The sequence below is a fragment of the Cryptomeria japonica genome, chromosome 4 (assembly GCF_030272615.1).
Source record: "Cryptomeria japonica chromosome 4, Sugi_1.0, whole genome shotgun sequence".
NCBI classification, from domain to species: domain Eukaryota; kingdom Viridiplantae; phylum Streptophyta; class Pinopsida; order Cupressales; family Cupressaceae; genus Cryptomeria; species Cryptomeria japonica.
In genome coordinates, this window is record NC_081408.1 from 34,477,912 (window position 1) to 34,550,000 (window position 72,089).

A 72,089-nucleotide genomic window follows, 5' to 3' on the forward strand; every position below is an offset into this window, starting at 1 on the left:
AGCCTCATCCACCTCCGCATTTGTTATGCATTGCAGATAGTATGCAAGGCATTGTACGGTTTGTGCAGGCATTAGATAGTGAGCTACATAGCTATCGTAGTTGGTGTGAGGGGTTGCATGCATTTTACGCTGATGGCCTCACATACAAACAAGTTAATGAATTAAAAAATAACAAAAATGGATTTGAAAAAATATTTTGTGAACCCTAAGATGGGTGAAGAGATAGATCCGAAGAAGCCACGGATCTCTATTCGATGGTGTAGGCACTTGGGCATTGCTAGACACTTTTGGGAGTGATGGTGGATGGTCTTTGACAATCCACCGCACTCCAATCATGAGGTCCCGGTGTATTTTTTGAAGAAATTATGGGCCAAATTTGAATTGGGAAAAAAGCTCAATTACTTTGATATTAGATCATTTTAGGGGGTTGGGAGAGGCATGCCCCAGGATAGGCCAGGAGAAAAACTGAGCGACAGGGTTAGAAACCATGTGTGCGATGATCCATTGGTTCCTCTTCCATCACCAGTTGTTCCAACACCTGCCCATCATTGAGCAATGGATTCTACTCTAGGTTCATTGAGTGCCCTGTCAGGAAATTTGGTACAGTAGTTGCGCGAGGCGAGGGTTGCCCCTAGCTTAGCACATGTTTGCACTAGCTGTGGGGATGTATGTACGGGTCCATAGAGTGAGGCTTCCCATGGAGGAGATGGTGATTTTGATGATGCTGATGCTACCCATGGTGGTTATGATGATGTCGAGGAGGCTGCACATGTTGATGTTGTCTCTTCATATGTTGATCTCTTGTGGGCAGACGATGATCAGCCTACAGAGGTACAAATGTATTTATATAATTTACAGTGCAATATTAAATTCCTTATATATACACATATGAACCATAACATGAGTCATTTTTTTCTGAACAGAGGATGGATCATACCATGTCATTGAGGAACCGACATCATGTTACCTCAATATCTAGAGATGTTGGTGCCCCATTTACGGTATGCACTTTCACCTAGATACATTGTATTGATATGTACATTTAAAATAAACAATAAATTTTTTAATGTAATGATGTGTATGATATGTTCTTTCAATCTTGTAGGGTGCTTCGTGTAGCACTGAGGTGGGTAGTTCTTCACGTGACCCATGGACCACTGAGGCTTAGCCTCATATACCACTAGTATGTTTTTCATCCATTAATTTGAATTGTTTATATGCTTACTAATTTATGTACAACTTTTATTCATGTTCATTATTTTTTGCAATTGTAAGCTTCTGGATTGTTTGATGACGCATCACATGTACGTCTTCGACCATCAGTTACTTTTCCTGCATCACATGTATGCTTTTATGTGATAATCTTGTAGTGTGTGTGTGTGTGTGTGTATATATATATATATATATATATATATATATACTTTATAATTTATGTATATATATAAGTTTGATTCATGCTTTATATATGTTGTTCAGGTCAATACCACTACCAGTATTGGTATGACTATGGGATTGAACCAGATGCAACCATCCACATTGTCATTTGAGGTGATGATTAGAAAAATAATTTCTAATTTGTTTATACTGTGTGCCTGGCTTTTATAGGGATTATCAAAATTGATGTACAATGTTTTTTTTGCAAGACTTGACTACGACCACTTTTCTTGTTCATGATAGTGGACCTCCACGTACCAATGAGGGCATTGTAGAGCACGGTCGCATGGTAATTTATTTTAAATTTTTAGTATTTAATTACTTTATAAGTGAATTATGCAAGTAAATCCTTCTCATGTAAAATCTTCTTCTCATGTAAAATCTTTTAATAATGTATAGGAGGGTGCAGACACTAATATTGCATAGGAGGGTGGAGTCACTGATACTGCACAAGAGGGTGGAGACACTGATACTGCACAGACATAGGATGGTGCATCTCAGGACCACATGTAGTAGGATGATTCATCTCAGTCACCATCATGTGGAGTGAAGAGGACTGCAGATGAGATGCATGCAAGTTCTTAGATTCTATATTTTAGATCATGTCATGTTATTGTATTATGGACTTTTTATGATGACACTTGTTATGTTATCCTGGGACTTGTTATTATGTGATTATATATAGGACTCGTTGTTATGTGATTATATATAGGACTTTTTATTATGTCATTTCCTTTCTGTTATGATATCAGGTCGTGTTATGTGATTTGGCACACTCTAGTGATTATATATGTGATACATGGTCTTGTTATTATGTTATTTGGACTTGTTTTAATGTCATTTCCTTATTATTATTTTTTCAAGACTTGTTATTATGTCATCAGAAATTGTTATGTGATTGTATATAGGACTTTTTATTTATGACTTGTTATGTGATATATTTTGACTTTATATTTTAACATTGTGATTGATCATCTTATAGTGCAACAGTTTATAATTCAATAAAATAATTATCCCAATTTATAATAACATCATATTCTTAAAATAATAATAAAATCTTTGAACTTACAATTAATCTATGAAGAGATTACAATAAAATAAATATGTCATAAAAAATTAGAATTCAATTGTAACACAATTACAATGTGCACAAAATAACATTAAGAAGAAGATAACTAATACAATGTTGTTTATGAAACCAAAATTGTATCAAATGTAGACAAATACAATGTTAAAGGGACAAAGAAAAACAATTATCATGATTAAATATAAAAGAGTTCACACAAGTAACACAAACTTACATGCATATAAATTTGATATGAAAATTATAAAAGGATTATTAATTATAAATTAATCTCAGAGAGGAATCCAATAGATTGATGGAATGAAGGCTAACCAAATTATTAGGAAGGTTTGAAGAACATTATTCAATGATTTGAAAGGAAGTAGACATAGATTCTTTCTTGTCAATTTCTTTTTGATATGCATAATTCTTTTAACATTTTGAAGGGTTGGAATAAGTAAAGGAAGCCCTGCTATATGGAATAATTACATTGAAAGATGGCAGGTGAACATTGTGACCTCCTTTCCATAATATAATTCATTTATATAGATATAACAAAGCCATTGGGCAAGGAGTGTGTAACAACCTCGAATGCAAAATGTGTAATAGAGTAAGAGCTACAAACATAGTATCGACTTTCCTCTTAAGTTGACCACACTACTTTACTAGTGTATTGAAGGTTTATAAGTGTGGATCTAGTAGTGGTATGAAAAGCATAGATGGAATGGTACTAAAATAAAAAAGTAGACTATAAATATAGATTTGTCATACAATGATAAATATAGAGTTGTCATATTTAAGACATAATTATATCTTTGAACTTACAATTAATCTATGAAGAGATTACGATAAAATAAATATATCATAAAAAATTAGAATTCAATTGTAACACAATTACAATGTGCACAAAATAACATTAATAAGAAAATAACTAATACAATGTTGTTTATGAAACCAAAATTGTATCAAATGTAGACAAATACAATGTAAAGGGACAAAGAAAAACAATTATCATGATTAAATATAAAAGAGTTCACACAAGTAACATAAACTTACATGCATATAAATTTGATTCAACCTAATGTACCATCTGCATCCTTTCTCTTCTGCAATGTGTCTATGATTGCCTCATACTCTTCTACTGAAAGTGTCCACAATACCTTATTAGCAGGTCTACCTTTGTATCTTTCTAATTTGACGTTTGTTTCCACCACCAAATGAGAATAGTGTATAATCTTCTTTTTTGATTGGTAGTCTTCATAAGCTGGTAAGCCATTCCTTCTTGTTAAGTATTTGCATAGCCATGTACCAACTACCACAACAAACCCAACTGGATACTAAAAACCATCATCATCTACTTGATAACATATCAACTTTTTCTTAGGTTCTACACATCTAGCTAGCCAATACTCATTATCCTCAGGTGCAACAACAACATACACATGTCCTAGAAAACAAATTTAAGTATATGTAGAAATAAAACTAGTTAGAATTTATAATTCAAATATGTAATCATAAATTATATGACAATACATAAAATATATAATTTAAAGTTATAAACAATAAATTGAATTAAATTACCAGGTTGAATGAGGTCTGAAACACGATCATAATCTTCAAATGCAAATGCATGATCGAGGTCTTCATTTCTTCTAACATCTTCATATTGTGTCTCAGTAGGTGTTAAGGATTTGTGTTGCCATTCTTCAACCCATTCCATATTCTCACATTCTTCCCATTCACCTGCAACACAAAATTGACAAAAACATGCAAGCTCTCTAGTCCATATAGTCCAAGTGTTATAATTAGAACTCTTAAATGAATGCCATCTAGCTGACCCATTGATTATATCGCAATCATATCTTGGAAGGATATTCTCCTCTTTAACTAGCCAGAAGAAACATCTAATTGTAGAGTTCTGACTTGATCCTGTGGATAAATTTGCACTACACCAATCCACAATTGCACTTGCAATTTTAAATTTAGCCTTTTCCTTGAATTTGAGTTGCTCTCTACAAAGGGCTCTCTTAACACATGCACCGGCACCGTCATGTTCTCCTTTCCCATGTCCAGCCTCAAAAAAAATCCACATGTGTTAGATATTAGTTTTCTTATGAATCCTACTCAACCAATAAAACATTCTAGCATTCTTGAATTGCCCTGTGCAATTATCAAACCATATTAGATGTTGTGTCATTTGAATTTCTTTCTCCCTCAAATTCTGAAAAAGATCTTGAAGCAAAACTGGACAAACTCAAATGAGTGTAATTTATTATCACTCATATAGAAATGGTACTCTCTCAAAATTTTGTGATCCTCTTCTATACTATCTGGTGCATGCCTATAGACAATATGGACAAAAATTGATACTTGTACTAAATTGTAGTATTGTGATTGAACCTCATTTTGTGGTGCAAGCGTGTAGTTCTCTTCAAAGTCAACAACTGAAAGTATACTACCAACAGGAAATGTATCCTTACATATTTGAAACTGACCATTGAGCCATCTAGCATTTTGAGTGTGTTTGACATATTTAGCTACGATGTTACTCTTGAATTCATTCATAAATGTATGAAAACTAACTTTTTCAGTGATTAGATCACATCATTTTCCAACCTTTCCATCCTTCAATGGATACTCAATAGTTTTAAATCTTTTAAGATCAACTAATTGTTGTCCAAAATCATTTGAAATATTTTCATGCAAACATTCATCCAACAATGCAAGATTGCCACATATATCACATACACCAAAAACACATGCATTGAAATGAAAATTTTGTTCATTTAGTGGGTTGCAAAACAAACTTGAAATAAACTCCTTTATAGTTTCAGGTGGTATATTTACACCACATTCTTTGAACATTCCATTACTATGCATGGTAACACATATATATCGAAATGCATCATAATGGTAGCAAAATTGAACATGAGTTTTGGAACATGTGACTCTTTCCTTGTTAATTTGAACATACCAAGGTTTACACTTTTCAAAAGACCTTTGACAAATGCTAATAGTCAACACCTTATCATCCAAAAAAAATTTATAAAATTCAGTTTGAGTCATGTCCAATAGGTGTTTTGGATGTGGATCACGAATTTTTGATCCAACTCTTAATTTAAGAACATCTCTAACATTAGGTGATACTCTCGTACTATCATGCCAGAATTTTTCATTCAAATTTTTTACTTCACCAGTAAGTTTCATATCAAACCTTGGTAGTCTACCACTAAAAGTCCACAATTTGTTTGCCGAATTACTTTCAAAATTAACTCTTCTTTTTATAGCTCTTGACAATTTTTTGTGATGAATATTAAGATATTCACTTATGTTACTCTTCATTCTTTTATTAGAAGTTGTTTGGCTTACTAAAGCTGTTGTTATTGCCTGTTGTGCAGCATTTTTATCTTTAGAATGACTTTTCTTTCCATTTGTATCAAAGGCGCTAGCAACAGTTGATACAACTTGTTTTAAAGACTTGTCCTTCTTCTTGGGTTTGACATAAAAGCCTAACTTCTTCATCACTTTTCTCATTTTAGTCATTTTAATTAGTTGTACCATTAATTGACATTGAAACCCAAATTTCTTATTATAAAAAAAATGTCTAAACAATCTATTTGCATGTGTCCTAATCTGTCTCCATGAAACCAAGCCAGGAAGGTTGTCTAGTACATCACTTTTAATTTCAAAATTTTCATTCATTTGATTATCATTCAAACATGTTTCATTTTCAATTGGTGTTTCCATGTCTACATACACATTATTGGTTTTAGTTGTAGGTAGATTTTCAATTGCATTTGGAGTCTCAAATTTGGTTTCAATTTCAGTTTCAAGTTGAGATGTAATTTCATTTGGGGTTTCAATTTGGATTTCAATTTCAGTTTCAACTTGAGTTCTAATTTCATTTGGGGTTTTATTTTCAATTAGAATTTTATTTAATAAGTAACCTGCTTCTACTAAATCACCAATTTCTTCATGAGAATAAACATAGGGCTGTGAAGACATACATGTATCCAATAATGGATTAGAAGATGCACCTGAATTAAATGGTTCTATTGTGTTTCCTTCATCAGCATTTATGGTCTCATTGATGTCTCTTCTAAAATGATTGTGGAACTTGAAGCTCCTTGTCTCATTCTTGATCTTCTCTCTCGTTGACGCATTGCCTCCTTCTCCCTATTTGTTGCAATCACCTCAGTTGTCAGAACCTTGCTTTGCCTCTTCCTGCGTTGATTTGATCCCATGGCTACACCAAAATTTGAATGTGAATCGATCTCCTTACCAAATCAACAATAAGACAAACAAAGAGAATGATTAATCAAAACATTCTCTTTACAGATCGTACCTGTCAGGCAATGATTGAAAAATCATTCAATCATTGGGATTTGTGCTTGTGGACCAGATTCTGGCCCAATGGATCTTTTCAAAAATGGGCACCCGTTATTGAATGAAATGGGTGCCCACTTTTTAAAACGGGCGCCCGTTTCGCTTTCAATGGTACAAAGCGAAATGGGCACCCATTTTTTGAATTTAAAAAATGGGCACTCGTTTGTTAAAATTAGGGGTGGGAAACAACCCTTAGCTTTGTTTTTTTCTTCGGGATAGGCTTGGTCCCACCAAGCCCAAAAAAATGACTAAGGTAAAACGACATCAGATTTCTACCTTGGCCTAATTTTTTGAGGGCCTTTATGATTGAATTTTTTGACGAAACAAAAACCCATTAGAGTTTTCAGCGTCCTGATTTCAGAAATGTAAATTTCATAGTGATAAGATTATGTTTACTATTTTTGTATTATTTATTAATAAAAAGTGGAACCTAAACCTAAAATACCAAGGTTCACTAAAACTTTAATAACTTTTTTGTTTTTAGGATTTTAGAAAAATAAATTATATGACATCAATCTACATACAATTATTTTGAATATTAAAAAAAAAATTGAAAAATATGAAATTTTCATCAAATTATGGTGGTCGTACACCCGATGTTTTGAAAATATACTTTATTGTCAGTTAAAAATTAATTTAAAAAAATATATTCAATAAAAAATAAGAAAAAATATTCTCATCAATATTTGGTGTCTTAGGTATCATTTCCTAGAAGGATTTGCAAAAATTCATTTGTTTGCATCAAAAAAGGGTGGTCGTACACATGTGTGGTATGCTCCTCAATCTTCTTCATGCAAGATCCTCAAGTAAATCCTTCATGCACACAAGGCTGACATGGCAACACGATCTAATCTCCATTTCAATGCTAACCCATCATAGAATATCATCTGTCGAATCACACAGACTTGAAATGCATCAATCGGAAACCCTGAAGCTGAGACTACCAACCAGTAGTCATACCAAATGAAACCCCGATACAAAACTTTCCATATACCGGTTCACATTCTGACATACCAGTTCACTTTGAACAAACATACCGCTTCACTTTTTCACATATACCGGTTCACATCATCATACTAGTTCTCTTGCCAGTTTTCTTACTTCAATATACCGGTTCATACTTCAGCATATTGACATCAATGACAACATACAATATCATCATATCATCAAGCTCTGCATATATGCCAACACTCCTAACACATATTTTGAATGCAGACTGTCTTATAGTACATTAAGGTGTCTAATTGAGGACCAATTAGGTTCCAGAGTTCACCTGTCTGCTTAACCATTTTCTCATCCTTCTCAAAATTCCTCATCTACTCCATTATAATCAAAATTTGGCCTTCAATACTACCAGTTAAGTTAGTCGTAGGGTCATAAGGTTGATAAATCTGAGCTAACTGACCTCTACAATTATCTATTTTCTTGTCTATTTCAGTGGAAAAAAATTTCAATGCTAGACAAGACTTTTAAATCTTACCACCTTCCATTAGGGCCTCATCAAATAGTTTTAACTCTTTACCAAGTTGGGCCTTATCATTTCTAATCATTTACAAAAATGTTTGTACTTCAGCATCTTTGAATTTCTCCATAGCCTATTAGGTTGATGCCTTGGTCAAAGATTCAAATTGAGAGGATATGTGTTCTATTAGGTGTTGAAGCTTACTGGATGAACTAGTATCAGCATTAAGTTGAAGTTCTGGTACCACCTATTCCAAAATTTTAATTGATTTCTTAATGAGTCTCTTCTCTTTGGATTCTGACTGTGCTAACTCCTAACTAGCTTGTGCTTGGAGAGCAGCAGCAGCAATCATCCTTTCTCTCAGAGACATTTTATTGAAAGGTTTGTCAAAACTTATGTTAAATTGTGGAAATCTCCCTGGGCTTTTTATTTTTGATGTGTCAATTGCCATAAGGATTGGAGTTTTTGTTACCTTACCCTTCCATTTATCTGGTTCCTCTTATTTTTCTTCTTCCTTTTTCTTAGCCTCAACCTGTCTAGTTTTGTCTCCTTTGGGTGCCTCCCTTGAACCGATGTCACCACTTGGTGTACCAAACTCTACCTTAGCTAATTTATCATTCTCCTTAACAGACTCAGCCTCTACAAAATCCAAAATATCTTTTGTACCAATTTCTTTGATCTAATAATGAATATAGGCCCATACATCATCTACATGCAAAACTCTGTGTAGAATGGAAGAGAAGTCTCTAATTGGGTTGACCTCCATGGATTTGTAGGGGTGCTTCATGAACACGAGTGGGGTTTTATCCTTGACCTCAACAACCAGTGGAGTAGAAATGGAAGAAGAAGATGCCATTTGAAATTTTTAGAAAACCGAACTTAGAAATGCTCTTCAAAAAATACCTCAACTGACTGTCGGATGCCCTAGATTGCTTTTAGCTCTATGATCACCTGGAAGATTTGATCACCTTGTTATGCAGCTTGGAAATACTATTTGAAAGTTAAGAATAACTCTCGTATTGCCCTTATAACTTTGCAAACCCTAATTTCTCTTTGAAATAAATGCACCTCAGATTTCCTACTGGATGCCCTACGTAACTATGATATGCTAAAATCAGCCATCTGAATCCTAGATATCAACTGAAATTTAAATCCCCGCCATCTATAATCCATTGACTATAGATCTCATCAAGAGATATTGCAAGATTTGCATGAATTTTCCTCCCCCTAAGGCCAAGAGCCCTAGTTACCAGATGAAGGTTTTGCACCAGATTCAGGTACAAATCCACCATCTGGCTTAGATTCATCCTTATTTACCCACATCTTATTAAGATAATATTTAATCTCTTCTACTTTTTATTTTCCCTTTTCATCTGATTTGTTTTTGTCAACCAGAGCATTTTTCTTGCTTCTGCAGTACTTTGTAATGTGACTGGTTTTGTTGCATGCTTTACAAACAACATTATTCTACATAGTCCTGAAGTTCATCTTATTTTATCTTGTCCTTCACTAATTTGAAACATGTCCAAAGATTCCACAAGCATAGAATCTCTTATTTTGGAAGTTATTCATTACTGCTCTACACATATTTGACTTATGACCAAAGTTGTTGCATATGAAACACTGACCAGTAAAGGTAGGAAAATTATTCATGTTGTTCATCATTCCATTATTCATCCTACTTCTGCACTGACTCGCCATATGACTAAACTTATTACAAGTAAAACATGTACCATTGAGTTTATGAGCATTAGGTTGTCTTAAGGGAGAATTATTGCTCTTCTTCTGATCAGGTTTTTCATTTCCTTGTCCAGATCCGAAGGATTCACCTTTCTCAAATCCTAGACCTCACATATGCTTTCCATGTCTCTGACTTTCCAGCATCTCATCAAGCCTTGTTGAGCTAGCTTTAAATTTTTCTTTGTACTCATTAGAAGTAGCAAGTTCATCTCTCAAGGTAGCAATCTGTCTTTCAAGTTCTTGACCATTATTCTTTGATTGTGTCAACTCAAGATTTAACTGATTATTCTCATAGGTAAGCCTAAAGCATTCATCAGCTCTTTCCTTCAATGATTGTGCTAGATTCTCTTCATTCTTCTTTCAGTCCTCAATCTCCTTAGTCAGCTTCATCGCAATGGATTACATCTCATTCTTCAAAGCAGCATTCTCTCTCTCAAGCTTGTTAACTTCATCAGCTTTATCCTGGTGTTCCATGATCTGATCTTCTTTCTCCTTCAACTTATCCATTAATTCCTTCCTCTTCTCTCTGCAGATGCTTGCTTGATCCTTCTGGTCATTAATGAAATCATCAGCAGCATTCAGGTTCTTCTTCAAGGTGCAGATCTCATTTCTACTGGCATCAAGATCCTCAAGTGCCACATTAAGTTGTCTTTGCAAACTGGAATCCATTGAATCGCCCTCTTGGATCTTCCTCAAGCGGTTAAGCTTTCGCAGAGGAACTAGGCTCTATTACCAATTGTTAGAATCATGGATCATTAAGAGGGGGGGCGAATTAGTGTTTTGCCAGAAATCAATTCCACAAACTTATTCTTTATCCACCAATTAGCAATGCATAATAGAAAAGAACATAAACAAGCAATAAATAAACCACAAATCCACAACACCTGATTTTTTACGTGGAAACCCAAAAAGGAAAAAAATGGTGGGGTTGGAACCCACAATACTCATATTGTAGACATATAAATCTGACCACTTTCCTAAATAAATATTTAATATTTATTTTAAACCCATTCCCCCTATTAATTAAATTTTATTTAATTGATTTCTTCATTTTCATCTATTTGATTAAATGAATTACTAAATTTATTTAATTAAAGTCACCTAAACCTTTTCTAGCCTTTAATTAAATAAATCACTTTATTTAATTAAATCCCCTTTCTCCTGATAGGGAGGATAGTGTTGGGTGGTTGTTAAGTGGCTAGTATGTTTGCTAGGCAAAAGTTCCTTACTATTTTCAAGGTGTAAACACTGTAAGGAAGTTAAGTAGTGGAAACAACTTCCTACACTAACCTTGAGAGGAGGGTAATGCAAAAATTTTTCAGATCATTACAACAGTTACAGAAAATAGAAATAGATATAATAACATTCATACCACAACACAATGATTTACGTGGGGAAAACCCTTTTGGGAGAAAAACCCCACCCTCCAAAAGCAGCTCAGTATTTTATTCAGCAATCAAAAACAGATTACAACATACTTGCAGAGCAAGCTCTTCGCAGGAGTACCACTAATTAGAGATTTAGAGGCAACTAAATAGCCATAGGACTCTTACACACAACCTCTATCTCTCACACCTCATAAATAGGAGATACAATACAAGAAACCGTCAAACGGTATTACAAAACCATGGGCTAAAATCACCCAATAAGGTGTAGCCGACCTTATCTCCCTTCTAGATGCCCTATGACATATTAAAGCACACATCAACACATGTCGCTCCCTTTTTACAGCTCATTTATGTATCCGATACAAATTATTTTTCCTATTTCAGGAGTACAAACTTCCGGAGGCCATAACTTGAGAACCGGGTGTCCGATTGACGAACCGTTTGAAGCGCCAAAAAGCTCGCAAAGTGCTCTATCACCTCGTAACCCACTTCGCTGGTTAAAGCCACTTTTTAGGGCATTTTGAAGCCTCTAAAGTCCCCAAAATTAAGTTTAAACATTTTATTGCACCCCTCCAAAATGAAAACTTTAATATCTTCAAAACTAGTTGTGACCTTGCGACGCAACTTTACTGGAATGCTTATCTAGCCAACCAGAAGCTCCAGGGAGAGTTTCGCACCATTTCATGCTCAAATGAAAACTTACTATAAATAGTAACCTCACATAAATGCAAGGTTGAGACACCATTTTTTCCAACAAATCTCCCACTTGTCGAACACCTTGCAGGAGCGAAAGGGAATGTCAACACAATGAATCAATTGCTAGGGGCCATAAGGCCCATAGACTCTGAACACCATCTAAACTTTTCTGTGCTCACAGCCTTAGTTAAAGCATCTGCAACATTCATCAAAGTTTCCACCTTAACCAACTTCACCCTACCATCTTCGACCATATCTCTAACAAAATGATACTGAACATCAATATGTTTGGTCCGAGCATGAAATGTCGGGTTCTTAGCTAGGCTAATTACACTCTGACTGTCATAGTAAACTGTCACTGTACCTTGTTTTATTCCAATATCCGAACACAGTCTCTTAAGCCAAATGGCCTCTTTACAAGCATGAGTAGCTGCCATATACTCTACTTCAGTAGTGGATAAAGCAACCACAGCTTGTCGCTTACTCATCCAACTAATTGTACCACCAAACAAAGTAAACACATAAGCACTAGTGGATCTTCTGCTATCAATATCACCTACCCAATCTGAATCCACATAACCATGGATATCAAGGGAAGTCATGTCTCCAACTAAATTACCATGATAACACAAAGAATACTCTGAAGTACCCTTCAAATATCTGAAGACTCTTTTGACTGCATCCCAATGAACTCTACCAGGATTAGACATATATCTAGAAAGTACTCCCACTGCTTGGGCAATGTCTGGTCTAGTACAGACCATAGCATACATCAAGCTTCCAACCGCACTCTGGTAAGGCACTCTGCTCATGTCTTCCATCTCCAATGGGGATGGAGGACAATCTGAAATAGATAGTTTCGTTCCAACTGTAAAAGGAACACTCAATGGTTTACAATTCTTCATGTTGAACCTCTATAACACTGAATTCACATACTTACTCTGGCCTAGCCATAGCTTTCTGTTCACCCTATCTCTTCTAATTTCCATCCCAAGAATGTGCTTTGCTGCACCAAGATCTTTCATTTCAAATTTAGCAGCGAGCTGAGACTTCAGTTCTGAAATCATACCTTTCCCTTTACCAATGAATAACATATCATCAACATACAATGCAATGAATAAGAAATGATCACCATCAGATTTATAATAAACACAGTGATCTGATTTAGAATGCTCAAATCCCAAACTCAACACATATGTATCAAATTTCTAGTACCACATCCTAGGACTTTGTTTGAGGCCATACAAAGATTTCTTCAATTTACAGACCAAATTACTTTTGCCTTTCACCACATAGTGCTCCGGCTGTGTCATATAAATATCTTCCTCCAAATCACCATGAAGGAAAGCAGTTTTCACATCCATTTGCTCAACCTCTAAATCATACGCAGTAGCAATAGAAAGCAAAAATCTAATGGACGTCATTTTTGCAACAGGAGAAAATATCTCACCGTAATCAACACCCTCAACCTGAGAGTAGCCTTTTGCAACCAACCTTGCTTTATACTTCTCAATGCTTCCATCTGAACCAATCTTTTTCTTGAACACCCATTTACAACCAACAGGTTTTCCTCCTTTAGGCAATGGTACAAGATCCCATGTATCATTCTTTTTCAAAGCTGCCATTTCTTCCTCCATAGTAATCTTCCAGGATTCTGCATCATTCATACCTAATGCCTCTTCTACAGATTTCGGTTCATCCACACTAGTATTCAGAGCAAAAATACATCTCCAATCATTAGGTGAATACTTTCAGGTGGTTGTCTATGTCTTGTAGACCTTCGAACAAGCTGAGTTGGAGGTTCTTCCTCCTCTTCTGAAGATTCAGAGCTAGACGAGCTCTCCTCAAATTCTTGCCTATCTAGGGGTCTCGATTCAACTTTTTCAGGTGTAGAAGGAAGTTGAATCACATCTTCTTTTTTAGTCTGTTCTGGCTGCAATGTAACAGAAGGAGACTTAATTTCTCTAAAAATAACACTTCTACTGTGAATTACCTTTTGTGCAACAGGGTCCCAAAGCTTGTATCCTTTCACACCATAACTATACCCGATGAAGATACATTTCACAGCCTTGTTCTCCAACTTTGTTCACTTCTCCTTTGGCACATGTGCATATGCCTCGCAACCAAAAACTCTAAGATATCTCAATGAAGGCTTGTGACCTGACCATGCTTCCATAGGTGTTTTATCAATAAGAGCTGATGTAGGAGACCTATTAATCAGGTAGCAAGCAGTGGCAACAGCTTCAGCCCAAAACTTTTGTTCGAGACCAGCACCACTCAACATACTCCTAGCATTCTCCATCAGTGTCCTGTTCATTCTTTCTGCAACTCCATTCTGCTGTGGAGAATACGGAGTTGTCTTCTGCCTGTTAATTCCACAGTCTTTATAGAATCTATCAAAATCATTAGAGCAAAACTCACCGCCATTATCAGTTCTCAAACATTTTATTTTCTTTCCAGTCTGCAACTCAACCATTGCTTTAAATTCTTTAAAACGACTAAAAAATTTAGATTTACTCTTTAGAAAATATACCCATTTCCTTCTACTAAAATCATCAATAAATGAAACATAATATGTGGATATTCCAATCGAAGAGACATCTACTGGACCAAACACATCAGAATGGATAAGATCCAAAACACCACAAGTTTTATGAGAACTCGAGTAAAACTGAATGCAGTTTTGTTTTCCATAAATGCAATGCTCATAGAAATCAAAGTCAAGATTACAATCATTCAAACCTTCAACAAGATTTTTATTTTTCAAGGTCCTTAGACCCTTTTCTCCAATGTGGCCAAGTCTTTGGTGCCATAACATAGTCTTCTCTGCAGGTAACTTTGCTTCAGATGAAAGAGCACCCTTAGGTACCCAAAAACCATTTCCATCTGCTGAAGGTGAAACCTTCAAATCTTCCAGTGAAGTATCCACAAATTTACTTTTTACAGAAGTGTTATTACACTCAACAGTGTATGCTTCAAGCTTATACAAAGTGCCAAACCTGACACCTCTAGCAACTACCATAGCACCCTTAATCATCTTACATCCTATTTCAGAAAAGACTACCTGCACACCCGCATCTATCAGTTTGCTCACAGATAACAGGTTTCATTTTAATCCAGGGATATGCAGCACACCATTAATCCTTTTTATTCTACCATCAGAAAACCTGATTCTAACTTTACCTCGACCAACAATTTCTAGAGGTGAATCATCACCCAAGTACACCTTACCTCCATTAAATCCTTCATATTCAGAAAACCAATTTCTATTGGAAGTCATATGAAAAGATGCACCTGAGTCAATTAGCCAAGCATCATTAACTGCATGAGTCACCAAAGCCGCAATAAATGCATCGCCATCTTCCTTGTCGGACTCAGAATCAGAATCGAACTTTTTCTTTTTCTTCTTCTTCTTTTCTTCTTTGCAGTCCTTACGGATGTGACCCGGTTTACCGTAATTCCAGCAAATGACTTTGGACTTTCCAGGAGATTTCGATCTCCCTTTGGATTTGGACTTGTCGTGCTTCTCATTCTTCTTGCCTTTCTCCTTAGGTCTTCCACGAATGGATAGGGATTCCTTTGAACTAATGGATACCTTCCTTCGCATCTCTTCACCGAGTAGGGCACCCACCATGTTTTCAGATTTCAAAACAACAAAAGTACTACCGATAGCCATAACAAGAGAATCCCACGAATCAGGCAAAGAGCAAAGCAAGATCTGACATTTCTCCTCCTCGTCCATCTTAACACCGACGGATTATAATTGAGCCACCAACATATTGAATGCTTCCAGGTGGTCTGCAATTCATCCACCCTCTTCCATCTTCAAGGAATACAATTTCTTTCTTAAGAAAATTTGATTTAATAAAGATTTCACTTGATACATCTCACCAAGCTCTGTCCATAGCTTCTTTGCAGAGTTTTCTTCATGGACATTGATTAGAATAGAGTCTGCCAGGCACAGTCTGATTAGACCCTTGGCTTTTCGGTCCATAACATCATACTGAGCTACCGCAGTAGGATCTGAGGGCCTTTGGACATTCGCATCAACAGCATCCCAAAGATCTCGATCTATTAGCAGATCTTCCATCTTCAGCTTCCACATCTCAAAATTACTTCCATTAAATTTCTCCACCTCTATTCTCCCTGACGAACTCGCCATCTGAATATTCCTGCAACAAGATCAAAAAGTGTCTTCTGCACAAGCTCCCACTCAAATATGGATTAGTTCAAAAAACCCAACTGCCCACAATTGAAACCAAAGGTGATCAAGCTCTGATACCACTTCTAAGGAAGTTAAGTAGCAGAAACAACTTCCTACACTAACCTTGAGAGGAGGGTAATGCAAAACTTTTTCAGATCATTACAACAGTTACAGAAAATAGAAATAGATATACTAACATTCATACCACAACACAATGATTTACGTGGGGAAAACCCTTTCGGGAGAAAAACCCCACCCTCCAAAAGCAGCTCAGTATTTTATTCAGCAATCAAAAACAGATTACAACATACTTGCAGAGCAAGCTCTTCGCAAGAGTACCACTAATCAGAGATTCAGAGGCAACTCAATAGCCATAGGACTCTTACACACAACCTCTATCTCTCACACCTCATAAATAGGAGATACAATACAAGAAACCGTCAAACGGTATTACAAAACCATGGGCTAAAATCACCTAATAAGGTGTAGCCGACCTTATCTCCCTTCTAGATGCCCTATGACATGTTAAAGCACACATCAACACGTGTCGCTCCCTTTTTACAGCTCATTTATGTATCCGATACAAATTATTTTTCCTATTTCAGGAGTACAAACTTCCGGAGGCCATAACTTGAGAATCGGGTGTCCGATTGACGAACCGTTTGAAGCGCCGGAAAGCTCATGAAGTGCTCTATCTCCTCATAACCTGCTTCGCCAGTTACAGCCACTTTTTAGGGTGTTTCGGAGCCTCTAAAGTCCCCAAAATTAAGTTTAAACATTTTATTGCACCCCTCCAAAACGAAAACTTTAATATCTTCAAAACTAGCTGTGACCTTGCAACGCAACTTTACCGAAATGCCTATCTAGCCAACCAGAAGCTCCAGTGAGAGTTTCACACCAGTTCGTGCTCAAATGAAAACTTACTATAAATAGTAACCTCACATAAATGCAAGGTTAAGACACCATTTTTCCCAAAAAACACCAAGGTCAGAGTGCAAATAGTTCAAAGGAAGTCTAACAACTCACCTTGCTCCACCTCCCTATGTCAAACTCTTTTTGGCTACTCAAAAGCTCCAACTTCCTAGTTTGATGACAACCTGCCAAGGGCTCCAAAACCATCTTATGAAGCCAAACTCACCAAATAGGTTGAATTCATGTTAGGTTGACCTGTTTCAGCTTGTTTTGTTGGATTTCATGCTTTGCTACCTTCATTTGCATACTCAATTTGTCAAAAACTTGATTTTAGGCCTAAAACGGGCTACTAGGCATTAGCCCTCCATTTGGGGTTTTGTGCTCACCCTGTTCAAACGATGGACTTACAGAATAAAAGCTTCACATTTATGGATACCCTTTTGGGAAAGCTTGAAGATTCACAAAGTTTCAGGGTCTCTCAGGCCTTCTCCATGACTATCCCAAAAATGGGTGAAAAAGGAGGATTTTGAAGGGTTTTCATGGTGAAAAACCAAGATTCAAACTATAAACCTCCAATATGGACAAGAGACCTTAGTGCCATCATACTACTAACTAATTAGGCCACAAATAAGGATATTTACACTTCAAAGTTTGAAGAACAAGTTTTTTACAAAGGTTGCTTATGAGGAAAATGCAACATTTTACAACTTTTCCAATATTGCCTCTTTCAAACACATCACTTGCAAACAAAACCAATTACATTCAACATGTAAGCATTTCTACCATTTAGAAATAAGGAGAATCATGTTAGCCCTGCATATAAGCATTAGGCAATTACAAAAATGGATTATTTCACTGTCAAGCTAACTGTTGCTGCCCTTTTGTCTTTCACTATTTTTTTTAGTTCACTGTGACCTGCACTTTCACTATTAGAACACTTCACAAAAGTCTATTTTTGGTGCTCCTTAACAAGGCTCAAAATTTGATGGCTTAGTGTCCTTCATACCTATCATTTAGAGGGAGAAGATTACATATTTAACTTCAAAAGGAAATGTAAAACTCAGTCCTAGTTGACTGTGACAGCAAATTGTCATTCCAAATCTTGCCTCAAAGATCATTGATTGATCTTGGAAACTTCAAACCCATAGATGACATCACAATAACTCCTTGTGTTTTTTTACAAGCAATTAGAAGGAGGTAAAACAACCTTACAAGCTCCAATGCATGATGGAGAGTAGGCTAATGAAAGAAAATAGACTCTAAAACAGTGACTCACTGTCTTTTACATTATTTTCACAAACTAAACTTGAAAACATTTTCCTCATGACTTAGAAAGCCTCTTTGCCTTGGCATAAAAACTTCATCATCAGGGCAAGTTTGTTCCACTATTAGATGCACCTTCTATAGAAGAGCAAAGCATCAACTTTCTTCAAGACCCTAGCCAAATGGCACACTTGCCTAGGGCTTAATGGCCACAAAACTCCTTACACCTGCATTATTGAAAACAAAACATGTATTTACATAGTCTACAAGTTGACCAACTGGTTCTTGGGAATCCATGAACATTTTATGACTCCAAGAAGCCAAGCTGGTCAAGCATCCTTGCCAATTCCTAGACAAGGTAGTGAAACTGTCAAATCAAACTAATTTTGCTACAAACTCAAAACTTGATAAAATCAGATGCCACCAAAGGGAAAAGCTTAAGAAAACATATTAGAAATTAAAAATGCAAGAACAGTATGGCCAAGTACAGCTAGTGTACGGACTGCTGTTCACATGGAGCCAAAAACTAGAGAAAAACCAAGTAAAACTAGTGCAAGTTTGCAAAACTTCTCATAACTTTGAATGATCAACCCTTACAATAGTTAAAATATTAGATTAAATACCTCTCCAAGTTGTTTAACATCCTATACAGATAGGTACATGTCCAAGGGCACTTAATTTTGACATTTTGATGCCTAAATGACAACTTTTGGTGCCTAGAAAATGCAAAATTGACCTCCAAGACTAACCATCACCTAAAAATACTTCTCATACCTAAAACCCAAGCAGAAAACATGTCTAAAACCTTTTCAAAACAAAAACCACAAAAAAAAACTCACTTTTCCATCATTTTGCCAGGCAACACCAAACTGGCAACTTTGAGCAAAAAGATGAAAACAAGAAACCAAAACCACACAATGAGTTCAAAACTCATCCAAACAACCTAGAACAACTTCAAAAACATCCTAAACAACTTTCCAACTTAAAACTAATAAAAATCAAACCTGAGATGAAAATGAAGCTGAGAATGAAGCTAGGTGCTCCTGCACCATCTCCCTTTTTAATTAAATTTATATTTAATTAAATTGATCCTTGCAAATAAATAAATATAATTTATTTATCAAAATCCCCTCACTTGTATTTATGCAAGTTGCATCTATTTTAGTTGACATAAAGTTATTTTATTTTAATTAAAATCTTTTTTCCTCATCCACTTTTATTTTCCTACATCTCCCACTTGCCCCCTAAACCCCTTCTAGATTCTTCTAATCACTTCCAATTTAGTCTAATTCATCTCCTAATTATTGTCACATTCCTAAGAAAAGGGAAGTCACTTCTAAAAGCCTCCAAAGTCTTCAATAACCATTAAAGGCTTTGTGTCTTCAAATGGTTAACCTCTAAAGTCTTCCAAACCATTAAAGGCTCTTACATAACCATTTATGGTTAACTAATCTTTGACCTTTGGTTAGAGAGTTTCTCTCTAACTTAACCCTCAGCTAACCCAAGGGTCTCATCAAGCATTCATGGCTTTAACCTTGGTTATCCTATTAACCCTTGCACAAGAGTTTACCCCTTGGGTAAAAGCTTTATCCATTGGATAACCCTAGCCTAACCTTAACCCTTACCTCCTAGGATAACCTTCATGTCTTCTCAGACATTTAATGCTTCTTGCATCTCCCCTCAAGCGACCCTTTATTGATAATTGTCACCATTTCATTGGTGAAAATTGTAAACATATATTGATTAACTTTCAATCCTAGCCCTTGTTAAGATTATTCAATCTTAACCATCCATTGCCCTATTTTCCCTATAAATAGAGCTCTCATTCTTCATTTTTAAGATATCCAAGTTTCATGCATCTACATTATAGTCTAATTTACTAAACATTTTTAGCCTCTCTTTGTTAGAACATCATCATAGCATTTAAGAATATTTTAATATCATAAGATATTCATGTTAGGATATATATCATGCTAGGATAATTTTCTAATCTTTTATCATATCATCATCTTCATACTAGCTTAATCATCATAGTTTTAACATCATATATATCTTAGAATGCATTCATGCATATAAATAAAATATCACTCATTCTTGGAGTTGTCATTCCTAAGTCATTTTCTCAATGATCTAAGATAAGAACATTGACTTTAGGTACCCTGTGAGATAGAGAATAGTGGGACACCCCTTTGGAAGTTGAACTAATTGAATTAGTTCATTTACTTGCACCAAGAGTCTCATTGGTATGTGGGTCTTTTAAATTCGATTTATTCATTTTCGTCACAACATTTTCTTGCATACATTCCTGGCGCCCACCATGGGGCACGTTCCCATAAATAACATTATTTTTTGTGCAGACTAAGGATTACAAGCATGTTGGAATACCCTTTTAGCGCATCTAGAGTATACTTTAGTGCACCTATGGCAAACAATGGTACATTCATCGCCTTGTTTAGCACATAGGACCCATATTCTAGCACTTTTAAACTTCCTTTTAGCGCATAAACTTCTTTGTTTCTTTCTTACACATAAAAGTATCATTGTAGCACATTTGGGAATCAGAGTAGCACATAGGAGTCATCTTTTACACTTTTATACCATTCTGTAGCACATTTGTGTAGAAGTTTAGTGCATAACTCTTACAAAGAAAAAGGATAGTTTGTAACAAAGTTAGAAATTAGGCTTGTGTAAGCCCACCTAAAGTTGTAATTTTTTTCACTAACTTCCTTTTTATTGCAGGCTACTAGTCATTTCTTGCAGGTTGGAGGAGTTAGATTTAGGAATTTGATTTCTTCCTAGCTTTTCAAGTTGGTTTTAAAAGAACTTATTTCTCTTTGGTTAAAAAGAATCTCATTTTATTTTGGGCTTAAACCAAATCAAATTTTATTTTGGACTTAAAAGGAACCTCATGGCAAGGTAAAAAGAATAACAAATCAAACACATTTACTTTCTTATAAGACTAAGGAATACACCTCAAATTTGGGCTATAAAAAGAACAACAAATTTTCATTTCCTTGCAAAAGTAAAAGAAGTAATCATTTTTTTTCATTTATTTTGCAAAGTGATTTCCATTTTAAGTAAATGTGTTTTTCTTTCTTGTTGACCAGGATTTCAATTTCTTAGTTAAACAAAAAATCTTTATGGGCTAAAAGGAACACCATGCTTGTTGGAGAAATATCTCCAAATATATCTTAGCTAATTATTTCCTTGAAAGTTAAAATGAACATTCTTTGCCTTGTCTCAAAAGGGGAAGGTATATGCTCTCCCCTTAATTGGGTAACCAAAAACCCAAACCACTATTTATTTCTTTCTTTTAATTCAAGTACTTGAATCCTTTAGAAGGCCTGCCCTCCCAAGTTTCCCTCAGGGTGCCATTAATGGCTTGTGAGAGGGGAACAACCTAACTAGTAAATGGCTTTATCGCCAAGTGTTCCAGCCCACTATAATCAAAAGCAGAGGCTGATGAAAATCCTCTCTAACAGTTTTTCTTAGTGATTAGTCTTCTCCTAGTATCCTTAAGATACGTAAAGCCTTTGTTCTAAAGGTTGGGAAGCCTCCCGAGGGATTTTATCACTAAAGACCGAATGGAAACCTGATTACAAACCTTAGCATTAGAAAATTTGAACCAAGTCAGTTGCCAAACATTGGCAATATCATAGTGCAAGGGTGGGGAAGAATCTTCCCCCAATATCACTCACCATATATCTCCCAAGATAGCTACTCAATTGTCAAGAAATTCACTTTGGCTTAATTTCTGGCAAAGGCAAAAAATGGGTGCCCCCTAGGGGTGACAAGTTTGTTTGAGCTGACGGAGTATGGAGACTAGTGCTATGATATTGTTGATGACCTTTGAGTAAAGAGTCTTCTTGATCTATCTTTTTGTAATCCAAACCAATGAAAACATCGGCGATTTGAAAACTCAAAAGAACATACACTATTTGTTTAGTATAGACAAGTTGTTATACCTTCTATCTGTTGTGTTTTCAAGTCATTTTTGGAAAAATCATCCATCAAAATCACAAGAAATATTCTCAATATCTCAGCAAAAAATTTAAAATAGAATTATCAGGATAGTTAGCGCATCTCGAACATTCAATTGTGCATTCTAACCAACACTTAGCACTTTCATCACTCAAATTAGCGCATGATCAGTATCATACTAGTAAAAATCTAGATAGCGCCTATCAACATCTCTGTAGCACATTCAAGCATCAGCCTAGCGCGTTCAAACCAAATTATAGCGCTTTCATACTAAACATTAGTGTGTTACAAGGACATATTAGCGCATAACCTATCCATCAATCTTATTATCAAACAGTCTAAAGTAGCATGTGGTATAGGCAGCATAGCGTGTCTGAAACATTTTTTAGCACATTGAGAACATCCTTTAGCCCATCAAGTCTCTCTCTTAGCGCATGGTCAAAATTAGTAAAAAACAAAGAGCAAACCAGTCACTTTGAAAAAAAATTATCAATAGTTTCAAATACCCCTTTGGGTCCTCTGACAAATCCAACAACAAAACTTTGAAAAAGGATCATAAGTGAGAAAACTTTGAATCCAACAAAGAAATCTTAGAAAGAGTTTTCAAATCATCAACTATTTTGAGATCAAATTTCATCCAACAAAATTAAAGAGTGTCAGAACAAGTGATCAAAGTCCCACCATCCAACGAATCCTATCAATACCTAGTTAGGTCCTCAAGTTGTCAAATTAAGTTTCTACATCAAGAAACTTGACTCATATCATTTGACACACTTTGTCATGGAGGAGAATCTAACTAAACCTCTACTTGATAAAGTAAACTTGAGTTTTCAAAATGAAGTATCCATATCCAACATCAACATTTCATCATTTGTGTATGACCACTCCTCATATTTTGAGAAGAAGAAGTCTACATCAAAAAACTAAGTTGAAGAAGAGACAACCTAGTGCTAAGGCACTTATCAAAAGTAATAAATTTCTCTATATCTATGTCGAATTGAATTTCATCATCAGAATACTACCTGAAACATGTTAGTTTCACAAAATACAAAGGAAATGCTACAGGAAATTCAAACTCAACCAATGAAACTACATGGAATGAATATTAAAATAAAAACACTATTTTTACCTTCATGATTTAAGTCTCATTCTGTCCTAACTCCATTGTTCCTGGTTGCACATGATTTGCTCTCAGACAAGCACTGGTAGCTTCCAAGATGGCATATGAAGAATGGACTGATAACTGATAGTTAACTGCTACTATAATGTGCAATGCAAATGATTTAAAGCTAAATGATTATGCTAAATTGCTTCAAGATTAAAACTCACTAATGCATAAGTTTTCTCAAATTGTTAACTTGAAAACTCACTTGAAGACTAACTTCAAGACTAACTCTTTCTCCACTCAAACCCCTACTTTTATAGACTTTGAGAGAATAAGATGATGTGTCCTGAGATCAACGGTCATGATCAGATCTATAAATTTGGATGGTTGTGAGAAAAGGTGAAGGTTGAGAGAATGGGGGAAGGAGAAGACAAGTGTCACTCATCTCACCTTGACTGGGTTTGCTGACTGAGGGAATCTAGGGATTGTTGGAGAAGATTTAGGCATGAGAGGACAAGTGGACTCAAGTCCTTCCTGGTATGTAGGGATGTTGGAGAGAATATAGAAGAAAGTTAAGAAATATGTGTACGTACAAAATATTTTATTTATTTTGGAAGTTGGAGATAAGTGGCCAATAAATGTTTTATTTATTTTAATTATGTTGAATTAATTTAGCCATGTGATGGATGAGTTGGAAACAGAAAGATGAAGTGGAGATGGAAGATGAGTTGGAAATGAAATTAAATAATTTAAGAAATCATTTAATAATTGAGATTATAGGATAGAGGAATAACCATTAAATATTAGATATTTAATTAGTTGAAGGAATAATTAAATATTAGATATTTAATTATTTGATTAGAGGAATAATTAAATATTAGATATTTAATTATTTGATTAGAGGAATAATTAAATATTAGATATTTAATTAATTGATTAGAAGAAAAGGATAAATGAATCAATTAATAAAAACATTTCAATTAAATTAATTAATAGAAAGACGTGAAATGAATTAAATAAATTAATATTTTCAAATTAACTATTTAATAGAAGAATAATTATTTATTAATCGCTCATAGCCATATTTATGTGTATACATTTTTCCCCTCTTTGAAATGATGTCAAGACAACATTGCTTCAAAGATTAACTCAAGTCTTGAGTGTGTCTAATGGAGATAAAAATCCTGATTGTGTGCCCCCTTGAGAGATTGATCGTGAAATTGTTGAAATTTTTGGATTGAACGATTGATCCCACAATAATTGAAAAGGTCCTTCAATTAAATTCATTTATGAAATATAAATAAAATTTCCCCATTCAAAAGCATTAATTACCCTTCCAAATGGTAAATATAAAATTAACCAAAGTTAATTTTAATCTCATTGGCATTCTTGTCAGCTTGTGGAGTGAAAAGAATTATCTCGGTGAAATGGCAAAATGGTGATTCCATACGAGAACCATCGATTTGAGCATGTTTAATGATATCAATGACCTCCTGACTATGGTTATCCAGTATGTACCTTATCCTGGGCTTTTTTGCAACTTGTCGGAAGATTTTTCTTGTTTTTTAGCGCGTGTGAGGCTATTTTGAATTTTTTCAATTTTTCGGCTTTATGATTTAACACTTTTGTTTTGTATGTTAGCGCATATGCATTTGATGTTAGCACTTTTGATACTGTTAGCACATTTGTTTGTTTTATTCATGCCTTTATGATGTATGTTAGTGCTTATGCTTTGAGTGTTTGTGCATATGTTAAAAAGGGTAGCGTATATGACTATTTCACACTTTTGTTCCAAGTGTTAGCGCTTTCATGAAAAAAAGTTCACGCATATGTGTGTTTCACCCCCTGTGTTCAATAGAACAACGCTTTTGTTAAAAAGATTAACACATTTGTTTTAGATGAATTTGTTTGATGTTGTTCATGTTAAAATTCATTTTGATGATGTGATTGATGTATTTTGATGCGCAATTGTGATTGATAGGTATTCGATTGATGTCTTGATTGATAGAAACTTGATAATGTTGATTGATAGGATAAATGATTGATTGATTTGATTTGATTGGTGAATTGATAGATTAGCTCTAAGAAATCAATTTAGTTTTTGATGAAGAGAATAACAAAGGTTGATTGAACTCCTTGATTGATAGAAAACCATGATTGATAGGTTTATATTGATTTGGTAGCCTAATTTTCTTCATTTGAAAAGATGTACCAATTGTTGATGTGATAAATTAGTGATCACTTTGATTTGCTAGATAGATGATTGATAATTGATCAAATTCTCTTGGTAAACAGGAGAAAGTTGATGTGCTCCAGTGTCGGGAGAAATTCTCGGTCATGCGCAACTTAGTGCCAGAGCTTACACAGGCTAAGATTAGACACATAGATGCCTGTGGATTACATCATTTGTTATATATGCTCGATATTACTCATAATAGGGGATTGTTGATGGCCTTATCAGAGAGATGGAATAGCAAGCATAACCCTTTCCACCTGCCCACTAGTGAGATTAGTGTGACACTCGAGGATGTATACATTACCATATATTATGCAGAGTAGATATCTCATTGGTCGAACTCCATTCATTATTGAGCGGTAGTTGATTAGTCGCATTTTGAGACAGTTTGGTATCATTCAGCACATGCCTATTGTTGTCACTATATATGCACGGCGGTACAAGGATAGGCAAGATTGGGGACCGTCTTTTTCTTTTGAAATAGCATGCACAGAGTTTCTGGATACTCCTAGGGTGGCTTATGATTTCAGATTACACATTCTAGATCCTGGGGTGATTACGGATTATGCTCAGTACATGCTTGCACACCCTTTTCCTCGTATTACCGATCCAACAAACCCTCCTCCTAGCTCAGGAGATGACGAGGATGATTCAGATGATCCTATCATTAGGAGACAGAGACAAAGATGAGAGCTTAGATTTTCTTAGGAGGTCAGAGGTGGTGGAGATGAGGGAAGAAATGGAGGCGGAGGTGGTAGGAGACCTGGATGGAGAGGAGGTTGATTGAGAGTCTACAGAGGACCTCTTGGACTGGTTTGCAGGATTGGGAGACCACTTCCCATGGGTGGGAGAGAGGAAGGATGGATTGGGAGGGATACTAGCAGGGAAGCTATGTGATGAGTGAGAGGGTTCCCCTCTATAGGAGGAGGCAAGATTACTAGACTAGATGGGGGTTGCAAGAGAGGCATTGATTTTGGTCAAATTCAGCCAGACCCTACGGTTATTGCAGCTCATGGTGGAGAGGAGGAGGATTCGGAGGATTATGTTCCTCTTATTAGATTACAGGTTCTGAGAGCTACTCAAGTTGAGATTCCAGCAGGTAGACAGGGAGGTGGAGATGAGGGGATTCAGGGTCATGTTCCTCAATAGGATGTACCAGAGCAGGATACCTTGGAGAGTCTCAGAGCACAGATAGAAAATCTTAGAGCATAGGTGCAAACACTCATGACAGAGAAGGACAGGGTTGTTAGGAGACAGTATGATACTCGGGTTATTCTTGATCACATTCAGCAAGTTGGATTGGGCAATCTCTTAGCTAATACCGTTAGAGCACTATTTCAGTTTGGGAAGCAGATAACACACTGGAAAGGATTATATGAGGATTTAGTCATAGAAAGCCAGAGGTCAAGTAGCTATCATACCACTATGAGGATGTATACTAGCAGCGGTGGAGTCATGGGACCTCCTCAGACGAGTGGTGATCATGTGAGACAGGCATCTGAAGGATCTTCACACCCACAGCAATAGAGACGGACAAAGTCAGGTGGTAGTGACACAGGACAGTCTTGACTTGATTTATATTGATGAGGCACTTGTATTTTTATTTGATATCATTGTATAGTTGGAATTTTTATTGTTTTATGATGATCTATATGCAAACATGGACTCTATATGATGATCTTCTATATGCATTGATTACATGGATGTTGATCTTTTCTTTTCTTTATTTTCATGATGATGATGTTCTATATGATGCAATGATGATGCTTTTGATCTTTTGAGTTTTTGATGATCATGGATGCAAATGAAAAATGATTACTAACTTAAATGATGCAAATGCAATGATCTATATAGGAATGCAAATGAATGTTGCTTTTTTAATATTTTTTATGTGTATATGTAATGCTTATGATATCTAATGAATCTAAGTGCAAAGATGCAAATAAATGACTTTAATGGATAAAAAGAAATACAATGATAATGATCCTAATGCAAATAATAGTGATGATATACTACATGATTATGAAATGCACTTAATGGAATGCAAACTAATGCAATGATTGAAATGCAACTAAATGAAATGAAAGATGATAATCTAAATGATTCTAAAGATGAATGAACATGCAATGATCAAATGCAAATTGTTTGTTTGTCCAAGTATACTCAATCTTTATTTATGACCATTGATCTATGAATGAAATGAAATGCTTATAATGCAACCGACAATGAATGCTTATAATGCAGATGAATTAATGAGCTAATCTAAAAAATGATCTAACTAAAATGATACTTCCATTCTTCATATGTTGTCATGTAACAGTGCTTGATTTCATCATTGAGCTTTTTAAAATGTTGTAAGAAAATACAAGAAACTTTACATAAAGATCCAAGATGACCTGAGTATTTCTTACATGGATTTTGATATAGCAAGGTTTATACAAGCAACTTGATATAATGAATCAAGCTAACCTGAGTATTTCTTGCAGAACAGACAAGGATTACCCCCTTTCTTGCATGACTCGGAACGTCCTCCTTGATTATTTATCGATCATATCCTTAGACAAGTACATACCTTAATAAGAAATAAACCACAAATAGAAATCAAAGAAAATAATCATGCCCCATCATAGCTTCTCTAGTCATGACATCCTTGAGTCGCATAGAGTACATGATTAGTAATAAAATCAAGATATAAACACTGAATCTTGTATGTCATTCACATGTTCTCATGGTCATTAATTGTTATAATCATCTTGATGAATGATCATTGATAATCCTTTATTAATAGCTGGTTGAATCTTTGTTTTCTAAGTTTCATGATTCAGTTGTTACAAAATGCCTTGATCTTCATTTCTTTGTTGCTCGTTATCCATTTCAAAATGCTAGGCGTTTTGGTTTTTTTCTAAGTTTTCTTAATGTTTTGGATTTTCAAAGATTCAAAAGATCACCTTAGAAAAAAGGAATTAGGACTTTTCCCCAAGCGGAAATAAAAATTTATTATGGATGTATGAATAATGATCAAGATTCAAACCATGGCAGGATACAAATGTAGATTGATTGATTCTGAGAAAATCTAAGACAGCGACTACGATAAGTATGTCAAATATTGATAAATTTTTTTAAGCTGTATATTTCCTACTAAATGGTTCAAAGCAATGGAAGAAAATGATGAAATGGATGAGCTAAGATAGATGGCAGCGATAGATGCAATTAGGATGGAGTGGATAGGTGCACAAAGCGATCTCATAGATAGAAGAACTCACATTTTACATAGCGCCTATTTACAAGGTTTTCACTATCTAAATTTATTGCATTTTTTCCATATTTTGATTTTTTTCTTCTTTTCTATTTTTATTGTTTTATACTTTTTAGGGATTTTTTGCTCTTCTGATTTTTACTGATTTCTTCAGGACTTTATATTCTTTTTATTGATTTTTTCCAGGACTTTACATCTCAAGCATAGAATTTCTTGAGATGGATAGAATTGATAGGTTCATCAAACCAATCACCTTAAGAGGCAGATAACTTATATGCTCTTGAGCCATAAGCTACTACTATGACAAAAGCACCTAGCCATTTTGCTTCAAATTTACCCTTCTTTTCTCGGTCTTGTTGATTTCTCGAATTCTCCCTTAGAACTATATCTCCAATCTGAAAAATATGTGGCTTGACTATGTGATTATAACTTCTTTCCATTCTCTATCGATATACCTTCAAATGATCTATTGCATTTTGGCGATGTTTCTAAATCAACTCAAGTTCTTGAAGTCTAGAGACTTGTTCTTCTTCTTCTGGTATAAGACCTTTCATGGAAACTCATAGAGAAGGTATCTCTACTTCTATTGGTAATATGGCTTTTGATCCATAGACTAAGCAATATGGAGTTTCCCCCGTTGGTGTGCGAATGCTGGTTCGATATGCCCAAAGAGAAGGATTTAGCTGAATGTGCCAGTCTTTCCCAGCTCCATTAATTATTTTCTTCAAGATTTTCAAGATAGTATTGTTTGATGCCTCAGCTTGACCATTTCCTTGTGGATAATAAGGAGTAGAAAACCTATGTTGGATATGGAATTGCTCACATAGTTCCTTCACATCTTGATTCTTAAAAGGCCATCCATTATCAGTGATAATGGTCATAAGAACTCCATAGTGATAGATTATATAATTCAAGATGAATGATGATATTTGTTTTCCTCACTTTTGTCAAAGGTGCTGCTTCAATCCATTTAGTGAAATATTTAGTAGTAGTCAGAATGAACTTATGTCCATTAGAGGATGAAGGATTTATCTCACCTACCAAATCAAGGCCCCATTTATAAAATGGCCATGATCCTGCTATAGGATGTAATTATTGTGTTGGTGTGTGGATGAGATTGCCATGGATCTAGAATTGTTTGCATTTCTTGGCATATGCGAATGAATCTCTCTCCATAGTAGGTCAATAGTAACTCATACAAAGAAGTTTCTTAGCTAGTGTTAATCCACTTGAGTGTGTGCCACAAATACCTATGTGACCTTCGTTAAGAACTTTCTTAGATTCTTCTTATTCGAGACATCTCAATAAAGCGATATCAAGACCTCGTCTATATTGTTGGGAAAAATGGTGTCTTAACCTTGCATTTATGTGAGTTTACTATTTATAGTAAGTTTTCATTTGAACATGAAATGGTGCAAAACTCTCTCTGAAGCTTCTAGTTGGCTAGATAAGCATTCCGGTAAAGTTGCGTCGCAAGGTCACAGCTAGTTTTGAAGATATTAAAGTTTTCATCTTGGAGGGGTGCGATAAAATATTTAAACTTAATTTTGGGGACTTTAGAGGCTCCAAAATGCCCTAAAAAGTGGTCGTAACTGGCGCAGTGGGTTACTAGGTGATAGAGCACTTCACAAGATTTCCGGCGCTTCAAACGATTTGTCAATCGGACACCTGGTTCTCAAGTTATGGCCTCCGAAAGTTTGTACTCCTGAAATAGGAAAAATAATTTGTATCAGATACATAAATGAGCTGTAAGAGGGAGCGACACATGTTGATGTGTGCTTTAACATGTCATAGGGCATCTAGAAGGGAGATAAGCTTGGCTACACCTTATTGGGTGGTTTTAGCCCATGGTTTTGTAATACCGTTTGACGGTTTCTTGTATTGTATCTCCTATTTATGAGGTGTGTGAGATAGAGGTTGGGTGTAAAAGTCTTATGGCTATTGAGTTGCCTCTGAATCTCTGATTAGTGGTACTCCTGTGAAGAGCTTGCTCTGCAAGTATGTTGTAATCTATTTTTGATTGCTGAATAAAATATTGAGCAGCTTTTGGAGTGTGGGGTTTTTCTCCCGAAAGGGTTTTCCCCACGTAAATCATTGTGTTGTGGTATGAATGCTATTGTATCTATTTCTATTTTCTATAACTGTTGTAACGATCTGAAAAAATTTTGCATTACCCTCCTCTCAAGGTTAGTGTAGGAAGTTGTTTCCGCTACTTAACTTCCTTACAAGTGGTATTAGAGCCTGATCACCTTTGGTTTCAATTGTGGGAAGTTGGGTTTTTTGAACTAATCCAGATTTGAGTGGGAGCTTGTGTAGAAGACACTTTTTGATCTTGTTGCAGGAATATTCAAATGGCGAGTTTGTCAAGGAGAATAGAGGTGGAGAAATTTAATGGAAGTAATTTTGAGATGTGGAAGCTGAAGATGGAAGATCTGCTAATAGATCGACATCTTTGGGATGTTGTTCATGTGAATGTCCAAAGGCCCTCAGATCCTACTATGGTAGCTCAGTATGATGTTATGGACCGAAAAGCCAAGGGTCTAATCAGACTGTGCCTGGCAGACTCTGTTCTAATCAATGTCCATGAAGAAAACTCTGCAAAGAAGCTATGGACTAAGCTTGGTGAGATGTATCAAGTGAAATCTTTATTAAATCAAATTTTCTTAAGAAAGAAATTGTATTCCTTGAAGATGGAAGAGGGTGGATGAATTGCAGACCACTTGGAAGCATTCAATATGTTGGTGGCTCAATTAGTATCCATCGGTGTTAAGATGGACAAGGAGGAGAAATGTCAGATCTTGCTTTGTTCTTTGCCTGATTCGTGGGATTCTCTTGTTATGGCTATCGATAGTACTTCTATTGTTTTGAAATCTGAAGACATGGTGGGTGCCCTACTCGGTGAAGAGATGCGAAGGAAGGTATCCATTAGTTCAAAGGAAGCCCTAACCATTCGTGGAAGACCTAAGGAGAAAGGCAAGAAGAATGAGAAGCGTGACAAGTCCAAATCCAAAGGGAGATCCAAATCTCCTGGAAAGTCCAAAGTCATTGGCTAGAATTGCGGTAAACCGGGTCACATCCGTAAGGACTGCAAAGAAGAAAAAAAGAAGAAGAAAAAGAAAAAGTTCGATTCTGATTCTGAGTCCAACAAGGAAGATGGCGATGCATTTATTGCGGCTTTGGGGACTCATGCAGGTAATGATGCCTAGCTAATTGACTCAAGTGCATCTTTTCATATGACTTCCAATAGAGATTGGTTTTTTGAATATGAAGGATTTAATGGAGGTAAGGTGTACTTGGGTGATGATTCACCTCTAGACATTGTTGGTCGAGGTAAAGTTAGAATCAGGTTTTCTGATGGTAGAATAAAAAGGATTAATGGTGTGCTACATATCCCTAGATTAAAATGAAACCTGTTATCTGTGAGAAAACTTATAGATGCGGGTGTGCAGGTAGTCTTTTCTGAAGTAGGATGTAAGATGATTAAGGGTGCTATGGTAGTTGCTAGAGGTGTCAGGTTTGGCACTTTGTATAAGCTTGAAGCATACACTGTTGAGTGTAATAGCACTTCTGTAAAAAGTAAATCTGCAGATACTTCACTAGAAGATTTGAAGGTTTCACCTTCAGCAGATGGAAATGGTTTTTGGGTACCTAAGGGTGCTCTTTCATCTGAAGAAAAGTTACCTGCAGAGAAGACTATGTTATGGCACCAGAGACTTGGCCACATTGGAGAAAAGGGTCTAAGGACCTTGAAAAATAAAAACCTTGTTGAAGGTTTGAATGATTGTAATCTTGACTTTGATTTATGTGAGCATTGTATTTATGGAAAACAAAACCGCATTCAGTTTTACTCGAGTTCTCATAAAACTTGTGGTGTTTTGGATCTTATCCATTCTGATGTGTTTGGTCCAGTAGATGTCTCCTCGATTGGAAAATCCACATATTATGTTTCATTTATTGATGATTTTAGTAGAAGGACATGGGTATATTTTCTAAAGAGTAAATCTGAAGTTTTTAGTCATTTTAAAGAATTTAAAGCAATGGTTGAGTAGCAGACTGGAAAGAAAATAAAATGTTTGAGAACTGATAATGGCAGTGAGTTTTGCTCTAATGATTTTGATAGATTCTGTAAAGACTGTGGAATTAACAGGCAGAAGACAACTCTGTATTCTCCACAGTAGAATGGAGTTGTAGAAAGAATGAATAGGACACTGATGGAGAAGGCTAGGCGTATGTTGAGTGGTGCTAGTCTTGAACAAAAATTTTGGGCTGAAGCTATTGCCACTGCTTGCTACCTAATTAACAAGTCTCCTACATCAGCTCTTGTTGATAAAACACCTATGGAAGCATGGTCAGGTCACAAGCCTTCATTGAGACATCTTAGAGTTTTTGGTTGCGAGGCATATGCACATGTGCCAAAGGAGAAGTGAACAAAGTTGGAGAACAAGGCTATGAAATGTATCTTCATCGGGTATAGTTATGGTGTGAAAGGATACAAGCTTTGGAACCCTGTTGCACAAAAGGTAATTCACAGTAGAAGTGTTATTTTTAGAGAAATTAAGTCTCCTTCTATTACATTGCAGCCAGATCAGACTAAAAAAGAAGATGTGATTCAACTTCCTTCTACACCTGAAAGAGTTGAATCGAGACCCCTAGATAGGCAAGAAGCTGAGGAGAGCTCATCTAGCTTTGAATCTTCAGAAGAGGAGGAAGAACCTCCAACTCAGCTTGTTCGAAGGTCTACAAGACATAGACAACCACCTAAAAGGTATTCACCTAATGATTGGAGATGTATTTTTGCTCTGAATACTAGTGTGGATGAACCAAAATCTGTAGAAGAGGCATTAGGTATGAATGATGCAGAATCCTGGAAGATTGCTATGGAGGAAGAAATGGCAGCTTTGAAAAAGAATGATACATGGGATCTTGTACCATTGCCTGAAGGACGAAAACCTGTTGGTTGTAAATGGGTGTTCAAGAAAAAGATTGGTTCAGATGGAAGCATTGAGAAGTATAAAGAAAAGTTGGTTGCAAAAGGCTACTCTCAGGTTGAGGGTGTTGATTACGGTGAGATATTTTCTCCTGTTGCAAAAATGACGTCCATTAGATTTTTGCTTTCTATTGCTACTGCTTATGATTTAGAGGTTGAGCAAATGGATGTGAAAACTGCTTTCCTTCATGGTGATTTGGAGGAAGATATTTATATGACACAGCCGGAGCACTATGTGGTGAAAGGAAAAAGTAATTTGGTCTGTAAATTGAAGAAATCTTTGTATGGCCTCAAACAAAGTCCTAGGATGTGGTACTAGAAATTTGATACATATGTGTTGAGTTTGGGATTTGAACGTTCTAAATCAGATCACTGTGTTTATTATAAATCTGATGGTGATCATTTCTTATTCATTGCATTGTATGTTGATGATATGTTATTCATTGGTAAAGGGAAAGGTATGATTTCAGAACTGAAGTCTCAGCTCGCTGCTAAATTTGAAATGAAAGATCTCAGTGTAGCAAAGCACATTCTTGGGATGGAAATTAGAAGAGATAGGGTGAATAGAAAGCTATGGCTAGGCCAGAGTAAGTATGTGAATTCAGTGTTATAGAGGTTCAACATGCAGAATTGTAGACCATTGAGTGTTCCTTTTATAGTTGGAATGAAACTATCTATTTCAGATTGTCCTACATCCCCATTGGAGATGGAAGACATGAGCAGAGTGCCTTACCAGAGTGCAGGTTGAAGCTTGATGTATGCTATGGTCTGTACTAGACTAGACATTGCCCAAGCAGTGGGAGTACTTTCTAGATATATGTCTAATCCTGGTAGAGTTCATTGGGATGCAGTCAAAAGAGTCTTCAGATATTTGAAGGGTACTTCAGAGTATTCTTTGTGTTATCATGGTAATTCAGTTGGAGACATGACTTCCCTTGATATCCATGGTTATGTGGATTCAGATTGGTTAGGTGATATTGATAGCAGAAGATCCACCAGTGCTTCTGTGTTTACTTTGTTTGGTGGTGCAATTAGTTGGATGAGTAAGCGATAGGCTGTGGTTGCTTTATCCACTACTGAAGCAGAGTATATGGCAACTACTCATGCTTGTAGAGAGGCCATTTGGCTTAAGAGACTGTGTTCAGATATTCGAATAAAACAAGGTAGAGTGACAGTTTACTGTGACAGTCAGAGTGCAATTAGCCTAGCTAAGAACCCGACATTTCATGCCCGGACCAAACATATTGATGTTCAGTATCATTTTGTTAGAGATATGATCGAAGATGGTAGGGTGAAGCTGGTTAAGGTGGAAACTTTGATGAATGTTGTAGATGCTTTAACTAAGGCTGTGAGCACAGAGAAGTTCAGATGGTGTTCAGAGTCTATGGGCCTTATGGCCCCTAGCAATTGATTCATTGTGTTGACATTCCCTTCCACTCCTGCAATGTGTTCGACAAGTGGAAGATTTGTTGGGAAAAATGGTGTCTCAACCTTGCATTTATGTGAGGTTACTATTTATAGTAAGTTTTCATTTGAACATGAAATGGTGTGAAACTCTCCCTGAAGCTTCTGGTTGGCTGGATAAGCATTCCAGTGAAGTTGCGTCGCAAGGTCACAGCTAGTTTTGAAGATATTAAAGTTTTCATCTTGGAGGGGTGCGATAAAATGTTTAAACTTAATTTTGGGGGATTTAGAGGCTCTAAAATGCCCTAAAAAGTGGCCATAACTAGTGCAGTGGGTTACAAGGTGATAGAGCACTTTGCGAGCTTTCCAACACTTCAAACGGTTCGTCAATCGGACACCCGGTTCTCAAGTTATGGCCTCCGGAAGTTTGTACTCCTGAAATAGGAAAAATAATTTGTATCGGATACATAAATGAGCTGTAAAAGGGAGCGACACGTGTTGATGTGTGCTTTAACATGTCATAGGGCATCTAGAAGGGAGATAAGGTTGGCTACACCTTATTGGATGGTTTTAGCCCATGGTTTTGTAATACCGTTTGACGGTTTCTTGTATTGTATCTCCTATTTATGAGGTGTGTGAGATAGAGGTTGGGTGTAAGAGTCTTATGGCTATTGAGTTGCCTCTGAATCTCTGATTAGTGGTACTCCTACAAAGAGCTTTCTCTGCAAGTATGTTGTAATCAATTTTTGATTGCTGAATAAAATATTGAGCTGCTTTTGGAGTGTGGGGTTTTTCTCCCGAAAGGGTTTTCCCCACGTAAATCACTGTGTTGTGGTATGAATGCTATTGTATCTATTTCTATTTTCTGTAACTATTGTAACGATCTGAAAAAGTTTTGCATTACCCTCCTCTCAAGGTTAGTGTAGGAAGTTGTTTCCGCTACTTAACTTCCTTACATATATAAGGTATCAACAATAATAATATAGCGGGATGGCTAATGGATAAAATTCCTTCTCTGATTGCAGGATAGGTCAGGAGGAAGGATATTCTCTTTTAAGTATTGATAGGTTTGGTCTTATAAGGATTGATTGGTTCCCGATATATGTAAAATTATGTAGGTATGTTGGGATTGAATGGTAGGGGTTAAGATATCTTCCACGAGGAATTTGTAACCCTATTGATTCTCCTAATTCTGCAAGAGAGATGCTATTGTAGCCATTGCATCTGTTGCTTTATTCTCATTTCTTGGGATCTGAGTGAATGATACTTCTTCAACGTGTTCTTTAAACTCTTATACCAACTATTTGTAGGGTGTGATCTTGTCATCCTTAGTTTGATAATAATCATTTATTTGGTTGATGATAAGCTGTGAATCACCATAGACATGTAATTCATTGATATTCCATTCAATAGCCATTTTGAGACCAATAGTCAATGCTTCATATTTTGTCATATTGTTTGTGCATGGAAACCGTAGTCTACATGATTTCAGAATTATGTGTCCCTGAGGTGTGATGAACAAAATTCCTACGCTTGATCCATATTGTGTATAAGAACCATCAAAGTACAACTCCCAAAATTTGGTACTTATTGTCAGAATGTCTGCATCTAGAAATTCAATGTGCAATGGTATGTCATCTTATAAAGGTGCTTCACCTAATTGATTAGAAATGACCTATCTTTTGATAGCTTTTTGATCAACATATCCTATATCAAACTCACTTATTACCATAACCCACTTTGCCAGTCTTCCTGTCAAAGTTGACTTGTTCAGCAAATACTTTAGTGGATCTATTTTTGCTATCAGTTACACATAATGAGTTAGCATATAATGTTGGAGCTTCTGAGTTGCAAATACAACTGCTAGGCATATCTTCTTTATTGATGTATAATTCAATTCATAGTCGACAAGTTTTCTACTGATGTAATACACTGCTCTTTCTTTTCCTTCTTCATCATGTTGTGCTAGGAAAGCTCCTAATGATACATATTTCGCTGAGATATAAAGTAACAATGGTTTCCCTTTGATTGGTGATACAAGTACTGGAGGATTCATGAGATATTCTTTGATTTTCGTAAAATCTTCTTCAGACTTCTAATCCCATTTGAATGGAATGTTCTTATGTAAAAGATGAGTGAATGGATGACATCTATTTGCTAATTGAGAGACAAATCTTCTGATTGATTGCAATCTTCCTTGTAAAGAATGCAATTGACTTATGTTCCTAGGTGACTCCATTTCCATGATATCTTTGACCATTTCCAGATCTACTTTAATTCCATGAGCTAATATAATATACCCAGGACATTTTCTAGAGGTTACTCCAAATATACATTTGTTTGGATTTAATCTTAATTGATATCTTTCAAGCCTATCACAAATCTTTCCCAAGATGTTCAAATGTTATTTTCTTGTATGAGATTTTGCAAGTTTATCATCTACATAATCTTCCATAAATGTATGCATCATATCATGAAAAATTGTTGTCATAGCTCTTTGATAAGTTGCTCCTGCACTCTTAAGCCCAAATGGCATAACATTCCAGCAATAAGTACACCATGCATTGGTGAATGTTGTCTTTTATTGATCTTCAAGGGTGATTCTTATTTGATTGTATCCTCAAAATCCATCCATTAATGAAAATTTCTCATATCCTACTGATAAGTCCACAATTATATCAATGTAGGGTAGTGGCAAATCATCTTTGGGACATGCCTTTTTCAAATCATTGAAAATGGTGTAGACTCTTATGCTTTTATCTGGCTTTGACACTGATGGTATGGTGAAAGAATAAGTATCTGGTCAACTATTGAGAGGGGGGGTGAATCAGTAGATATAAAAATTGATACAAACTTCACCAATCTCAAAAATTAATCTCTAAAAGTAAACTTAGAACTAACTGTTACTACTTATTAAGTTGCCATTAGTTTTATATCCAAAGTCATTCTATATACTCTAGTCGGTTACCTCTACCAAAACATTTAGTCGGTATGCATAGAACAGTCGGTTAAAGAAGAAAATAGTCATAGAGCCCAGTATACACTGAGTTGTCTACTGAGTAACATTCTATGTCTACCGAGTAGCAACAATGATACATCGAGTTGATATACACCAAGTGAAACATTTTACCAGATTCATTGAACCTAGACACACATGTGGAAACATCTTACAAGATCGAGGAGCAAGAGAACCATTATCACATTGGGAATTGCACTTAACAATTGTGTATGATTTTGAGGTCATCTAACCAATGAAATATTTTGTATGGTTATTCATTTGATAAATCATGTTTGTAAGATCGAAGCAATGAATCAGATCACCGACATAAGAGATCTATTTATACAGCATGGATTAAGGATAACAATGTGATAGAAAGAGAGATATAGAGGTGTATGAAGCAAGACATGTGTGATACATAAGAAAGCACTGAGTGTTATGACTATTACAAAGACACAAAGGTCACCGAGAAGGATTTTAGAGAACAATCAGAGAATAGAGTAAATAGAAGGGTTTACCGAGTTATTCTACGAGTTGCCGAGGTATGCTATAAGCAAGGTAATCTCATTTTGATCACATAGAATCTGCTATAACATTTTAGATGTAAAGTTGTAGATATTTGTAATGATTTATTGTAATATTTTGAAGTTGTAAGAGAAACCTTTAACAGGGTAAAAGACTCTAACAAAGTCTATAAATTGTAAAGCCTTTAACCAGGTGCAGCATTTAGAATAAGTGTTGTAAAATCCTTTAGCAAAGTAGATCTAACGATCTTGATACTTCTAATAGGGTAAGCTATCAGAAATAGTTGAACATGTAGCTCTAACTGAGCATTCTTTATTATTGCAGTAGTGAAGTTGTGGGTGCCATCCCCACCATAGTTTTTCTCTCTAACCAAGAGTTTCTGCTTAACCAAAATATATGAGTTATGGAGTGAATCATGTATGATTGTTATTTATTTGTTTTAGCTTTATGTTATGTTGCAGCAGTTTTTGGTTTATGCATAATAGTAAAGATATTGTTGTTAAAAGGTTTTGAAGTACTAATTCACCCCTCCCCTCTCAGTACATTAGCTTTCCATATTGGGCCTAACAATTGGTATTAGAGCTTGAATCTTGGAAAAGGGTTTAACAGCCTAAAGAGAAAGATCTTATCAATGGAAGGCTATAAAAAATCTTAGAGAATTGTGTATCTACAAGAAGAGTTGGATCATGCTAATCAAGTGATTGCACACATGCAAAGACAAATGCAAAAATCATTGAAAGTGAGAAGAAGATTATCTAATGATTTACAAGACTCTCAAGAGCTAGTTGAACAAATTGAAACATCATCTGAGAATAGTATATCTGAAGAGACTAAAGAGATGATTAGATAGCTGAAAGAAAATAACAAAGCACTGACTGATCAGCTAAAAGCAATGAAAAGAGGACATGAACATTTCAGCACACAGATGACTAAAAATCTTGATGCATTGAGGACAGCCGAAGATAAAGTAAGAGATCTAGAAAGAGAAAAACAACAACTTAGCATTAGTATCTGAAAAGAATGAAGAAATCACAAGGTTGATTGGAATTCAAAGTAATTTGTCAGATCAATTAGGTTATGCACATCATGAAGCAAATCTGAAGGATGATGAGAATCGAGCATTGAAACTTGAAGTATCAAGGTTGACCAATGAACTTGAAACAGAAAAGAAATCCAAGGAAACACTAAAAAGGAGTTATGAAGCATCAAAGATGTTGGATGAGCAACTGAATACAAGAAGACCCAACAAAGATGCAGGAGTCCGTTACAAAGGAAAAGACTCTATTGAGAAGGGAATTCATACAACCGACAAAGGAGAATCATCAAAGCAAGCTGGAAATAAGAAGAATATCAAAGGAAAGAAGCCTATTTGCAACTACTGTGGAAATCAAGGTAATACTACTAACTTGTGCCAAATTAGAAAAGGTAAGAAACTGAATGTCACTAAGTCTAATGGTTATTGTTACAATTACAATAAATATGGTCACACATCTAATCAATGTAGGACAAATACTGTTAACAATTATCAAAAGGCAAAATTCAAAGGGTTTTGTAAAAACTGCAATAGATATGGACATAGTACCGAGAAGTGTTGGTTTAAGAAAAAGAACTATATGTGGTCTGCACACCGAGCAAATGCTAGAGGTTACCAAACTCACACAAATCCTTACCGATAGTATTCTACAGTACCATGGGATTACAATACAAGGATATGGTGTGAATGTTGTTGAAGATATGGACATATAAGTGCCAATTGCTTTATAAGGTTTGGAATGAACAACCGAAGATCATGGAGAAATCCAGGTATGGCATGTTTTCATTGTCATGAGATTGGACACTTGGCTAGAGATTGCAAAGATCAACCTAGAGGAGATATTGAAGAAATAAAAGACAAATTACAGATGATTTGGAGAAAGAAGGAAATTGTGTCAAATGAAGAAACCACCTTACCTACCGAGTTAGGTGCACCTATTCCAAATTAATCGGTAAAGGTATGAAGGGACTGCATTCTTTCAAAGGTTAAATCTTAACAGTTCCTATTTCATCGTGTACTTAATTCAAAATCTGCATAATTAAAGATGCATTAGGAAATTTGAAATTTTATCAAGTCTTTTTGAGCAATAGTCAAGTCGGTAAAAATAGGAAGTCTATCTAGTTGGTAAATATAGGAAGATTGGCTACTCGGTAAAAGAAAAAATTGGTTTAAGGGAACCGAGTGCATTTAATGTCTTTTGACCTAACTGCACAAAGCCCAATGAGGTACAATGAATACTTAAAGCTATTGCACGGTCACTTTACACTTACCAAGTTTTCAAGAGAGCTGAGCAAAGCGATTCAAAGGTGATCAAACCACCTCCCGAGCAAATTCAAAGGTATTTACATTAATCACATCGCATTATCAAGATAGTTTACCAATCATATCAAGTTTTTATTATTTGCTAAGTAGAAAGCATCTGTCGTTTGAAAGTCTTCAAACCCTAAGGATCTTTTGTTAGTATTTATCTGAAATCTGCAATGGCACCTAAGCTCCAGAATCCTGTTGTTGTTGAGAACATCAAAAATCCCTCACTAAAATACTCTTTAACTACCAAAATTGCATCTGAACCAGATGACAAAACCGCATTTTAACTCATTCCAGATAGAGTTTTATTAGTCAAGGATGTGAGATTCTTCACTAAGTGTTGAGTTGAAGAACTAGGTCATGTTGAGATCAAAGACACATATGATGAATTGTGTACCGATGGTAAAGTGGATAGCAAATATGAACACATCAAAATCAAGGGATTGACTGAAGTCCTAACCTATCCCCATGTATTCAAACCCCAGTGGATCAAGTTTGTTCTAAGAAGAGTTCATGATGACTTCATGTGGCTAGAAGAGCAACCGTTTAAGATCACCAAGGAAATCATTCATTTGATCACCGATTACCCTATTTATGATCATGCTCGAGCTCATAAAATGATATCACAGAAGGAATTGATCAATTTAATCGAAGTAGAATCTGATTGTAGAGGACTGAAACTAAACAATGTCACAGATGCAGAGCTAAAGTTTGTCATTAGAGTATTAGGTTATTGTTACTTCCAATTAGCAAGGGAAAATAGTGTACCCTGTGTAGCAATAGACTTAGCTTATAAAATTGTGAAGAAAGGCATGAAAATTGATTTATGTGAGGTATTGTTGAAAAAATTGTTTGAGAATATCAATACCATAAGGAAGCCAAAGAAGAACAATTCGGCTAATACACTAAAGTTTGGATCACTGTTAATATGCATGTTTTTCTATTTTGAGAAATTCGTTCCATCAGTCGGTAAAGTTGTTTGGGAGCTACACCGACCAATCACCCATCAAATCAATGACTTCATCAAGAAGCTAGGTGATAATTTTAATGATATTATGGATGATTATTTCAGCAAGTTTCAAGAAAAGATGCATAACAGGTACCGAATTCCACCCAAGCTAGTGGAGAAATACAAGGATGACATATGTTTTGAAGTAGACACTGATTAATGCTATGTTAATGTTGTGGAACCAAGAACTCAATCTTTACCACCTATGGGTTACGAGATTGATTTTGACATCACACAATAGTAGATAGATGCTTTTCTGACATTACCAAGGAATGCTACCGAGCTAAGGTATGGAACATATGAAGAAGTGAAGGAAAAGGCAAAAATGAGCATTGTAGTACCCAAGGCTATAAGGAAGGCAACAACAATGATTAAGAAATTAACAGAGAAATTTGCAGAAGGTTCTTCCTCAACACTTGTCAAGGGCACTATAGTAATCACTGAAGAGGAATCTAAAGCCCAAGAGGCAGCTATAACACTGAGCACCGAATTGCCTAAGGATACATCAAAAGTATCACCGACTCCTCCAGCAAAGCAACCTAACACAAGAGCATCTGCAACATCACTGAGTAAGAAAACAAGAGTGTTGCCACACCCAAGGTAACAAAAACTTACAAGAAATCTACTAAAAGACTCATTTTGACTAAAGAGTCTAGTGACACTGAATCTGAAGATGCAAGCAAATTTCAGATTGTCAAGAGCAAAAAGGTAAATGTACATAGTGTTGAAAATTTTTGTGCTAATCTGAAGCAATATGGTGGATTTGGAGCATTCAGATATGTTAAGTATGAATCCGGATCTAATGATGAAAAGAGACAAATAGAAGAAGTTGTCATCTGCACACTATTGAAATTTCGATTGGCCCCATTGGAATTATCTAAGTCACTTCCAAATGAATTATATTTGCATATTGACAATAGGTGGAAGTATGCCATGGACTTGGAGAAATAGATAAGAGAAAGAAGTCTGGTACATCTTTTCCCAGACATGTCGGTAGATGAGATCACCGAACATCTGAAAAACTGCCACACAAAATTCCTAGTCAAGCAAAGAGCCTTGAAATTGATGAATGGCCTTTACTTGGATGTAGAGAATGAGACAAAGGAAAAATGGTAGGAAATATTTCACATCAAGAATGTTGGTGAACAAACTGAAGTTGAAATAGTTATGTCACCGAGCAAGATCCTAATATCGCCAAGCAAGACCCTGCTGACACTATACAAGTAGATGAGGATATCATGGACACCGAGGCACCTGAACATGAAATGATTGAAGGGAATGCATATGCTAAACTAGTATCCAATGAGTTAGTTTTGGAGTAAGTTCAGCCCTATCCTCTAGTCACTCAGTCTACTACAACCGAGGCCCCTCAAGATACTGAACAAGGGATAGAAGGTCTCAAATCTACAGAAGGAGAAACTGCTTCTCAGGCCATCGGGGAACAATCTTCACAAGCTCCTTCTAGCACTGAAAATGTTACATCTGAGACCCCAAGCACTAAAGCACCGAAGGACACAACAAAGGCTACATCAGAGGCTAAAGAAACTAACCAAAGTGTTGCCTCTACCGAGCAACCTATAGAGGGTCAACAAGCCTCACAAGCCATTGTTTTAGTTCAACCAATGAAAGGTAAAGAAAAGAAGATGAAAAAGCATAGTTTCAAATTGGATTTGTCAAAACCAATAGTGTTTCCCAATGTTGATATATCCAAATTAAAAGGGCAGGCACTCATTAAATTCGGTAAACTATGCAAAGCCAAAGCTGAACAAGAGAAGCAAATGGCTATTCAAAAGAAAAATAAAGTACTTCAGAAGGTGAAAGAACTCTTAACCGATATGCTACCTGAAGCTACAATAACCAAAAATGCAGCCATCCACATTCAACAAGATGAACTCCTAACCAAGATAGAGACATCTAGAGTAGATGCATCCAAATATTTGAGCAAGTTAAAAGACAAGGAGCTCACTCCAAAAATGATTGAAGAGGTATAGAAAGCTATTGCCATTGGCAAAATTAAACTTATCAAATTTATTGCTGAGCTGACCCCTCAACTCAAGCACATTCTTTATTTATTTCAGAAACTCTGTACATTTTCTCTATTCATTAAGGACATCAAAAATAAAACAGAAGTAATTGAGAATAAGATCACTGATCTCTCTAATAAGTTGACCACTAAGCCACATTCCATTCAGAATTTTTATACCAAGCTACAACAGCTCATGGCTCAACAATTGGAACTAAAGAATGAAGAACACGAGATAAGGATGGACATAATGACACTTCAGACATTATTTCTTCCTCATCTTTCATCCGTCCAAGAGCAGATCAACAAAGCTACCTCCCTATCCACTCAGCAAGAGGGAAGCACCTTAGATGGACTAATCTCACTGTTAGCTGACATTATAACTCAAAATTCATTTATGGACTGTGTTAAGGATGCCCTCTTTGTTGCCCTTTCCAATGCAAAGACAAAGTACAAATCCATTTTTGACCAGTTGCCACCACTGAATGGTAACTAAGTTTAGCTATTTGTCAAAAATGGGGAGTGAGTATCATATCAAAGTATACAGGGGAATGTAGTATATGTTGGGAAAAATGGTGTCTCAACCTTGCATTTATGTGAGGTTACTATTTATAGTAAGTTTTCATTTGAGCACGAAATGGTGCGAAACTCTCCCTGAAGCTTCTGGTTGGCTAGATAAGCATTCCGGTAAAGTTGCGTCGCAAGGTCACAGCTAGTTTTGAAGATATTAAAGTTTTCATCTTGGAGGGGTGCAATAAAATGTTTAAACTTAAATTTGGGGACTTTAGAGGCTCTGAAATTCCCTAAAAAGTTTCCATAACCAGTGAAATAGGTTACGAGGTGATAGAGAACTTCGCGAGCTTTCCGGCGCTTCAAACGGTTCGTCAATCGGACACCCGGTTCTCAAGTTATGGCCTCCGGAAGTTTGTACTCCTGAAATAGGAAAAATAATTTGTATCGGATACATAAATGAGCTGTAAAAGGGAGCGACATGTGTTGATGTGTGCTTTAACATGTCATATAAGGGAGATAAGGTCAGCTACACCTTATTGGGTGGTTTTAGCCCATGGTTTTGTAATACCGTTTGACGGTTTCTTGTATTGTATCTCCTATTTATGAGGTGTGTGAGATAGAGGTTGGGTGTAAGAGTCCTATGGCTATTGAGTTGCCTCTGAATCTCTGATTAGTGATACTCCTGCGAAGAGCTTTCTCTGCGAGTATTTTGTAATCTGTTTTTGATTGCTGAATAAAATATTGAGCTGCTTTTGGAGGGTGGGGTTTTTCTCCCGAAAGGGTTTTCCCACGTAAATCATTGTGTTGTGGTATGAATGCTATTATATCTATTTCTATTTTCTGTAACTGTTGTAATGATCTGAAAAATTTTTGCATTACCCTCCTCTCAAGGTTAGCGTAGGGAGTTGTTTCCGCTACTTAACTTCCTTACAAGTGGTATCAGAGCCTGATCACCTTTGGTTTCAATAGTGGGCAATTGGGTTTTTTGAACTAATCCAGATTTGACTGGGAGCTTGTGCAGAAGACACTTTTTGATCTTGTTGCAGGAATATTCAGATGGCGAGTTCGTCAGGGAGAATAGAGGTGGAGAAATTTAATGGAAGTAATTTTGAGATGTGGAAATTGAAGATGGAAGATTTGCTAATAGATCGAGATCTTTGGGATGCTGTTGATGCGAATGTCCAAAGGCCCTCAGATCCTACTGTGGTAGCTCAGTATGATGTTATGGACCGAAAAGCCAAGGGTCTAATCAGACTGTGCCTGGCAGACTCTGTTCTAATCAATGTCCATGAAGAAAACTCTACAAAGAAGCTATGGACTAAGCTTGGTGAGATGTATCAAGTGAAATCTTTATTAAATCAAATTTTCTTAAGAAAGAAATTGTATTCCTTGAAGATGGAAGAGGGTGGATGAATTGCAGACCACCTAGAAGCATTCGTGGGATTCTCTTGTTATGGCTATCGGTAGTACTTCTGTTGTTTTGAAATTTGAAGACGTGGTGGGTGCCCTACTCGGTGAAGAGATGCGAAGGAAGGTATCCATCAGTTCAAAGGAAGCCCTAACCGTTCGTGGAAGACCTAAAGAGAAAGGCAAGAAGAATGAGAAGCGTGGCAAGTCCAAATCCAAAGGGAGATCGAAATCTCCTGGAAAGTCCAAAGTCATTTGCTGGAATTGCGGTAAACTGGGTCACATCCGTAAGGACTGCAAAGAAGAAAAGAAGAAGAAAAAGAAAAAGTTCGACTCTGATTCTGAGTCCGACAAGGAAGATGGCGATGCATTTATTGCGGCTTTGGCGACTCATGCAGGTAATGATGCCTAGCTAATTGACTCTGGTGCATCTTTTCATATGACTTCCAATAGAAATTGGTTTTCTAAATATGAAGGATTTAATGGAGGTAAGGTGTACTTGGGTGATGATTCACCTCTAGACATTGTTGGTCGAGGTAAAGTTAGAATCAGGTTTTCTGATGGTAGAATAAAAAGGATTAATGGTGTGCTGCATATCCCTAGATTAAAACGAAACCTGTTATCTGTGAGCAAACTAATAGATGCAGGTGTGCAGGTAGTCTTTTCTGAAACAGGATGTAAGATGATTAAGGGTGCTATGGTAGTTGCTAGAGGTGTCAGGTTTAGCACTTTGTATAAGCTTGAAGCATACACTGTTGAGTGTAATAGCACTTCTGTAAAAAGTAAATCTGTGGATACTTCACTGGAAGATTTGAAGGTTTCACCTTCAGTAGATGGAAATGGTTTTTGGGTACCTAAGGGTGCTCTTTCGTCTGAAGCAAAGTTACCTGCAGAGAAGACTATGTTATGGCACCAGAGACTTGGCCACATTGGAGAAAAGGGTCTAAGGACCTTGAAAAATAAAAATCTTGTTGAAGGTTTGAATGATTGTAATCTTGACTTTGATTTCTGTGAGCATTGCATTTATGGAAAACAAAACCGCGTTCAATTTTACTCGAGTTCTCATAAAACTTGTGGTGTTTTGGATCTTATCCATTCTGATGTGTTTGGTCCAGTAGATGTCTCTTCGATTGGAAAATCCACATATTATGTTTCATTTATTGATGATTTTAGTAGAAGGACATGGGTATATTTTCTAAAGAGTAAATCTGAAGTTTTTAGTCGTTTTAAAGAATTTAAAGCAATGGTTGAGTTGCAGACTGGAAAGAAAATAAAATGTCTGAGAACTGATAATGGCGGTGAGTTTTGCTCTAATGATTTTGATAGATTTTGTAAAGACTGTGGAATTAAAAGGTAGAAGACAACTCCGTATTCTCCACAGCACAATGGAGTTGCAGAAAGAATGAACAAGACACTGATGGAGAAGGCTAGGAGTATGTTGAGTGGTGCTGGTCTCGAACAAAAGTTTTGGGCTGAAGCTGTTGCCACTGCTTGCTACCTGATTAACAGGTCTCCTACATCAGCTCTTGTTGATAAAATGCCTATGGAAGCATGGTCAGGTCACAAGCCTTCATTGAGACATCTTAGAGTTTTTGGTTGCAAGGCATATGCACATGTGCCAAAGGAGAAGCGAACAAAGTTGGAGAACAAGGCTGTGAAATGTATCTTCATCGGGTATAGTTATGGTGTGAAAGGATACAAGCTTTGGAACCTTGTTGCACAAAAGGTAATTCACAGTAGAAGTGTTATTTTTAGAGAAATTAAGTCTCCTTCTGTTACATTGCAGCCAGAACAGACTAAAAAAGAAGATGTTATTCAACTTCCTTCTACACCTGAAAGAGTTGAATCGAGACCCCTAGATAGGCAAGAATTTGAGGAGAGTTCATCTAACTCTGAATCTTCAGAAGAGGAGGAAGAACCTCCAACTCAGCTTGTTCGAAGGTCTACAAGACATAGACAACCTCCTGAAAGGTATTCACCTGATGATTGGAGATGTATTTTTGCTCTGAATACTAGTGTGGATGAACCAAAATCTGTAGAAGAGGCATTAGGTATGAATGATGCAGAATCCTGGAAGATTGCTATGGAGGAAGAAATGGCAGCTTTGAAAAAGAATGATACATGGGATCTTGTACCATTGCCTGAAGGACGAAAACCTGTTGGTTGTAAATGGGTGTTCAAGAAAAAGATTGATTCAGATGGAAGCATTGAGAAGTATAAAGCAAGGTTGGTTGCAAAAGGCTACTCTCAGGTTGAGGGTGTTGATTACGGTGAGATATTTTCTCCTGTTGCAAAAATGACGTCCATTAGATTTTTGCTTTCTATTGCTACTGCTTATAATTTAGAGGTTGAGCAAATGGATGTGAAAACTGTTTTCCTTCATGGTGATTTGGAGGAAGACATTTATATGACACAGCCGGAGCACTATGTGGTGAAAGGCAAAAGTAATTTGGTCTGTAAATTGAAGAAATCTTTGTATGGCCTCAAACAAAGTCCTAGGATGTGGTACCAGAAATTTGATACATATGTGTTGAGTTTGGGATTTGAACGTTCTAAATCAGATCACTGTGTTTATTATAAATCTTATGGTGATCATTTCTTATTCATTGCATTGTATGTTGATGATATGTTATTCATTGGTAAAGGGAAAGGTATGATTTCAGAACTGAAGTCTCAGCTCGCTGCTAAATTTGAAATGAAAGATCTTGGTGCAGCAAAGAACATTCTTGGGATGGAAATTAGAAGAGATAGGGTAAACAGAAAGCTATGGCTAGGCCAGAGTAAGTATGTGAATTCAGTGTTATAGAGGTTCAACATGCAGAATTGTAGACCGTTGAGTGTTCCTTTTACAGTTGGAATGAAACTATCTGTTTCAGATTGTCCTACATCCCCATTGGAGATGGAAGACATGAGCAGAGTGCCTTACCAGAGTGCAGTTGGAAGCTTGATGTATGCTATGGTCTGTACTAGACCAGATATTGCCCAAGCAGTGGGATTACTTTCTAGATATATGTCTAATCCTGGTAGAGTTCATTGGGATGCAGTCAAAAGAGTCTTCAGATATTTGAAGGGTACTTCAGAGTATTCTTTGTGTTATCATGGTAATTCAGTTGGAGACATGACTTCCCTTGATATCCATGGTTATGTGGATTCGGATTTGGCAGGTGATATTGATAGCAGAAGATCCACCAGTGCTTATGTGTTTACTTTGTTTGGTGGTGCAATTAGTTGGATGAGTAAGCGACAGGCTATGGTTGCTTTATCCACTACTGAAGTAGAGTATATGGCAGCTACTCATGCTTGTAAAGAGGCCATTTGGCTTAAGAGACTATGTTCGGATATTGGAATAAAACAAGGTACAGTGACAGTTTACTATGATAGTCAGAGTGCAATTAGCCTAGCTAAGAACCCGACGTTTCATGCTCGGACCAAACATATTGATGTTCAGTATCATTTTGTTAGAGATATGGTCGAAGATGGTAGGGTGAAGCTGGTTAAGGTGGAAACTTTGATGAATGTTGCAGATGCTTTAACTAAGGTTGTGAGCACAGAGAAGTTCAGATTGTGTTCAGAGTCTATGGGCCTTATGGCCCCTAGCAATTGATTCATGGTGTTGACATTCCCTTCCGCTCATGCAAGGTGTTTGACAAGTGGGAGATTTGTTGGGAAAAATGGTGTCTCAACCTTGCATTTATGTGAGGTTACTATTTATAGTAAGTTTTCATTTGAGCACGAAATGGTGCGAAACTCTCCCTGAAGCTTCTGGTTGGCTAGATAAGCATTCCGGTAAAGTTGCGTCGCAAGGTCATAGCTAGTTTTGAAGATATTAAAGTTTTCGTCTTGGAGGGGTGCAATAAAATGTTTAAACTTAAATTTGGGGACTTTAGAGGCTCTAAAACGCCCTGAAAAGTTGTCGTAACCGACAAATCAGGTTACGAGGTGATAGAGCACTTCGCGAGCTTTCCGGCGCTTCAAACGGTTCGTCAATCGGACACCCGGTTCTCAAGTTATGGCCTCCGAAAGTTTGTACTCCTGAAATAGGAAAAATAATTTGTATCGGATACATAAATGAGCTGTAAAAGGGAGCGACACGTGTTGATGTGTGCTTTAACATGTCATAGAAGGGAGATAAGGTCGGCTACACCTTATTGGGTGGTTTTAGCCCATGGTTTTGTAATACCGTTTGACGGTTTCTTGTATTGTATCTCCTATTTATGAGGTGTGTGATATAGAGGTTGGGTGTAAGAGTCCTATGGCTATTGAGTTGCCTCTGAATCTCTGATTAGTGATACTCCTGTGAAGAGCTTGCTCTGCGAGTATTTTGTAATCTGTTTTTGATTGCTGAATAAAATATTGAGCTGCTTTTGGAGGGTGGGGTTTTTCTCCCGAAAGGGTTTTCCCACGTAAATCATTGTGTTGTGGTATGAATGCTATTATATCTATTTCTATTTTCTGTAACTGTTGCAATGATCTGAAAAAGTTTTGCATTACCCTCCTCTCAAGGTTAGCGTAGGGATTTGTTTCCGCTACTTAACTTCCTTACAGTATATAGGGGGAGTATATACCAAGCAAAATAGAGTATTCAAATGCAGAATCAATTTTGATAGGGAACAGAGAACAAAATAGTGAACCGAGCAGTTATCACAGAACATTGACCACCGAGCATGCAAAATCAAAGTTTTGTACTGTATAGTGATAAGGGGAGTATATGTAAATATACTATTTCATTGACTAATGTATATACTGTTTGTTTAGTCAAATTTTGCACGTATATAGATTTTTGAGCTATGACTTTGAAAGTAGTTTTGTCAAACATCTCAACTAATGTCAAAAGGGGAGATTGTTACTACTTATTAAGTTGCCATTAGTTTTATATCCAAAGTCATTCTATATACTCTAGTTGGTTACCTCTACCGAAACATTTAGTCAGTATGCATAGAATAGTTGGTTAAAGAGGAAAACAGTCGCAGAGCCCAGTATACACCGACCTGTCTACTGAGTAACATTCTATGTCTACCAAGCAGCAACAATGATACACCGAGTTCATATACACCGAGTGAAATGTTTTACCAGATTCATTGAACCTAGACACACATGTGGAAATGTGTTACAAGATTGAGGAGCAAGAGAACCGTTATCACATTGGGAATTACACTTAACGATTGTGTATGATTTTGAGGTCATCTAACCAATGAAATATTTTGTATGGTTATTCATTCAATAAATCATGTTTGTAAGATCGAAGCAATGAATCAGATCACCGACATAAGAGATCTATTTATATAGCATGGATTAAGGATAACAGTGTGATAGAAAGAGAGATATAGAGGTGTATGAAGCAAGACATGTGTGATACATAAGAAAGCACTGAGTGTTATGACTGTTATAGAGACACAAAGGTCACCAAGAAGGATTTTAGAGAAGAGTCAGAGAACAGAGTAAATAGAAGGGTTTATCAAGTTATTCTATGGGTTACCGAGGTATGCTCTAAGCAAGGTAATCTCATTTTGAGCACATAGAATCTGCTATAACATTTCAGATGTAAAGTTGCAAATATTTGTAATTTTTTATTGTAATATTTTGATGTTGTAAGAGAAACCTTTAACAGGGTAAAAGACTCTAACAAAGTCTATAAATTGTAAAGCCTTTAACCAGGTGCAACATTTAGAATAAGTGTTGTAAAATCCTTTAGAAAGGTAGATCTAACGATCTTGATACTCCTAGCAGGGTAAGCTATCAAAAATAATTGAACATGTAGCTCTAACTGAGCACTCTTTATTATTGCAGTAGTGAAGTTGTGGGTGCCATCCCCACCATAGTTTTTCTCTCTAACCAAGAGTTTTTGCGTAACCAAAATATATGAGTTATGGAGTGAATCATGTATGATTGTTATTTATTTATTTTAGCTTTATGTTATGTTGTAGCAGTTTTTGGTTTATGCATAGCAGTAAAGATATTGTTGTTAAAAGGTTTTGAAGTACTGATTCACCCCTCCCCTCTCAGTACATTAGCTTTCCATATTGGGCCTAACACTAACAATGTAATACCTCTATCAAGATAACAACTCATAAGATAAACCGGTTGACTGTTACAACAAATTAACAGTAAACAAATTCTTCATTTCTCAATGCTTCTGGTTATCATGACTTATCAAAATAGTTAAGTAGTTAAGTAAATCAACTAAGAAAACATAACCACAAAAACATTCACCACTTGACACAAATATTTTTTACATTGAAACCAAATAGGTAAAAACCATGGTGAGATGAGACTCACAAGATAACTATCTGAACTCTTTTGAAGTTCACCCTGTTAGAAGCCTAGACTGTTAAAGCTTTACAAAAAGTCCTGTTAAGAACTGATCCTATTAGGAATCACCCAGTTAATGGATTGACTACAAATTCCTTGTTAGAAGAAATACTCTGTAAGGAGTAACCTCAGTAGAGGATTTGAAATCCAATCTAATGGATCACCTTGTTAGAGGATTTGAATAACACCAAGCTTTTTAGAGCTTACCTGGTTAGGGGATTTCAATTTTGTTGTAATTGTTAGAAAACAATGGGAGTTTGTTGATCTATCTGAATAGCACTACACTTGCTTGATTAGATCCACTTCATGCTCCTATCTACCTTTACTCAAACTGCAGATACATCATCTTGTTCAGCAACCACACACTCAACTGATATGTGCCAACTCTTTGCCAACTCATTAAACTAAACAACTTCATCGACCTTATAAAGAAATCAATCAGGTTGGTAACAAAACAAAAACCTAATTCTCATAGAGATTGCAAACAAATCAGTTCATGTATGACCATTGGATTACATAGCAATCTCTACACATCAATCAAAAAAACCTTGATCACTCCTTGATCACTGCTTCATAGAACTTAGTAACTCATCACGCGCTTTGCATTAGATGCAATACATTTACTCATTCCTTGGACAAAAACTATTACAACAACTCGCCAAAATCTCTTAGAATTGTCTTCATACAATAATCATGCATGTCATAATCATTATCGCTTATCATCAGATTATAAACCAATATAACCAATTCACCAAACTTAATCAGTTAGGGTTTATCAAAAACAACAGGTAGGGTTTACTAGTTACATCAATAGATAAGATTTACACTGGTTACCAGTTCACTCCACAAATTCTTCCTACTGGTTAGAGTAACAATATTACAACACTATCAACAATATCATTACCGGTTATTTGACATCAATGACAACATAACATATCATTAATACAATCTTCATGCAAATGCCAACAATCTCCCCCTTTGGCATTGATGGAAATACAAATATCAATACCATTGATTGTTGTGTGATTATGAATAGGAATCCTGGTTTCTATTACCAAGTATTCACCATGCTCTCCATGTCTTCAACTTGTTGCTGATTCTCCTTCCCATAACTACAGAGTTCTTCTCCCCCTTTGACAACAATGCCAAATTGAAAGTAAAACATGTAATGAAAAAATTCATTATGCATCATCAACAAACTACAACTTGATGCTCCCCCTATGGAATGAATCCACTTCTACACCAATCCTTTTGTAAAATTCTACAAGTAGCTTCGAGACTGATGTAATCTAGATCATACTTAACTGACTTCATTAAGAGGGACAACCCTTAGCTGACTTCTAAGATACTCAAAAGTAGTCTTAGGTAGAGGTTTAGTAAAAATATCTACAAGCTGCTTCTTGGTAGAAACATGCTCCAAGATCACATCTTTACTCTGTACTTTTTCCCTCAAGAAATTATACTTCAATTCAATATTCTTGGTTCATGCATGCAAAACATGGTTCTTGGAAATATTTATGGCACTTGTATTATCACATAAAATCTTTATAGGTTTTGAAATCTTCATCTTAAAACCTTCCAAAATTTACCTCATATAAATAACCTATGCACAATTCATGTAAGTTGCAACATACTCAGCTTCAGTAGTAGATTGTGAAGTACAACTCTACTTCTTACTACTCCATGAAACAAGTTTTCCTCCAAGAAAAAATTATCCACCGGTTGTGCTTTTTTGGTCATCAACATTTCCTAACCAATCTGCATCTATGTATGCCTTCAAGTCAAAATTTCCTCCATATAGATATAATAACCCATAATCAACAGTACCTTTCAGATATCTAAAAATTCTTTTAGTTGCTATCAAATGTGTTTCCTTAGGATTCTTCTGGAATCTAGCAACTATGCCAACTGCATGAGCTATGTTCGGTCTATTGTGAACAACATAGTGCAATTTTCCAATCATTGACCTATATTCCTTCTCATCAACAGATTTGGACTCATCTTCCTTAGACAAATTACAATGTGCAACCATAGGTGTCCCAACTGGTTTACAGTCACTCATGCCAAATGTCTTTAAGACCTGTTTCACATACTTAGACTCTGTGATGAAAATATCACTTCATTTGTTGTATTTGCAAGCCTATGAAAAAAATGTATTTCACCCACTAAAGACATTTCAAACTCATTTTTCATTTCATCTACAAAATTGTTTCTCATGTCATCATTACCTCCAAATATGATATCATCAACAAATACTTCACTAACTAGTATTTTATCTCCTTTAGATTTGAGATATATGTTACTATCATCACTAGTTCTCAGAAAGCCTATCTTCATCAGATGTGTATGAAGCCTTTCATTCCATTCTCTTGGTGTCTTCTTTAATCCATATAAAGCCTTATGCAATCTGCATACTATGTCTTTCTTATCAGTCAGAGCATAACCAGCTGGCTGCTCAATGTATACTTCTTCTAGTATCCCATTCAAAAATGTTGACTTAACATCCATCTGGTATACCTTGAATTTATTGTGTGCTGCAAATGCAAGTAAAGTTCTGACACCTTCTAGTCTTGCCACTAGTACAAAAGTCTCACCATAGTCTTCTCCTTCCTCTTGTGCATAATCTTTGTAAACCAATCTAGCTTTGTTGTGAACTACAACACCATCTTCATTCAACTTGTTCCTGAATACCCACTTAGTACCTATCACATTTTTATTTACTGGTCAGGGTACTAGGGTTCATGTGTTGTTCTTCTCAATTTTATCTAATTCCTCCTTCATAGCTTTAACCCAATGATCATCACCAAATGCTTCCTTAGCAGTTCTTGGTTCAATAGTGGAGATCATGCAAGAATTCTCTCTGATTCTTCTACTGGTTAGTTCTCTAGCATCCTTATCTCCAATAATTTGTTCAGGATTGTGATTCAGTCTCACATATCTTAGAATAACATGATCATTATCTTTAGCTTTAACTTCTTCATTATCATCTTCTTCTGAATTTATATGTTTCGGTTGAACTGGTACATCAATATTTGCTTTGCCGGTTTCAGATTTCACAGTTTTTGGTTCCAAAAACAAAATGCAAGGATCTTCATCCTTTTTCTCTGAACTGATTTCCTTTGAGACTTCAGGATTTTCATCCACTTGAACATCAACACTCTCAATAATTCTATTTGTCTGGTTGTTAAAAAACTTGTAGGCCTTACTCTTAGTGGAATAGCCAAGACATATACCTTCATCACTTTTAGCCTCAAATTTGCTAATATAATCACCTCTCTTAATAAAACATTTGCTTCCAAATATTTTGAAATAACTAACATTAGGTGATCTACCATACCAATATTCATAAGGAGTCTTGTCCTTACCTCTCTTTACTAGAATCCGGTTCATAGTGTAGATAGTTGTGCTAACAACTTCTCTCCAAAAAGTTTTTGCTACACCTCCTTGTATCAACATCATCCTAGCAACTTCAACAAATAACCGGTTGTTTCTCTCTGCGATACCATTTTGATGTCATGTCCTTGGTGTAGAAAGTTGTCATTTGATACCTTTTACTTCACAATACCTAGTGAATTCCTCAAAAGTAAATTCACCACCCTGATTTGTCCTCAGACACTTTATCTTCTTATCGCTCTCCTTCTTAGCTAAGGCCCTAAATGCCTTGAACTTACCAAAAGCTTCAATCTTATCCTTCAAGAATGTGACCCACATTGTCCTTGAGAAATCATCAGTGAAGATCATAATATTTGTCACCTTGAATACTTTTTGTTCTTATTGGTCCATAAAGATCTGTATGAACCAAATCTAACAAATGTTCCGCTAAAAAATATTTTCTCTTGAAAGTTGAGTGTCATCTTTCCCAACTAACATTCGTTGCATAGATCATTAACCGGTTTGTCCAACTGAAGAAAACCTCTCACTGTCTTGGACTTACTCACTTTAACAATGTTATCAAAGTTTATATGACAAAATATCCTATGCCAAAGCCAACTATCATCTATCTTTGCAATTAAATAGTTGTTGACTTTACGAATAAGGTGAAACAAGTTACCTTTAGTTTTCTTACCAGTTGCAATCAGTTCACCTTTTTTGTCATAGATTTTGCACATACCATCTTTAAAATCTAATGGGTATCCACTGTCATTGAGTTGTGCCACACTCAAAAGATTTTTCTTTAGACCTTCAACCCATTAGACATCATTTCCACTTCTCTTTCCATTAAGAGAAATAGTTCCCTTACCTTTAACCATGCACGGTGAGTTATTACCAAATCTTACAACTCTGCCATCAAATTCATTTACAGAAATAAATTTGCTCTGATCACTAGTCATGTGATGTGAACAACCACTATCAATGATCCAATCATCAGAGTTATCCATCCTGGATACTAATGCCTTCTAGTCTGAAATCTCTTCTTTAATGGCTACAAGCATAATTTCTTCATTAGCATCACCATTAGATTCCTCATCAATGATACCACCATCAACAGCAATACTTAGACCATCTCTTTTGCCTTTACCCTTGTACTTCTTGAATTTCTCTTGTTTGTGCTCATTATCACCATTAGGACAATTACCAACAATGTGTCCAATATTGTTACATGCAAAACAATTCAAAGGTAATTTGCCTCTATATTTACTTGTACCTCTAGGCAACCGCTTGTCCAACAATGCTTCAAGCTCAACTAAATTTTCTTCATCATCAACTTCTATGGTGGATCTAGATTCATAACTATGACTAGCATCTCTACTTTTCCTCACAGATGGGTTAGAAACAAAAGCTCTAAATGTAGACTTAGATTTTTGTACACTACCATCATAACAATTTAATTCAAAAGTAGTAAGTTTACCAATGATGGAGTCAAGAGTTACCTTATTTATGTCAGTGGACTTCATCTCCTCAATAGCTACAACGTGGATAGCGTAGACTGGTAGCAAGGTTCTTAGTACCTTACTGATTACTCTAGAATCTTCCACTTTACCTCCTGCACTCTTAATTTCACCGACTATCTCTTTCATCCTTTGACCATACTGCTGGATATTCTCACCTTCAACCATCCACATGTCATCAAACTTTCCTCTTAGACTCTCCTCTTTAGCAATCTTAACATGTTCATCATCACTATAAATCTCTTCAATTGTTTTCCATACCTCATATGTAGTTTCAAGACCATGAACATCTACATAATGTGCATCAGACAAAGAACTCATAATAGCCTCCAATACTTGATGATTTTCTTGTTGCTCTTTCTTCTAATCAACAGTCAACATCCCAGTAGGTGCAAAATACTTAATATCGACATGTTCCCAATACTGGCTACCCAAACTCTTGATATAAATTTCATTTTGTCACTCCATATCCTGTAGTTCTCTCTATTAAAATTTGGACCTTCCTTCTTCATCATTATCTACAAGATCTTTACCTCAAGTTGTTAGGCTTAGACCTTAGAGGACCTGTAATGCTCTGATACCAATTGATGGTATGATGAAAGAATAAGTATCCAATCAACTACTGAGACGGGGAGGGGTGAATCAGTAGATAGAAAACCTGATACAAACTTCACCAATCTCAAAAATCAATCTCTCAAAGTAAACTTAAAACTAACAATGTAATACCTATTTCAAGATAACAACTCATAAGATAAACCGGTTGATTGTTACAATAAATTAACAGTAAACAACTTCTTCATTTCTCAATTCTTATGGTTATCATGACTTATCAAAATAGTTAAGTAGTTAAGTAAATCAACTAAGAAAACATAACCACAAAAACATTCACCACTTGACACAAATATTTTTGACGTGGAAACCAAATAGGTAAAAACCACGGTGAGATGAGACTCACAAGATAACTATCTGAATTCTTTTGAAGTTTTCCCTATTAGGAGCCTAGCATGTTAAAGCTTTACAAAAAGGCATGTTAAGAACTAATCCTATTAGGAATCACCCAGTTAAGGGATTGACTATAAATGCCTTGTTAGAAGCAATACCCTATAAGGAGTAACCTCGGTAGAGGATTTAAAAATCCAATCTAATGGATCACCTTGTTAGAAGATTTGAATAACACCAAGCTTGTTAGAGCTTACCTAGTTAGGGGATTTCAATTCTGCTGTGATTATTAGAAAACAATAGGAGTTTGTTGATATATCTGAATAGTACTACACTTTCTTGATCAAATCCATTCCATGCTCCTATCTACCTTTACTCAAATAGCAGATACATCATCTGGTTCGGCAACCACACACTCAACCGATCGGTGCCAACTTGTTGCCAACTTATTAAACTAAACAACTTCATCAACCTTATAAACAAATCAATTAGGTCGATAGCACAACAAAAACCTAATTCTCATAGAGATTACAAACAAATCAGTTCAAGTATGACCATTGGATTACATGGCAATCTCTGCACATCAATCAAGAAAACCTTGATCGCTCTTTCATCACCGCTTCATTGAACTTAGTAACTCATCATGCGCTTTGCATTAGATGCAATACATTTGCTCATTCCCTAGACAAAAACCATTACAACAACTTGCCAAAATCTCTTGGAATTATCTTCATACAATAATCATACGTGTCATAATCATTACCGCTCATCATCAGATTATAAACCAATATAACCGATTCACCAAAGTTAATCGATTAGGGTTTATCAAAACAATAGGTAGGGTTTATTGGTTACATGAATAGATAAGGTTTTCATCAGTTACCAGTTCACTCCACAAATTCTTCCTGCCGGTTACAATAATAATATTACAACAATATCAACAATATCATTACCAGTTATTTGACATCAATGATAACATAACATATCATTAATGCAATCTTCATGCAAATGCCAACAGACACTGACACAATGCTTGAAACCCATTCTGGATAGGCAATAGGCCTTATGAAACCCACATCTAATAGTTTATTTAGCTAAGCCTTTACAAGGAGAGCGATGTGTGGATGCATCTTCCTTAGATTTTTTTTAATCAATTTTTCTTTTAGATCCACATTGAGATGATGCATGATAAGATTTGGATTAAGTCCTGGCATGTCTACATAGTGTTGGCATTTTTGATGATTATGTTGTGATTGTCATTGATGGACACACACTTTCTATAAGATCACCTCTTGAATGTATGAATTATGCTCAACCGGTATTTTTTCCAAACCGGTATTATGTTTTAGTCTTTAGACTCGGTGTTTTGCAGAAAGTGTTTACCGATCTCAAGTGGCATGAAGATCTCAAGCAGCATGAGGACCTCAAGCGGTTCAAGGATCTCAAGTGGAATGGAGCAAAGGAACTAAAAGTGGTAGTTATCTTTTTCCTAGTCTTCATTTTTTTCAAACTGGTATTACTCTGAGTTACCAACTGGTAATCGGTAAAGTTGTATAAACTGGTAATACTCTGTGATGAGTTACCAACCGGTATATTTTTGTGATGAGTTACCATCCATCAACACTTTGACAGTGATTTTGTGTCGTCTTACCAAATGTGTCTAGATACAATGAACCTAGAAACTTGCAATGTAATCCTATTGGACCAACATGAAATCAGATTCCTTTTAAGGACATCATGTCTAGGGTTTTGGTGTGTGTAGTTGTGAGGGTTTTCGGTGGTTGATGAGTTCTTGTATGTGCGATCTTAAGAGAGAAGATCAAGTCTATGTGCTGTAACAGATTGTAGATTTATTGAAGACTGAAGTAATGTTGGAATGCATTATCAATGAGCTACCATGGATCTAATCAAGCAGGCTATGCCATTTGCTAGATCATTCACTTGATGATTACTCACATCTTTGACAAGTCAGAAACCCTTAACCGGGTAGGCCCAAAAAAGCCTTTGTAAATCATCTAATAAGGTGATTCACATCTGTGGATCTAAAATCCTCTCACAGGGTAGTCTTTAATCAGACTTATCTCCTAATAGAGATTGAGATTCCTAACAGGATCTATTCTAGTAAAGAACATTGTATGACCTTAACCAGTCTAACCTTAATCGGTCTGGTTACTATTCTGCAGATAGTTACTTGTGAGTTTCATCTCACCGTGGTTTTCCCATTTGGGTTTCCACATCAAAATCTCTTGTGTTATGGTGATTGTGCTTCTTTGGGTGAATGCCTTACTTGTTGTTTGGTTTGCATTTGTCTTAACTAGTTTGTTAGTTAAACTATTATATCGGTTTACTGCTAGACTATTAAACTGTTTGAGTTCAGTATTTTTTGGTATACTAATTCACCCCCCCTCTTAGTATTCATCAATTGGTATCAAAGCCAACCTTTATATAAGTCTAACCACTTGGAAAGAGACATGGGGGAATACACTATGAGGGAACTTACTCATTAGCTCACTCAGACTGAGAAAGCCTATGATGAACTTAAAGTCAAATATAAGGCCTCTCAGGCAAAAAGAAGAGAGCATGCTGAAAAACTGATGGAGCTAACTGATAATAGTTCTTCTGATGAAGCGGACATGGAAGCCCTAGTTCAAGAAGTTGAAAAATGGAATGATTCCAATGCCAACCTAAGAAGAGAACTTGAAGGACTAACTATCAGAATGTGTCAAGAGCTTGAGAACTAGAGGAAAGCTGAACATCTAGTAAAAGACAAAGATCATGAGATCTCCAAGCTGAAGCAAGAGATCAGTGTACTTACCACTCATCTTCATGAAAATAAAATGGAAAAGGAAGAAATGCAAGGTGAACTACACATGGTTGTTTTTGAGAATGCAACCTTAAAGGAATCCAATGCTGCTATTGCCAAAGAACTTACTGAGTCAAAGGAAATACTTGCCAAATTCAATAAAAGCACTGTCAAGCTAGAGCAGAAGCTTGAATCAGCTAAACCGGTAAAGAATACCAATGGACTTGATTTCTCTGATTATGAGGAAGGTGAGACCTTTGGAACAAAAGATGGATCATCAAAGAAGCAACCAGCACCAAAGGATAAAGGTAAGCAAAAGTTCAAACCTATTTGCTTTAATTGTCTCGAGGAAGGACACACTGCTAATGTATGTAGAAGTAAGGCTTACAATAATTTTCCTTATTTTCTAAATGATAAGCCTAGACCCATTAGATTCAATGGTAATTGTTATGCATGCAACAAGTTTGGGCATAGAGCATTTGAATGCAGGACTGTCATGCACAACACTGGAAGGTATCCTCAAAGGAGTCAAGGAGTTTTTTTTGAACCCTCTGGGAATCGGAACCCAAACCAGTTTAATACCTATAATCATCATTCAGGAAGAAATGGCTATCAACCAGCAACCGGATGGAGAGCAACCTATTTGATCTGTCATGATAGTGGTCACACTACTGCATCATGTAGAAGGAAGAATGGAAACATGAACAATGGACCTTGGAGAGCACCTGGAATGATTTGCTATCATTGCAACAAACCAGGTCATATAGCAAGATTCTGTAGAATGAGAAAGAATATATTGGATGATATATCGGTCACTCCAAAAGGAAATATTAATGTTGAAACTGTTCAAGCAGATATGAAGAAAACCTGGAAGAAGAAGCCAGAAGAAGTGATTCAAGAAGAACCAGTTTTTGCACCTAGTGTGGAAGTCACTGAACCGGCAAAATAAGTATTAGAAAAGCTTAGGGGGAGAAAATGATGAAATTTTTAGAACCCCCAGTTTACACCAGTAAAAGACCTTAATGGGTATGTGATACCTGTCAACTAGTAGAAGACCAGAAATGGTAAAAGGCCAATTAGGGTTTACGCCCTAATAGTGGAGCATTTATTATGGCAGGTGAATAACTTGTTTAAAAGGATTTTTCAAGTCATTTTTCACTTATCAGTTCTATAGAGAAGAATTTTTTAAGCATTGAGTGACGAAAAGTGATTTGGATTGCGATTCGATGAATTTTCAAAATCTTGAAGAAGAATCAGAAGCTAATATCAATCAGACAAGTGTAGAACACAAAGCGGTATTTCAGCAACCGAAGGAGTGTGTGGTGAAATGGAATTTGCAAGCCCTAAATTTCAAATTACGAAGGTATTTTTCAAAATTATTTGTTTATCATGGCTTTCGCATCACACTCTAGCTCTAGAGCACCCATTGATTTAGTAGACTTCATCCAATGGAAGGCAAAATACAATGCCCTATCTCAAATACCCGTTGGTGTTATAGTGGAAGAAGGCATTTCTGATTACATTGACCATAAAATTGAAGACCTAGGATCTCTCGTAATCCATTCTCAGTTGAGTTTGTTTTACGGGAAGGACAAGAAGATTAAACCAGAATTCAGCATCCTGGAAAAGGAGAAGCTTCACAATGCAGTCTATTTCCTTGAAGAGTTTTCAGATGATCACATCTGCATCATTTTGAGCAGAGTGCATAGTGATAAAATGCACTGAGAGCGGATGCATGACATCACACCTTAAGTGATTCATGTCATCACCAATTTCTGTAATGTCAGTGAAGTGCCAGTCCTAAGGAAGATCAGCAAGATGGAAATGACCAAGCTCACCGGTTCTATGAGTGACCAATGGGGAATGACCATCAATCCCATTAAGGATGATCTAGTCAAATATACCTGCATGGTAATAGGTTAATGGACATTTTATGCTAGTAGGATCAACTCTATCTCTACTACAGTGGTAAATGCTGCCTACAGGATGATCATGGAAGATGCATCATTTGATTTATGCAACTGTATGCAAAGGCAGCTTCTAGAAAACTTGAAGGATTAAATAGAATAATGCCTTGAGATTTAAGTTTGGACAACTACTGGTCGGGTTGTTCTTCTACTTCCAAGGTTACTTCCCAAGAATCGGAGATATTCAATGGTCTGTCAATCAACCGATTACAAAGCAAATCAAGGAAAGCCTTCAAGCGGTTGGAACTGGTTATCCGGAAGTTCTGAACAAATACTTTGATGAATTCAAATGAAAAATGAGCCAAAGAGTGAGAATATCAGGTGATATTGTTAAGAAATATGAATATGACATCTGCTTCACCATCAAAGTTGATGAGTGCATATTGGAGGCAGTTGACCCTAGACAGGAAGAAGTGGAACCCATGGGATATGAGGTAATGTATGACATGCTAGATGGGTATGCCTCTGCCCTACTCTTCTTGCCTCTTGATCCAAAGGAAAAGAGAACCAACACCTATTTGGAAAGGGTTATATCGATTGAAGAACCGTCAATAAAGAAGGGAAAGGCAGTACCTTCAGTATCGGCACCAGTTACTGTAGCAAGTCCCAAAGTGACCAAGTAGTCACTAGCAAAGAAGAAACTGGAAGCTGCACCCACCAAAGTCTTTGAGAGAAAGTGGAAGACAAAAGACACCACACCAGACTCAGAGGACACTGTGTCTGAAGAATAGCCTAAGAAGACTAGGCAAATGAGGAAAAAGAAAAAGAATGAACCGGCAACATCAGCACTGGTAAATATTGATATCTCCTCCTACAAACCTTTGACACATTGTCAAAGAACTATTAAGAACATTAGAAGAAAAGTGCTTGGTGATTTGAAAGAGTGCTTTGATGATTTTAATGATGATGAAAAGGAAGAAGTTGAACAGAAAGTCATTAATCATTTATGTATTAATGATCAGTGGCCATCAGAAATTAAATCTGAGACACCTGATTCTTTATATAATTCTTTAGATAACAAATGGTGCATTGTCATAGAGAAGGAAAGGGAAATAAGAGAGGAAGTATTTGCACAATACTTTCCTGTTGTGCCTAAAACAAAACTCTATGAAGTGGTGGAAAGATATAAGTGCCTCTTCTTCATGAGAAGAAGGAGACTCTTGTTGCTAGAAGGAAAAGTCTCAGAAGTGGTAAAAGATACCCACTCCCTTGCTCAATCTGCTCTAAAGTTGCACCAAGTGGAAGAAGCCAACAGGAAAGCTGACCAAGAACCAGAAATCAATCAACTAGATGAAGTGTATGATAGTGAAGGAGTACCAGTCACTAATCAAATGGAACCCATTCATGTTGATGCCTTGAATGGTGAAGATGTTACTCTGAGTACACCAACTGAAGTGGTAGGACAGGAAAAATAGGCAGAGGAAGAGAAGAAGCAACAGGAAGAAGGAAAGAAGGAACAGGCAGATGAAGAGGAAAAGAGAAAAGAAGAAGAAAAGAGGAAATAGGAAGAGGAAAAGAGAAAAGAAGAAGAAAAGAGGAAATAGGAAGAGGACAGGAGAAAAGAAGAGAATAAGAGACAAGAGAAGGATGCAAAAAAGAAATGGAAGGAAGAAGAAAAGAGACAAGAGGAAGAGAAGAAGAAGAAGAAGGAAGTAGAGAAGGAAGAAGAAAAGAAACAGGCAGAGGAGAAGAGAAAAGAAGAGGAGAAGAGGAAGCAGGAAGAGAAGAAGAGAAAAGAAGAGGAGAAGAAGAAGAAGGATGAGGACGAAGTGAAGTGGAAAGAAGAAGAGAAAAGATAAATAGAGGAAGAGGAGAAAAAGAAGGCAGAAGAAGACAAGCTAAGATCTAAAGAGAAGGAGGGAGCGGCACAGAGCATTCAAGTGGAGACTCCAAAGGCAAATGGTAGTCAAGCCAAACTGGTTGACATTACTAGTCCCATTGATCTCCAATCTGCAAATGAATCGAATCTGTTGCAGAGCATTAAGCTTGCTCAGTAATGCCTAGAGGTGATAAGGAGGAAGAAGGAGCAAGACATGATCCAAGTTACGGTGGACACTCTTACCGGTTTGATACCTAGTACCAACCTCCCTAGCACCAATTCCTCTCTGGCCCAACTGAAACTCTTATGCATAATTGTGGAGGACTAGGTACAAAGCCTGGAAGAGGTTGTTGAAGCGCATGCCAAGAAGCAGCATCAAAAGGCTTTGAACACTGGCTTGGTGAAAAAGTTACATGAGCTCTCGTCTGATTTGCAGAAGGCGCAGAAGGACATCAGAGATGCAATGGATGAGGGGAAATTACTACTCAGTAAGATATGTCAACCCCATCTATTCTGTGATGATGTGCTTGCCGAGAAAAACAAACTGCAAACTAATTTGTAGACATTCATAAGAACCTTCAAGACCCCATATGATTCCTTTACCGCTTATGGGCAAACCGTTCACCGGTTTCAACTTTAGGCTGTAAGAATTGATTTGGAGATCACCAACTGAACCAGGGATTTGTAGGAACTACAACTGGTTCTACTACCAAGACTGCAAATACTTCAGAAGTGCTATCTCAATCTTGATGCCTTGACGGTTAATCAAGAGATGAGTACCTTGGACGCCATGGAGGAACAGGTATTCCAGATGCAAATGGAGAGTGAGGTTGCTACCTCATTACTTAAGTCATGGTCCTTATCCATGAAGCAATTTATGCAGGACTTTAAATCTATTTTTAACAAGTTTCACTCTTTATTGTCATAAACATTTATTCAGCTAATAGAAACAGGGGATTATTAAGTTGTATTTTGTCATTGTTGGCAAAGGGGGAGAAGTATTCTGGTATTTAAATTTTGATGCATACTATGTATACTTTCATGTTTATCTCTGTAAGAGAGTAGTATACATTTTATTTTCAGCAAAGGGATAGTGTATATGCTTAGGGGGAGTATTTTTTATTATGGCATTTTTTTTCGTAAAACACTTAGATGTCAAAATTTTTCCTAAGTGTTGCCATCAATGCCAAAGGGGGAGATTGTTGGCATTTTTGATGATTATGTTGTGATTGTCATTGATGGACACACACTTGCTATGAGATCACCTCTTGAATGTATGAATTATGCTCAACTAGTATTTGTTCCAAACCAGTATTATGTTTTAGTCTTTAGACTCGGTGTTTTGCAGAAAGTGTTTATCGATCTCAAGTGGCATGAAGATCTCAAGCAGCATGAGGATCTCAAGCAGAATGGAGCAAAGGAACTAAAAGCGATAGTTATCTTTTTCCCAGTCTTCATTTTTGTCAAACTAGTAATCTATTTAATAGTTAAGCTAGAATTACTCTGATTTACCAACTGGTAATCGATAAAGTTGTTTAAACTGGTAATACTTTGTAATGAGTTACCAACTGGTATATTTTTGTGATGAGTTACCATCCACCGACACTTTGATGGTGATTTTGTGTCATGTTACCAAATGTGTCTAGATACAATGAACCTAGGAACTTGCAATGTAATCCTATTGGACTGACATGAAATCAGATTCCTTTAAGGACATCATGTCTAGGGTTTTGGTGTGTGCAACTGTGAGGGTTTTCGGTGGTTGATGAGTTCTTGTATGTGCAATCTTAAGAGAGAAGATCAAGTTTGTGTGTTGTAACAGAGTGTGGATTTACTAAAGATTGAAGTAATGCTGGAATATGGATCTAATCAAGTAGACTGTGCCATTTACTAGATCATTCACTTGTTGATTACTCACATCTTTGACAAGTTAGAAACCCTTAACCGGGTAGGCCTAGAAAAGGCTTTGTAAATCCTCTAACAAGGTGATTCACATCTATGGATCTAAAATCCTCTCACAAGGTAGTCTTTAATCGTACTTATCTTCTAACAGAGATTGAGACTCCTAACAGGATCTGTTCTAGTAAAGAACATTGTATGACCTTAATCGGTCTGACCTTAACCGATCTGGTTACTATTCTGCAAATAGTTGCTTGTGAGTTTCATCTCACCATGGTTTTTCCCATTTGGTTTTCCACGTCAAAATCTCTTGCGTTATGGTGATTGTGCTTCTTTGGGTGAATTCCTTACTTGATGTTTGGTTTGCATTTGTGTTAACCAACTTGTTAGTTAAACTGTTATACCGGTTTACTGCTAGAGTGTTAAACTATTTGAGTTCAGTATTTTTTGGTATACTAATTCAGCCCCCCTCTTAGTATTCATCACATAGGACCAAGTAAAATTTATTTATTTGTCTAAAGAATTCTATGTATTCTTTCCTCTCTTTATCTGATAATAAAGTAGCAGAATGAAGTATCTTGGGATCCTTTGGTGTGCCAATGTTTATTGCTTATGTTGGTTCTATTAGAATAGAAGATTTGTCTTGAAATATGCAGGGAGGATGTCAAAATTTCCATCTTCTGGTGCCTTAAAGAGGTTTTCACCGTTAGATATTTCCTTTATTTTTTCTCTTGATTGATCTAGTGTTGCCATGAAATGGTTATCAGCACTAGGTCTTTTTCCTTGTTTTATTTCAATTTTGCAACTGGAAAGTTTGGTATTCTCCTGACTGCAAGAAACGTTACTTGATTTCGCAATAGAAGATATCTTAGGCATTATGAGTTTGACAGCATTAAGTTAGATAGCTAATTCATGGTCATTGGAAAAGACATCCAATTCAGGGTTTTCTAGGTTATCTCAATCAAATAGTTCTGGATGAAGAAGGGGTAAGTCATAGTCATTGTCATTGTTAGGTGCTTCAAGGTTCATGGCATCATAGTCATAATTTAGCATAGAGTAGGTAATGCCATAGATAGAATGATCTTGAGGATAGTCTCTCCCAAGTGACTCTTCATCTGACGTTTGTCCCTCAAATGAATGGATTATATCAACACACACATCTTTAATACTGCAAGTTCCTTCTTGATTAATTTCAATAAACTTATTTGTATTTTGAAGTTGACATACTTGTGCACATGATATAGAGGATTATTTTTCTATCTTTTGTCTTCTCTCAAACTCAGCTTCTTTTGGACTAATAGTCAATCCTACTTGACTATCTCTTAGTTCTTCTATGGTTATTCCATACCTTGGAACATCTTGCTCCTCATTTGATAGAAATTTGATATTTCCTGATGCTTGATCAATAACTGTTTGTGCTTCTTGTGGCGTTACTTCTTTGTCTTTTTCATCCTCTTTATTTTGTTTTCTTGTACATGCCTCTTTTCTCTGAATTCTGAGTTCTTCTTGTTTTCTTTCTAACTCTATCTTTTGTTTTGTAAAAGACAAGTCTTCATTTGTGATAGTTGCTTTCTCTTCATTCTTTTCTTAACTTGATACACTAGATGATACATCTGGACCCCATTCATATTCATTTGAATCTATCTCTGAACCATTGTCTAGGATTACACCACTGTACCATATAGGAATATTGTATGGTGCAAATAGTTCTCTGATTTCTGCCATCTCTTCTTTTACTACTTCTAGAATATCTTGTTCAGATTTAACATTTGCTCGTATTCCTTGAACTTGTTTACAAGATTATTCTTCTCTTTTGATTGCAATTTCTTCTTGTTGTTTCTCATATTCTTCTTATTTTTGCTTATTGGCTACTATTTTTGCTGCTTGATGTAGCGTTTCTTGCCATTGTTCTTCTTTAGGGACTGATTTCTTTCTCCACTTTGGTTGTTGATAATTATGTTGTTTTTTATTTGATTTTGGATATCCAAGTCCTGATTTATCTTCTTTAGATTGTGAGTGAGGATAAATAGGTTCTGAAATACCTTGTTGTTGCTTACCAATTGGTCCTTTTCCTTCATATCCCATTTTTTGCATGATCCTATAACCATTGCCATATTGCTCTATGGGAATATTGACTTCTGTAGTTGTTTCTATAGTTTCATTTTCATCTTTGTACAGCCAACCAAGAATGTCCTTGTCTTTAGTTTCTTCTGCAAGTGTTCGAGCTCTAACAAATGCTCCATTAAACATTTCTTTTGATTTTTATAAGATCCATGGTTGGATATTTGTAGGTTTTCCATATGATTCAGGTGAAAGTGGAAAATTGTGCAAAGAATATTTTCCCATTCCTTCATCATTTAATTTGATCTTTTTCTCAAAGGTTTCCCATATCTTTTCTTGAATTTCTTTGGTAGGATATATTGATTCTCTGCTATCTGTAACTCTTGTATCTTGTGTTGGCTTTAGATTATTGTAATATTGGCTAGAGTTTTCAATTATAGTGACCTCTTGTCCCTCATGAGGAAACTTTACACATTGGTGATATGTAGAAAGAACTGCTTGCATGTTGTGAATCCATGGCCTTCCTAGAAGAATGTTATAAGAGAGGTTCAAATCTGAAACCTGACATGATGTATTCCTTTCCACATGTTCTATTTTTATTGGTAACACCACAGTTCCTTTAGAAGAACACTCTTCTTCGTCATAAGCCTTTATGGTTATTTTCTTTTTTGGATCTACTGTATTTTTTAAATATCCCAAAGCCTTTATTAAACTTAATGCACAAATATTTAAGCCAGCTCCACCATCTATGAGTACGCATTTGACACGAGTTTTATTAGTGGTGACTTCAACATGTAAGGGAGCATTGTGAGGATGTTGCAAGGATGCATCATCATTTTTAGAAATTGATAAGCAATGAGGGGCTATAAGGTGTCCCACCATGTTTTGGAACTGATCTACATCCAAGTCTTTTGAAACTATTGTTTCTGTTAGAGCTTTTTCTAAATTTTCCTTATGCATAGGTGAAACTTTGAGAAGTTCCAAAATTGATATTTAATAAGGTATTCTTTGCAATTGTTCCACTAAGTTATATTATCGTGAAGTGGAGGTTGATTCATTTGTTATACCTGGAAATGTGACCTTCGCTTTGCTTCTTGTAATAACATTGATTGGTTCTAAAGGTGTGTTATCTTTAACAATGATGACATTTACAACATCATCATATGTATAAGTGTAGTTCACTTTGGCTTTTCCTTTTTCATCTTTTGATTTAGATTTTTCACCTTTTTCATAGTTTGGAAGCAGAGTTTTGAAGGCTAGGTGGGATTCGTTTGCCTTATGACTATCCACTGTAATAGTTTAATTATCGATTAACTCTTGGATAAGATGTTTTAATCTTTGACAATCATTAGTTCGGTGTCCTTTATTTTGATGGTAATTGTAAAAATGATTTTTGTTCCACCAATTAGGTTTGACTTGTGGTTCATAAATTCTTATTTCTAGTAAAATAATCAGTTTGTTCGCAAGAAGAGTTTTCAAAGTTGATGCCAAGGTTTCTCCAATGTTTGTGAATTTCCTATGAGGATTGGAGAAGAAAGACTTGGATTTATTGTTTTCTTGATTATTATTGCTTGGGATTTGACTCGATAGATTAAAGATTGGTTGTTGTTTCGTAGCATTATTATCACCATTTCCTCCATTGATGACATTCTTATTCTTTGATTAGAACTTAGGTTTTTCCTTGTTGTTGTTGTTGTTGTTGTTGTTGTTGTTGTTGTTATGGTTGTTGTGGTTGTTGTAAGAATTAGTAAAGTTTTAGCTCTCCTTTCTTTACCATTACATCTTCTATTTTTAGACCATTCTCAATCATCTTAGCAAAAGAAGGAGGACATTGGATTTTTAGACAATAACTCATTTCACTAATAAGATTATCAATGAATATGTCCATTTTTTCTTGATTAGGTACATCTCTTGGATACCTATTAAACATTCATTTCCATCGCTGCAAGAAGATCATGAAAGATTCACCATTCTTTTGCTTTACATTGCATAATCCAGCATTGTTATCTCATTCTTTACATTATAGGAGTATTGTGAAATAAACCTATTCACGTTTTCCTCAAAAGACTTGATTCTAGATGGTAATCTTGAAAACCATTCCATTGATTGTCCATTTAAAATCCTAGGGAATAGATGCATCAAGTAAGTTTCGTTGTGTGTAAATTCCATACCCATAGTACAAAATTCCCTAATGTGATCCTAAGGATCAGATTTCCCATCGTATTTATCATATTTAGGGATCTCGCAATGCTATGGAAATGGTATCATATTCAAACTTTTATCAAAAGGATACAGATAGATATCTTCCAATGAATACTTCTTGGAACTTGTTCCATTCTACATATCTTGTATATGTTGTTGTAGAGTTTGCATTTGTTGAGTGAGATTTAACAATAGATTATCCATACGGTTTCTCCTTGTCTCTTTATAAGTTCTTCTATCATTACGCTCTCTTCTTGTGTCATCATTTTCTTTTCTTGTTTCTTCATGGCTTTCTTTGTTTATATCTTCATTATTTGGATCATCTGTGTTTTGAGTGTTACTTATATCTGCATCTTGTTTCAAGCCTTTTATGTTAAAGTTTTGTGGCAATTTAGCTCCTGATTTTGCCAACATCAAAAGATATTTTTCTTTTTGCTTTGCTAATAATTTTTCCATTAGTCTATCAAATTTCAAATCTTGCTCAAGGTCTCTAATGGTGTTATTGACTGCTTCTTCATCAACAGTTGTATACCCAAAAGTTTGGAACGTTGAATTATCTTCTTCTTCCATTTCTTTTTGTTGTCTTTTAAGTTTCCTCTTATTGAGCTCTAGTCCAAACTAGCATGTGATTGTTTCAAAAAAATTGAAGTTTTCTAAAGACAACTGAATAGGTGATTAATGGTTTAGGAAGGTATGCTTTGTTGATTTTACCACTGTAGTTTGTTCATTGCGATAAAGCATCTCTTTGTTGAAAAGCACATCCTTGCAAAATTTCTTAGTCAAATTCTGTCCCACGGCCACGTAAATAGTGACGAAAATGGTGTAGGAATGTCCTATGTTTTAATAAGATCTTGCAATTGATATATAA